Here is a 54964-nt window from a genome sequence, read left to right on the forward strand (position 1 = left end):
TGGAAGCTTCTCTAACTTGATGCACTCTTGCAATTCGATAGTCTCGAGGCTGCTAGGTAGCTCTATATCTCCTTCAGCCACAAAATGTATGAATTCCGGACAACTATGTACAACTAAGCTCTTCAAACAATTAAGATTCCGAGTGCATCTCCGTCTTGCCACAAATATCTTAACTTTGTACACCCCACGATCTTCAACTTTTCTAGCTTGATTAAGGAGCTTGTGAATCCATGATTTAAGCAAGCCAGTTCAACAACATCAACTTTGCTTGGAAGCTTCTCTCTAACTTTGATGCACTTTTGCAATTCGATAGTCTCGAGGCTGCCAGCAGCTCTATATCTCCTTCTTTAGCCACAAAATGTATGAATTCGGACATCTACATACAACTAAGCTCTTCAAACAATTAAGATTCCGAATTGCATCTCCGTCTTGCCACAAATATCTTAACTTTGTACACCCCACGATCTTCAACTTTTCTAGCTTGATCAAGGAGCTTGTCAATCCATGATTTAAGCAAGCAAGTTCAATAACATCATCTATGGTTAGAGTAGTTAGAGATGCCGAGCTTACCAAACTCTGGAGCACCCCCTCATTACAACCTTCAAATTCTAATTCATTGAGAGATGGAAGGCTCATGATAGTGAGCGATGCATCCATATGCGGACAAGAGTAGATTGCAAGCTTTATGAGGGAGCTTAATTGACTAGGCAATCTTCCGATCAACATAGGACAATGATAAATGACGAGATGCTCAAGATGAGGGAATATAACTTCTTCGATGCCGACACAATGAGACCAGTCCTTCCACAATGGCATGCCCTCGATTTTCAAAGTTATTAAGGACGGAAAAGGATTGTTACTTCCATAAAATTCCGACCCTATTGTGCATATTGCATTTAAATCTTTGATGTACAGTTCTTTCAAGGAAGGTAGTAGCCCGAGCGATGGTAATGTTTTGACCTTCTAACACCCGTGTAAATGTAAATGCACTATCTTATCATGTGAGGGACTTCCTAACCATGATGGGAATTTTAGGCCACCATAATAGGATATTGTGAGATTTTCAAGGTTTTTGTGAGGGCAAAGAAAGTTAAGGACCTCTCTTTCAAGCTCTTCATTACGGGAATTTTCAAAATTTGTACTCCACTGCATGGTCAACCGGCATATTCCCTTCTTCACACATAAATTGGCATCGCTAGCATCTTTGGCTTCTCGAACCATATGCAAATCAGAGATGCACAATTCCCCTCTAAGGATCTCTAGGTCTTTTAACTCCTCTAACCTTGAGCCATTTCCCGTTCCCACTACAAACTTCGACATCATTTCAAGACCCACCAACTTACCTATATATAGCGGCGTCGCTTTTAGTCTTGTAGTGTTGCTAATGTCGAGAAATCTGAGATTGATTAGATTCTCCATGCCTTTTGGTAATTCCAAAAGTTCACGACACCCTCGCAACATCAAAGCCTCTAGGTTGTACAATGCAACAATTGAATTTGGAAGCGTTTTAATACCTGTATATGATAGATTAAGGTACCTTAGGTGCATCAGTTCACCTATGCAATCTGGTATCTCAGTTATCCAGTAGTGACTTAATGAAAGCACCCTCAAATACTTCAATGCCAACAACAGGTCACATAGCACTTTTTGGGACACTTTGTAATTTCCAAATGGTTTTAATGATATGAAGCTCCTGAGTCCCTTCATTCCATGATATATCTTGAATTTTTCTGGTAGAATGTATTCGCTGGATATGAATGAGGCGTGACGAACTGAAGATGTATTATTGTGATCACCCTTAAACTCCCCCAAGTCAAAATGAGTTGGACTGGCAACTAGCTTTGCCAGGTCATTCACAAGATCATGCATCAAGAATTGTGATTCATTGCTACCCGACTTTAGAATTAACGATCTATTTACTAGGTCGTTGAAATAATCCAAACCTACATTCCACTTATTCTTTGCTCCTTTTGCCTCCACTAAGCCTTCTGCAATCCACCAGCAAATCAACTCGTCCTGTTGGATTTCATAGTCCTTGGGAAATATAGCACAATAAGCAAAACATCTCTTCAAATGGGAAGGGAGATGGAGGTAGCTAAGTTTCAAAGCCGGAAGGACGTTAATTCTATCTTCTGATATATCCCAAATCTTGCTCTTCAATATATCTTCCCATTCACGGGGATTGTCTGTATTGCGTAGCAGCCCAGCCAATGCCTTCACGGCTAATGGCAAACCTTTGCATTTTTCCACTATTTTTCGGCCTAATACAACAAGATTGGGATGATTATTGAAATTTCGAACTCCAAGGGCATGAAATGCGAACAGCTCCATACAATAATCTGGTGACAACACTTCTAGAGTTATCAATCGAGCATCGACCATTGAAGCCACCTCGCGGTCACGAGTCGTGACTATGATCTTGCTTCCTTTCGCTCCCGATCGAAAAGGCTTCAAGAGGAAAATCCAGTTTTCATAATTCTTGTCCCAAAGATCATCTAATACAACGAGAAACTTTTTCCTTGAAAGGCTTTTTGTGAGCTCGTCTTGAAGCCAATTGAGGGATTTATGTTCACAGGACAACTGGGGGTTGGTTGTCTCTAGGATACTCCTTGTAATGGAAAGCACATCGAAATCATCGGAAACACAAGCCCATGCTTTTACATCAAAATAGTTAGTGACTCTATCATCATTGAAAACTTGCTGAGCGAGAGCCGTCTTCCCAAGACCCGGCATCCCTACAATGGGAATCTTTTTTACATCGGTATATGTTCCATCGTCTTCTTCTTTGGTCAGTAATTCGAGGATCTCCATCTTTTTATCCTCCCTACCAATGAAAAATTCCTCGGTCAAATGCGTAGTGGGAGAAGGCAAATTCTGTGGGCGGTATGCTGATCGCTGCCCGTCATACTCTCTCAGGCGCAGAATATCTTTCTGAGTGATGCTATTCTTTAGTCTACTATCCATCTCTTCCATCTTGGCTCGCATTTTACGATCGAACATAAATGCTCTCGAGCTCAAATTGAAGCAACAACTTGGAAGAAGGAAACTCACCTTGCTAGTGCTGGGTTCTGCCTCGGACTTGTTTTTGGCGGATTCTGTGACAAGCTCATCAAGCAAGTCTTCGATGTCGTAGGCTAAGTTCCTGAGATCTTCAAGCCACGACTTCACCCTGAGATCACCAGTCAGTTGCCTATCCTCTGCGTCAATCAGCACCTGGTCAATACTGGTCAGCTTCTTCTCCCAATTCTTTAGTAGTGTATCGATACCCTTGTGTTGCGCAAATTTGAGAAGTTCATGAGAGGCCAACCTATCAAATAGCACCTGAAGAAAGGCGCCAAGAAAGAGCTCTGCGATGGGCATGGCTTGGTTCGTGAGCGACAGAGGATTAAACAAGAATGCCCAGAAGGGTTGAAACAAAGTGCAGAGAGCGGAGAGGAAACAAAAGTTCTTCCGTGCAGGACAACAATATCAAGTGACGGTGTGAACCAAAAGACTTTTTAAGCACTTGACTGCTCTTTCTTTCTTCGAAGAAGCTGCCGTTGTATTTCATCTCGTCTCATTTGATTTAATTTCATTTCATTTCTATCGACTCAATTTCTCGGAAGCAACTTGGTCGGACGTGGGATCAAGTCTTATCATCATTAAAGCCAGAACAGGTTCAGAAGAGAAAGCAGTGGGAATGTGCTATTAAGATGGCTCAGGAAGGTGGGCTAATTGAAGCGTGTGAAAGTTAGTTTAGACACCACCAAACCGTTAAATATAAAAAGAAAAAATATCATAAATAATTCATGGGTCTAAAGGTCAAATAAAATCTGAAATTTCAAGGAGGCGAGGTTAAATAAGATGTGCTTATGTTAAATTATGAAAACAGTGGGTTTAGTACCTAACTTCGCCAACCAGCTAATTATTCTATTTTTTGAACATGGACAAATCAAAAAATTTAATCAATTATGCCCTACAAAAACAGGGTGTCAAATTTTTTTTGTTTATAGAGCAATTACAGGTTCCTGTTGAAATGCATTCCTATCCTAGAGAAGATGCATACCGATCCCAGGGCGAAGTGCACCCTCTTCACAGTAAGTCACACACTTTTTATGGCAAGTGCAGGCGTTGGGCACTCATTCAGATCAAGCGCCCATTCCTTAAAGGCCAAGCGCATGCTTCTTACGGTATATGAAAACAACACTATTATGATTATTTGTGTGAACAGCACAGGCATTGGAGAGGTCAACGTAGTAGAGCAGTTAGCGTCATCTTTAATTTCACATTGAAGTTTCCTTCCAGTCTTCATCGCCTCGATGCTTAAAAAGGTCATGGGAAGGATTGCCTTTTACCTTCTAGGGTAGTTCATGAATTTAGGATTTACCTGGATGAGGTAGCTTTCTCGCTGTCAAGAAAAAAGGATCATTCATGCCAGCATATATTATTTTTTTCCCACTAAGAGTGGTGAGTTATGATTAAATATATTAGGGGTAAAATTTTCTGTCCTTTAAGTACCCTTTAATTACACTTTCCCTCCTCTTCGTTTATAAATTTATACTTTGCATTCTTTGTTTTAAATTATTCTAGAATTTAAGTCTTGAGATTTGGAAAACTCAGTACTTTCCATCCATCATCAAAAATAATGTAGAGAACAAGGATTTTAGAAATTACTGAGGATAAAAATAATTAATGATAACTTTTAGCGACTTTTTTTTCATGGAAATTTGTGAACTGTTGCTGTTTTATGTCCGAATTTTCTTCTTAGGGAGCTTCCCAAAACCTTACCATAGAAGGCCCACGGCAGCTTTTGAGGAACTTCCTAATTAGCATTGCGCATGGCACACTTCAAAACTTTCACTTTGTGGCCCTTTCTCTATCATGATAAATCTTTTCGAGCCAAAAAAAAAAAAAAAAAATATAGTGACAAATAAACAGATGTTCTTGGTGATTCACTGATGAGGCCACGAGCATTGTAGTTGAGATAAACACGCGTGGCAGTTTTCTGATGCTGAATAATCCTCAAAGAGAGGGCTTCAGTCGAGCAGGTATACGTAGAAATTTAAACATCACAAAATATTTTGAAAAGGACGGTGGGTATTAGACAGGATTCGAACTAGAAATTAGCCATCTCGGGCAAGTTGATTAGCACAATGAACCCAACAAAAATAAAGAGAAACAATGCAGGATAATGCTAGGATACTACCACTAGCTTACTAACTTGTTAAAGTGATGCGACAAATTTTTATTGACAATGGATATGACTCGCTTTATTAATTTCAGTTGTAGATCAACCAAGTATTTTTATATCATATTTACATTACAGTAAACGTGAAATTAAAATGAAAAATAAAATAAAATATATGTATATATATGTATGTATATATATATAAATTTGCAACCATGTATGATTTATGTGAATCCGAATACGTGGGTTTTGTGTCGAGATTTTTTTTTTATTATCATGTTTTTTTTTTTTTGTGCCAAGGAATGCCGAGTACATAAAATTTCACAGTTTATTTAGACAATTACGTAAAATTAAGGGCAAGAAAAGGTTGAAGGTTTCAACAAATCCCTTTTAAACGCATTAGCTTAGCATCGGGCTTACATATTTTTCCTTCCGGCATGTCTTCTAGGATTTTTGTGCACTTCTCGTGGGGGATGAGATCCTTTATCTCTGTTTGTGTCCCCGTGACTCGGTAATCAATATGTCATTCATTGCAACGGCTAATCCATGTGAATAGAGATAATCATAATACTTGTGTTTGAATATCTTCATAGTTGAGATCATGGGCGACACTGGATCTCTAACCTTAAGCGGCCAGCACTTGTTGGTTGTTACCACACCGTCAATTTTCTTAGCTCTGAATCCTCCCACAATCCAAAATAGTTTTGCTTTTATTTATTTATTTTTTTCCCGCGCATCGATTGAATCACTATGACATCATATCATAAAAAAATGGCCGATTCGGAGGATTGCGCTCTCCAAATGAGCTGAGGAGTGGACTAGTTTCGTTGTGTGAATACTAGTTTCAGATACCACTTGATTGCTAGGTGAAAATGAAAAAAATATAACATAAATAGTTCATTGGTCTCAAAATCTAGTAAATGAAATTTCAAGGCCGCAAGGTCAAATAAGATAGGCTTACGTTTTATAAGGAGAATAGTGGGATTACCTAACTCCAGTCCGTCCAGTGAGAGCATTTAAATATAGAGATGAGATTTTTCCATTAATTTAACCATCGGTGAATGTCCACTATAAGTTCCCAACTAAATTGAAGCAGAGGCTATCCTTCTTGCTGACAATCTCGGAAAAGGATATGGAGCTCCCGAACGTCATCAACGAAAATGATTGCAAAGTTAGTCATGGATGCTTTGCTCTACCCTCTCGCCCCTTTGTCTTTGGGAGATTCGGCCCCAGGTTTATGCTTTCCTCTAACTCCAGGAAAGGCCAATATCGAGTGTAACCTTGTCCTCCCATTTCTCCAACAAATAATGTCTTCTTGAACGGCTCTTTAGATGATCACCAAATGACATTACTATTCTAACAAAAAAAGAAAAAAAAAAAGAAAACTGTGTATTAAGACATTTATTAAATTGAAGAATTATGTAATGTTTCAAACTTCTCTTCATTGTTGCATATGATCCATTTTTTTAAAGGTTCTTTTGCAGTTTAACGCATCACTTGATATGTCACCCTAGTTGACCATTCTTAACGTTATCTATCATAGTCATCCCTACAAATGGAGAGCACTGGCTAACATTGACTGCCGATCGATTTAATACTCTACTCTTTTTTCTTCTTTTCTTTCCATGGCTTAAGTAGTTTAGACATTAAAATATTCATCGCGTTCTTGACGTGGGTTAATGCATAGCAAAATCTATCATCCTTCCAAAACAAAATTATACATGAGAAAATTCATAAGATTTTCACTTCAATCAAATGCTATTCTATAAGGTAGTTTACATTAGGTGTCCGGAAAGGTGGCTTGATTATAGAAACATCAGTAAAATGTAATAATTCTTTCAAAGTTTCAATATTAAATGTTATATCTTCAAAGTCTTTATTATTTCCTAAAATTGTCATACTTAAATGGGTCAGGATTAAATGTGATTCACAATGGTGATCTAAATCTTTCATTTTATCCTTGTTTTCACCGGACATTTTATTCTTTACTTAGGTTGATAATATTGGTAATCTAATAAATCCAAATCTTAACAAGATTATGCTATTCGAGTTCGTGATGAATCATATTCAAAACAATTTGTTCAGGTCAGGTTGGTGATGTGTCACGTAAATGGTCGACGATGACTAGACCGTCCTATAAGTAAATTTAGGCTAAAATTGATCAGAATGATTATAATGAAAACTTTAGAAATTCATTAGGAAAATTGAAAATTTAGGATTACATTAGAATCGTACAATAGCCTTCTTTAAAACTAACTCTGTATTTTTTTCTTTTGAAACAATTTTAGTATTAAAGTGGGCATCATATAATAGTTATGACAATGATATCATTCTTATCCTAATTTTTTTGGATGAGCTTTTTGCAAATTTAGGATCATCTCGGTCTTTCACTGCCTCACATGTCCATATGTCGTTTTATTCAAATGCGAATAAGGTCCACGATCTACTACAGGTCCTTGGAGGACAATAATACTTGCTTTTCCTTTTGCTTTATATTTCAAAAGTGACATTTACATCGCGAAGCATTTCCAGCTAGAGACGTGGTGCGTTTCAAATGGACATGGGACATTTAATTGAATGGACTTTTGTAAATTTAGGACCATCTTAGTCTTTTCACGTCTTTGCATGTTCATCCGTTGTTTTATTCAGACACAAGTAGGGAAAGTCTCTAAAATAAGGTCCACCGTCCGCTATAAAGTCTTGCTTTTCCTTTTTCTGTTTTTCCAAAGTGACTTTAATGTCATGAATCATTTTACAGCTAATAAAGTGGCAACGTGTTACACATAAGAGGGTAATACTCCACCACATGTCCATAGAGGACAGGACAATAATGTCTTCCCCTTTTGCTGTCTTCCCAAAGTAACTGGGGCCTTTCACACGGCAAAGTGATGTTTAATCGAACGTGAATAAGAAAAGTAATTGCACTAACAAGGTCCATCCTCCTACACAGGTCCTCTTAGGACAATAATGCTGCCTTCTGCTTTTGCTTTTTCCAAAAGTGACAATGTATGATTGGACACGAAGAAGTTGAGTACAACCACGTTGTATTTCAATCAAAATAACCACAACTTGTCTTTTTAAGGAATTGCCATTAGGGTGCTCGTTAATCAATTAATAAAAGTTCTATTGAACTGATTTTTCCCCAGAATATGTAGGACCAGCTTGTTGGAAATGGACATCTCATTTTTAAGTAAATTGAAAATGTACATGGATCTAATAATTGCCCTAGCTTTCGAAACAATTGAATTTGACCCATGCAATTGTGCAAAATTGATTAAAATTTAAACTTCAACACTTACATTTTGCTTTTTAGATTTTTTTTTTAATTATTGTAGAAAATAGCATTTGCAAAATATATTATAAATGTCATGGTTACTTAGTTAATACTAGATAGACATAAAAAAAAAAATCTGGCAATACAAGGAAATACATATAAGTCAAATTAAAAATATATGTCATTACATTTATCTTGATTTTTGTTGCAAAAGAACAAATGAATAATAACAATAAAGAAAACAGAAAAGTAAGTTGGAAATTGGATTTATGTAGGTCAATAATCCAGTTTGTGAGGAGAGTAGCATTAAATTTCACTATAAATAAAGTGATATTATAAAGGTTATAACAACACTTGAGATATTCAAATACTCTCAAGTTTTTTCAATCCCCAATTATATCAAATAACTCACATGATATTTGCTTGCACAATTTCTAGCGAAACAATTACTAAATCTCACTAAGGAATTATAGAAGCCTGACCAACATTTTTACAACAATCAAACACTTTGTGATTAATTCTCTCTGAATATAATTAATGAACTTATGCACAGCCTTGCATGTTAAAGTTGAAGTATTTATTGAACTTGTGCGAAAATGCACTCCACTAACAGCATTCCCCTCTAATGTTAATAAGTTTTTGACCTATACTTTTACGATGCGCCGATACGACAATTCTCCTTTTATTTTTAGAATGATATCACTAAAGGCTTTTGGAATTAAAATTAATAGGTTGGACAGGTAACATTATGGGATTAATTGATGGAAAATATTCGATGTCACAATGAGATTTGATATCTAAACAAGTGAAAATATTGATTGTGCACTTCGTGAGGGTAATCATTATATGAGAACGTGTCCTTAAGGCATTAAGACATTTTTTAACAAACTCCTTTCTTTGCAAATGAATCTCTTAAGAGTTCGACCAAAAAAAAAAAAAAATCTCTTAAGAATGCTTGTGACCCCAATTAGCCAATTGGCTTGGCCTAATTGGAATTTACCGTGTTTACAATGGTGACAAGTGGTATGCTCCTTTCCGATTCTTAATTATGCACACTGCGATCCCTTGTGTGTTCACTTTCTATGGAAATGATAGCCTATACAAGTATATGGGTGTCGCGAGCGTTTCTTTCTCTTTGATTGCTCTTTAGCGCCCCCTTCCTTCGTCATTTTTTGTACTCCGTCCTTGGATTTCTAGTACTAAATCTGGGATGTTGATAATCAAATCTGCTTTGCTTTTTCTCATTTCATATATATACATAAATATATTTTTGCCCATCAAGCTATTATAAGAATAAGGAAGTAGAGATTATTTGCATAAAGAAACAAAGGATGAACCAGACAACCTCTCCATCCTCTGCAACTGTGAATGGACATGTTTTAATGGGTGTGTGGGTTTTTTTTTTTTTTTTTTGCTGGCGGGGAAGGGATTTTTTTTTTTTAAATTTCTTTCGTTCAGTAATATCTTATAATTTTATCATGTATTACCTATTTATATTAAAAGCAACATATGAAATATATATTATGTGCACGATGACTAAATTTTGGATTATGTGGGTATGGATATTTTACAATCGATCAAAGCCATTTTTGTTACCGACTCTTTTTTTTTTTTTTTTTTGAGTTACCGAACCAAGAGATTGCTTTTCTTAGAATATTTGTCGCTGTTCTTTGTAAAACTAATTTGTATAGATTTACGAGTCAATATATAAAGGGTTAATATTAAAAAGGTTAATATCATGAAAAACTCTAAATTAATACGTTTATGACAAAATTTATATTCCATTAGTGTTCATTAAATTTTATATACAAATTGTTGAGTTAGATAACATGGATTTTATTTTCAATTTATCACGGTATACTAATTTATAAAATTAAATGAAAAATAATAAAGAGTAATCAATCACAAATATACTAATTGGAGTGTTTAATATCATAAGTATATTAATTTTGATTTTTATAGTGTTAATCCATATATAAATATATATGGTTTTCCCCCATACCCTCTACCCCTCCCTCCCTCCCTCTCTCTCTCTCTCTCTCTCTCTTCCTATTGAAACAAGATCCCTCCTCATCCTCTTTAATATTAGCGTTCACATATATGAAGTCTAAACAACCAAGAGGACAGCGTAGTTGAGTTGGGTCCCTCAGCTATCACTGAGACCTAAATCTTAGCTTGCCCGCACATGCAGTCGTACCGCTCTTTGCAGCAGCGAGGTCGACATGACACCAAGCTTAAATAATGGCTTACGTGACCGACAAAGGGCCATAACGGAACTGGACCCCACCACCATGGTTAACTGTTGCCACACCTGTCCTGATGTACTACTACGTGGAAGCAATCCTGCCATCCCTTCAGCGTTTATCTCAGGCCAAGCTGTCAAAAGTTGAAACAATGGGGATCTACATCTCTCATTTTGTTCTTAATTTTTATACCTAACACTCTGTACTTAACTTAGGTTCAAAACTATTGGTAGTCTAATTAATCAAATTCTCGATGGGGAAAATGCTAATCGAGTTCTTAATTAGATGATATCCGGTAATCATACTCGACAAACCTCTCAAAAAATTATTAAACCCACACGACCACAAAAATAATTTGAAACAATGCAGTTAGTTTTTAGCTGCTTGTGATAGTGAGATGTGCTACACTACTAGAAAAGAAAGCATGCATAAAAAGAGGCTCGTGGGCTGTAATTGGACTACAAATCCCCCTCAAGTTTTATGGGACCTCTTATATTCGAAGGCTCATATAGGCTGTAATTCCCGAATCACTTGAAGCAATGAAAGGAACTTGTTTTGACCAAAAAAATAAAAATAAAAAGAACTTATGAATCATGACGAATATTTTTAGGACATCCGTATATTTAATTTAAAAGTGTCATTTACTTCATTTTTTTGCCATACGAAATTGCCCCGACAAATACAATTTCCATATTAAAATAACGCCCATTTTTTTGTTTTTAAATGCATAACCACCATTTTATCTCACAATCTCTCATTTCATCTATATATTTAAGCTGAAAGTGTAATCTGTTTAACTTTCACTTTTAAAGTTACCCTTACAATTACAATTTCCATTCATTGAATATCCACCAATTATGCATAACCACAATTTTGTCTCACGATATCATTTTTCACAAGTATCTATATTGATCTAGTGCTAATAAGTTTTTGACTTATACTTTAACAATACGATGATTCTCCTCTTATTTCTAGAATGATATCACCAAAAGCTTTTGAAATCAACATAAATAAGTTGAATGGGTGAATTATGGAAAATATTTAATTTTACAATGAAATTTGATACCTAAACAAGTGAAAGTATTAATCATGCATATGTCATGAATATAATCATTGTATTAGAATGTCGCCCTAAGGTAGTTTTTTACAAACTCCTCTTTTTGCAAATTGAATGACCCGAAGGAATGCTTTTGAGTGTACAATGACCCCAATTAGCCCATTAACTAGGCCTAAATGGAAATTACTGTGTTGGCATATGCCTAATTTACCACATTGGTGACAAGTGGTATGCTCCTTTCCAGTTGTTAATTCTGCACACTACAATCCATTGTGTGTACCACTTTCTAGATAATTATGGAAAAAATAGCTTTTATAAGTAGATCGGTGTTAGGAAGATAAAATTTGTTCAATTGAGATCAGAAAGGCATTACTTATTTAGAGAGATTCCAAATACGCAAATCACTTGTTTATTGGCATGGCTTATATAAGTTCATCTTTTCACTTGTGTTGAGGATCCTAATATTTTATGGAATTCTTTTTGTGCTTGAGTGCTATGTTTTTCTCATTTTTTCAGCATCATGAGATAGCAGAATTGTTTGTTTGTGACAGGTGCGCTATATAAGGCAGCAGCAGGGCCAAGACTGGGAGCATCGTGTTATGTAGGCTTTCTTTAATATAATCGTGAACAAATGCAAGCCCACTCGACCACGAGTTGAAAACTAGAGCAAAACTCTCTCGAAGAAAAGGGATCCACATTTAAAGCAAACTTAACACTAATTATTTGCAACTAGAAAATGTAGTGTGTTTCACATGGACATGCGACGTTTGATTGGATGGACTTTTGTGAAATTAGGACCATTTTGTTCTTTTCACGTCTCTCATGTCCATCCGTTGTTTTATTCGGACACGAAGCATCAAAAGTCTCCATAATAAGGTCCAACCTCCATCATAATGTTGGCTTTTCCTTTTGCTATTTTTTCAAAGTAACAATAATGTCACGAATCCTTTACAGCTAATAAAGTGGCAACACTTCACATGGCGATAAGAAGGTTCATAGTTCATACTCCACTACAGGTCCATAAAGGACAGGATAATGATGCCTCCTTCCTCTTTTGCTGTTTTTCCAAAAGACTGTGAAAACGTGGGGGCGGATAATTTGCAGCTAAAACAATGGCGCATTTCACATGGCGATGCAGCATTCATCGAACACCTAAAAAGAGAGCAATGGTACTAATGAGGTCCACCCTCCACTACTTTTTCCAAAAGTAACGCTAGTGTCACTAATGGCCATACCATGTTTGATTCGACACGAAAAAGTTGAGGGTAATCATGGCTTTTCTCAATCAAATAATCACGATTCATATTCTAAAATAATCATCTTTAGGATGCATATGAATCGATTAATAATTATTTTATTGTACTGATATTTCCCCAAAATATATGTAGGATCAATTTTTTGAAAATGGATATTTTGTTATTAAGTAAAATGATCGTGTTGATGGACGAAATGATTTCCCTCAGTTTCAAAACAAATAAAATTTGACCTGTGCGGTTGCACAAGATTGATTAAAATTTACACCTCAACACTCACATTTTGGTTTCTGGAATTTGTTTCATTATTGTATAAAAGATCATTTCCAAATATTTAAATATGTCACAAATTTCACGGCGACTTAGTAAATACTAGATAGACAAAAACAATCGGCCATTGCAACAAAATATGTATAAGTCAAACTTGAAAGAAAGAATCTCCATGGCACAACATTTATCTATATTGTAATTGCATAATAAGACAATCCAACAATAGTAAACTAGAATACGAAAATGTAAATCATACACTATATCACGTGGTTCATTCAGTATGAGTTTATCCATGAAGAGATCAATATAAAATTTTACTATTGATCAAATGATATAATGATGATTATAATCATGCTCGAGTAATTCAAGTACTCTCAGTTTTTCTCGGTCTTAATTACATTGAACAACTAACGAAATATTTAATATGTACAATTCCTTACCAGACAATCACTCAAGAGTTTCACAACAATCAAACACTCTCCCAATATAATGCACAATCTTAGGCACAGCCTTGCATATCGAAGTCAAGGTGCACCCTCTTGCTCCAGAAGCTTTGAAAATTAACATGGACGCTGCCGTCGTTACAAATTCTACGGAAGGAACCGTCGCCTGCATTTGTAGAGACTCCATGGGTCCATTGGTGGAAGGTTTTGCGAAGAGTGTTCATGCGACCTCGGCTGTACGAGCGAAATTGCTAGCTGTGGTGGAAACCTTAACTTTGTTCTCTGTGCGAAACGACGAAAGACTTAAAACTATGATTCAAACAGTGAAGAAGCTATTGAAGCCTTACTGAGTATAGATTAGTTCAACTGAGAGGTAGATGCGCTTATCGCTAGAGGGCCGTTCAGTCCATCCCCAAATCACAAATCTATCAAAAAGAGTCTTCCTAAGATTCAATGTGCCACGACATATTTATTATTAATGTCTGTAGCATGACTTGGCTTACCATCCGACCGGGAGATAACTCAAGCAATCTTACTTGTGAGAGCTGCAAAGGCTTGACTTAAATTATTTAATTGCTATCATAGAAAGAAGAAAAGAAAGGCTCGATACTGAGGTGACCACATGAATCAATATCCAAGAGATCTTTCAAGTTTTGATTGCAGCTGCTTCCTTCAATACTTGCCTAGCAAAATGTAGTAAGAGAGTAAGAATAATGATGACGACCACATCGACCATACAAGTGCAATTTGGTGTTTAACATCCTTTTAGTCCCAAGATAGCAAGTGTTCAACCAATACATCTACATTAAAAACACACCTACCATATAGAAATAACTACACAAGTATTGCATAAATTAAATATATTCAACCAGTACAACTACATTTTAAGAATCTCTAGATCCTACACTGAAATTTACTAATAAACATAGGCTTTTATATAGTTTCTACACTTTAATTAGTTTTGTCTATGACATTAACCGTAGACTAAATCAATGCATGTTTTCTGTAACCGCCAACTCTTGGAAAAGAGTTCTAAGTTTGTAGCATTTTGATGCTAGTCAAGCTCATTGAATTTGGATTGATAAATATAATACCATATAATTTTATTATTTGTAATATTTTGGGAAAGGCCCATTTGCGTCACAAGGGTATTAGCATCTAAATTTTCGCCGACAAATCAAACGTGCATTTTTTTGTAATATATATATAAATAGAAAATAAAAATTAAATAATGAAAACATAATGATGAAAAATAAACGAGAAATAAAAATAATAAAGCATCGGGACCATCAAAGCCCTGTTTGGTCACCTTCTTCTAGCCCAGCTTGGTCACACCACAAGCGCAGCCCATACAACAAGTCAAGCCCATCAAGCACCTGGCCCAATTCGCCTCAGCCCATCAGATCTACAAGAGCAGCCCAGGCCACACCAGGCCCATCAAGTTCTAATAAAACCCATTAAGCCCAATTCGGTGAAACCCATAAACATTGCTGAATAGGCGTTCCTTAAGTTCTGTTGTCTTGCATTGAGAATTAATCTAGGAGCTATGCACTTCCATTCATTTCTGTCTCGGTTTAGATGTAAGCTCAGTGTTCTCATGACGTACATATGATTCTGAGTATTGTTGGATTCGACTAAAAAGCTCTTGTATGGAACTTAATTGAATCTCATGTGTTTTTTTTTAGCCAAATTCACATGTTAAATTTGTTGGAATCACACTTAGATAGTCCTTGCGGTCGGCTAGAGCATGCAAGCCGTCGGCCAGTTGCTGTCACTAGCCACAATGAAAAAAAAAAAGAAAAAAAATTATAAACAATTCAGACTTTTTTAAAAAATTATTCACATTAGTATTGGTTATGAGACGTAAGATAGTTGGCGTATACATTAAAAATTTCCTATCAAAATTGAATGAAACTTACATTGGCAAATCGTCAAAAGGTCTATACTAAAATTGACCAAATTGAAATGTTTATAATTAAATTGACATTTGTATAATAGGTTTATATGTGGCATCTGTACATATGTTTATGATTTTTAAATAAATGTCACACACAATTTCCAATAGGATAATAAATTTTTTAATTGAATTTAAAAACTAAAAAGCTTTAAGAAACTAATGCTTGTTATATGATGACTTAATGTACTGGAAAATAACACTTCACAATGGCAAATCAACAATCACAACCCAAAAGGCGAGACAAAATATTTCGTTTTTTCTTACTCTCTACAGGGAAATATGAGAACATTCAATGAAACTTAACAAAAGATAATATCTATTTAAGTAAAATTGTATAATGTTGGGAGCAATATACATTTTTTATTTGGGATAATTGTCCAAAAAATCTTAAATTTATTATACGGTGGCCAACTAAATCATAGATTTTTTGATTTTGTCAATTTGGTCATAAATCTTTTGATGATTTGCCAATTTAGTTTTAAAAATTTTGATGATTTACCAATAAAGTCTTTTGGTTAATTTGCTATAAATTGCCGGCATGGTAGTCAAGCCATGTAAAATGATTGGCGTCCACATTAGAGATTTCCAATTAAAATTAATCGCTCTTTGGGTTAGGCACAAGTATATAACATTGATGATTCAAGTTCTCCTTTCTAATGGACTATTGTCTTCGTTTCAGTTGACAAAGTCCTTCGCGTAACTACCTAAGAGGCCTAGATTTGGTAAATTTGTCTAAATTAGTCTCGGCTAGGGGTGAGCATGGTTCTCAATTCTAGGGAGGGAGGTTCTAGTTCCAAGTTCCTATAGGAACTGAAACTGAAACCGAGAACAGGAACCGGAACTGGAATGGAATCCTATCGGGATCCCTAAACCTAAAATTATTTATGCATTTTTCTTTTCTTTTTGCCTTTTACCAATGCGTTTTGTTTCTTATGGGATTTCCATAATCGAATTCATGGAACATAACACTAATGGACTACATACATTTATATGTTTAATTGAGTTGTGCACATTTGTGGATCAATTTAAGGAGCTCTTTGCAAAGACAAACAAGAGATGAATTTGAGTTCATTTCTAACGATTTGTCATGTAATTTAATGAGATACCCCTCGAGTTAAGGAGAAAAATTTGTTTTGTATTCCCGTTGCTTTTATCATTCTTCCCCGAGCAAGTATTTTCTAAATAAGATATTTGGATGAAATAACCATGGAGAACTCATAAATGAATGATTATCCAAATGCTAACAGAATTTGAAGTTGATAGTAAATAGAATTCCTATATGTTTCTTTTAAGAAGTTCTTTTGCCGCTCTTCCGTCATTTTTAAGAAGCCAAATATGTCTAAGCTTGTTCATTATTATTATGTTCATTTTCATTTTGTTTAAATAAAAATGAAACCAAAGGAAAAAAAAGAAGAATCTGTTGGACTCCAGAACCGACCTTGAAACCTATGATGGGGTAGGTTCCAAGTTCTAGATTTCAACGGGTAGGTTTCAAATTCTAAAAGATAAAAAACCTATATCCGAGGTAGGTTTCAAGTTTCAAGTGGCACTTGTACGAAATCTAAACCCACTCACCCCAAGTCTTAACCAGTGGTGTACTGTAATCACTGCTCCTTAGCATCTTCCTGCAGCAGCAAAAAACAATGTTGTTGAGAGAAAACAATCTCAGAACTTTCATATCCAAGGAACAAGATATTTGAGAAAGATGGGGACATAAAATAACAAGAAAAGCTAGATCATGCCACCCATAGTCCATTGGTTTTTTGAAAAGCCCGCCTATAACCTCCTATTATACTTGTTATTGGGAATTCCATATGACATACCAAAATAAACTGGATTGCTGTGTCGCCCAATGAGCAGAAATTGCTGTCAAATGGGATAAGTGGTAGGTTGTGAGGAAGACTTTGAGAGGTTTATCCAATAAAAAGTAATGAGAAATCTACTCGACATTGAGCACTATTATCACCAATTTTCTTTTGCATAAAATAAGGGTCAATACCATAAAAACCTCTAAATTGATATATTTGTAATAAATTTACTAAAAATTATATTTTTTTACCATAAAAATCCAAACGGGTACATTTGTAACAAATTTACTACAATATTACAAAAAACCACAAAGTAGCACACTTGTAATAAATAGATGATAAAATTCTAAACTCAACTGTCACATCATCCAATTCAGCAATTTGATGATAAAATTTAACAAAAATTAACGGACGGTAAATTTTTCACAAGTGAATCGGTTTGAGATTTTTGGTGGTTAAAAGATTAATTTGAGATAAATTTTTTAAGATGTATTAGTTTGAGACTTTTCGTGTTATTAACCCTAAAAGTAAATATGAGCAATTGTCATGTAGTTTAAATTTCCGCATAATTTTGAGTCTCCTAAGTCCACTCGAGCTAAGAGGGCCATTCTCATATTTGACCGGATGACACAGGCATCCTATACTTGTATCGGAAATTCCAGCATATCAGCGGGAACTCCGCGCTTTACATGCATAGAGCGTTTCTTCATCAGCCAAAGACACTTCCAATAGCAAAATTTGACATATAAGCTCAATAAAGTGGGCTCAAGGAAAGATGAAAATCGAAAGCCTAAGTTACAGTAAAAACTGAAGGCGTCCAAGTTGAGCAAATCCTTTCATTTTGTGAGCAACTGCCGGACTAGAGCTCGGATGGGAAAAGGAAACAGGAAGCCCTCTAAACTTACGCAATGTAAGAGACTGAAAACGTTAAAAGGATATTCCCTTCCCTCGGATCAAGAGTCTGTGCTCATAGCAGTTTTCCCACTCTCCTCGAAGAGATGCTGCAGCGATACCATGAGTCGGCACAGAACCCACTCCCACAGTGCTGGTAGAGATGAGAAAAGCTGAATCTATTAATCATCTAGCCCGGAGAAAATCATTTAGCACATTTGTAGAGCTGCGCCATGTAGCAATGACTTCGTTTCCTAATTTTAGGTGGAAAATATACTCACCTTCAGCTTTGGTTAAATTACAGAAACGACTCTTTGCATGCGCCCCATCAGAGGCTCAACCAGAAAATGGCATGAAATATACTCTGCCCCCTCTGTCTTTTCAACTCAAGGGGCCGAAAATGCAGATACTGATGAACCGGGTCAAGTTAGGAGAGCTTAAACGACATGTCGCACCTCATTGTAGGCAGGAAAGCCTGGCCCAAGTTCAAGCCAACCTGATATGAGCAGACACCGAAGGAAGTCATGGATTTGGTCAAGATCAAAGGTGGTCGACTCCATTTCATTTTGGCGAGCTTTCTAACCTACGATGTGGCACCACATGTCGGTGGGAACAATGTATGTTATTTTAGTTTCTAGATCTAATCTAATTGGGGAGTAAAAGCCGTGTAGATGATTGGGATGTCGGAGTGATTTTCAAAAATGCAAGGTTGTGGTGATATTTTCATAAAATCTTCAAGGATACATTTGCTCCGGTAATTGATTGAGTAATTATTTTACATTTTCTGATGTAGTCGGCTTATTTCGTGTTGCCTGTAATAGATATTTTAAAATAAGAAATATTTTCGGTACAATATTCTTATTAAGCATAACTCTATGATGAAATATTCTTTTTCAAGGTTAATGCGATTATTTTTCAAGGGAAAAACTTTTGGCAGGCTTCCCCAAATATTCTTTGCCACTTACGTGTTTCTGATTTGTGCATTCCTTTTGTTTGTTCCTTACCCTCCTCCTCCATCTCTTTTCAACGTTGGTATTCTTTCTGCTCCTGCAAAAAGAAAAATGAAGTGCTGGCCTCAAATCAAGCCTCTTCCAAGCATATTAATCGAACATTACCCAAGACTTTAGTTTTAATAAATATATTTATCGACACCTTTCGATGCCCATCTCGTAGTTTTGATATGTATCCCGATGGTGATGTTTTGCAGCCGTAGCGGATATTAACCTCTGTTTCAATAACTCGAGGATATATCTTCGTAACGTAGGGTACGGTCGATTCACTGAGACTCAATCATGTGGTTGTTCTGCATCGCCTTTTGCCAAGAGCTTCAAATTGTTCTTTCGATTGTTGTCTGTTCTTAGAACTCAGGTTTTCTCTCTACTATTGTCTAGCTGTGTATCCTACGTCACATTGTTTGTCCAAATTGTAAGCTTTTCTGTTTGTTTTGTGCTTCATACCGCTTGCTCACAACCTGTTAGACGGAATGCCCGAGTCAATCGTAGATAGTTCCTGTTTCATTCTGTTTACAAACGTTTTGATGTCCAAATTGAAGTTGCGTTGGTTGTGTCTTACTGCGGTTTCCTGTATATAGTTGATTGAAATGCGAAGAAATTTGCGCCTATAGGTATACTCTGTTGCTCGCTGCTTATGTGTGCTTGACTATGTCAAATGCTGGTCATGTCCATTTGTTCACTCTTCTGGTGGGCATTTGCTGCGTCAACTGATGTTGAGCTTGCTTTGGAAAATGTACATGGCATAACTCGTCTAAGCTGCTTGACATGAGTTCTGGTTCGGATGGTAGAAATATGATGTTTTATACATAGTCCTTGAGGTGGCCACAAACATGTATAGTTAGATGGACATGTATAATGCTTTGTGGATATTGATATTTAATCAAGATGTCATTGTTTCAAGCCTTAAACATAACAATGGTGCTTGCTTGTTGCTTTTGTTCATTTGTGGAATGTGAGGATTTTGATCTCATTATGATAGTGTTTTAGTCATGTGAACATATAGAGAGATGCGGCATTGATGTTGCATTCGCTATCCATCAAATTGGGTCATTTCAAGGCTTGAAACAAAATTATTTGATAGACTGATTGAATCAAATAAAATCAGTAGCTGTTTGGTATTATTAATTGTTACTTGGACCTCTGCAGCATGTATCCATGGAAGAAAGTGACACTTTGGACTCATTGATTTCATGTTGGATTATCACATTCTTATGCTCGAAGTGAGCTTTAGATGTCCTAGGAGCTTGTTGTCCATATGTATTTGTGCAGTGAATGAGGATTTTGTGTTTTTCGTTGAATCTTTTTCATGGCTCAATAGATAATTTGATAAGCCAATGATTTTTTTTCCGTGTTTCATTATCTCATTTGGATGATAAACTTGTATATTTGGTTGGTGGGGTCATCGTTCTATTGAAGTAGCTACTGGCGCTTCTTGTTGGGTCTCCTACCATAGTGTGACTGTAAATCAATTTCCCAAGAGCTGCCCTAGAACAAACCCATCCTTCACATAGCTGAAATGGAGCGGCTAAAAGTTTTGGACATGTCGTGTGTAAATATCAAAGACAAAGCCAGAACGTAAATAACATTCGCCTCACCAGAAGTCACCCACTTTAATACCGATCAGCTTTTCATTCAGAGATGCTAATTTACTAGCAAATTGCTTGAAAACAGCAACCTGCAAATGCAATAAGAAACCAAGCTCTGAATTCTGAACATGTATCCCGTGTCTTCGTCAAGAAACAACATATCCTAGAAGTAAAATGATGCATTGGACAATCAATTGCTCGAAGCATAAGCAGTTAAATCACTTGAAACTCAGAGAAATTGCCCATCCGTTACAAGAAGTTTATAATTATCGAAAGTGAAAGACCGCTCAAGGCAAAGAGAGAACTTTTTCATGTAGCATGCATAGAAAATACCAATTCTATCAATTCATGGCAAATGCGACAAATTTTGAATAATCATAAGATTGGAAGATTCCAATGCGGTCGGGTAACTGTACTTGATCAACACCTATTTCTCTGCGTGAATGCTCTAACAGTAAATAAGTTGGATTTCTTGTCAAAGACATAGGGCTGCTTCTTGGAAGAGGTCTTCATCGGCAAACTTACTTTTAAAAATAAGCCCAAGCACGCACACCGCCGACCATTCCAAATAATTTCTTCATTGAAGTGATGATAATATTATGGCGAATAACAAGAAAATGTCCGAATTTTAAATGACCATTCCAACGGCTGCAATTGAGTGAAATTACCATGAATGCACAAAAAAGAAAAGAGCAATATGATGTAATGTCTCTCTTTATATCTTGTAGTCAATAAATTATTCTCTTTTTAATCTTAGAACAAATCCTTTTCATCGATTGTGCTTCTTCCTCCAATAACTATTTAGAGAAATGCAAAGGTGAATAAATGGACCACATAAAAATTGGACCCGAAAAGAAGAGCGTTGAAATTGACATCTATCTACCATCACAAGCATAGGGATGACACAGAGCATAACATGCAATTTTACGAGCGAAAAAACCAACAATAAGCATAACCTCAAACAAGTCTTACTCTAGCTAGACAATTTTCACAAACTTAGGTTCCAGGAAAGACAAAACCTATGATGCTTATCAGTGCCAATCTTATTTTGAGACCAAGGTAACTCTGAAAACTATGCTTGACAGAGAACTCAATAAAGTTGATAACATTAAACATTGAGAATTAGATGACAGCAAGATTGGTTGATTAATTTGACAGAATTACGACCTTCCTCTGTGCTTCATTAGAGAAACTACACAAAAAATTTAGAGGGGAGCAAAATTCAAAACTTAGATTACAGAACAAGCAGAGAGATCTTGTATTCCCAACAGACCAACTGTTAACCCTCTTAAAGCAGGGATTTTATCATGTATTACTAACCAAGAATGAATTGAAGCCAAATCTTGGCACATTAGGGGAGCACCACAAAAGTTTGTGCCGGTCAACATCAGCATTCTGACAATTTCCCCAGCAACAAAAGAGTCAAAGCAACTATTTAAAGATTCTGTGCATACAATCTTGTCTGCAGCTGAGGAATTAGAAAAAACCACACCACAAACTGCACTCTGGATGAAGACCAACTCTTCAAACCTAGCGGCAAGCCACTTCCAATGAGAGTTATGAATTGCAGCAGATCCTTTGGCCTGCAGAGAAAGAGCAGAATCATAAGATATTCTCCTTGAGAAATAATTCTGGCAAGATCCCAGCATGATGCCACAAGTCATACCAAAGAGAAATATTATCTCCATTACCCACTATATAAATAATATTGCGTTCCAGAATTTTCCCAACTCTTCCAACCATTTCAATTACTTTCTTGGGCAACAAAAAGAGTTGACACTAATAGATAACCAGACTATCAATAACAGATTTAACAGTCCAATCTTTAAACCTTGTTGTAAACTGATGATTTTATGAGAGGTTTATAATCCTTGTCTGAAGTCTTCCAGACCATAAAAAATTACTAGAAGAAAGAATCAAACAAGAGCATAGGGTTGGCTGATTGGTCATGCTGTTTGATTTGATTGCTGCATGTTAGACAAATGCATTTGTTAAAAGCTTAACCTGACACGAGAGTATATTTAACGTATAACTTAGCGTGCCCCTTGCGTGGAACTGATCCCTTGTGCACAACAGAATGTGGACATAATCATGTCAATGAGATAACTAGGGAAATGATGACGAACAACATAACAGACAAGAATGCAGACAATATGCTAATTGTTCAGAAGAGATTCTTTCTAGATTCTGATTGTACCCCATGATCATTACCTGTGTCTTTCAAACAGCCTGTCAAAAGAAATAGCAGATACAAATATACCCACCCTTTAAACTTTGCCAACCAGCGACTGCAGGGCATGCATCTTTGATTCCACGAAGAAGAATATGAATAATTATCAAAATGAACAATGGACAAAGATTTCATTGAGTGCTACCCAGGACACAAAATGCCTTCATTTGTGTCTGTACTCAAACCGACTAATCCATTCCTAAATCTTGGATGGTAGTAAAATGCTGGAACGGAAGGGCTGACGTGCAGTAAATCTGTTTCCCCCACAGATCTTGATGTGCGCCACAGTATGCTCAGAAATGAGAGGATTGCATGTGTGGAATAAGTGCTTTGTATCGGTACATGCAGACAGAAAGTTAATACCAAGTTCCTTCCTCTTCTGGTGAATGCTGCAAAAGTAATTTTCACATATTAGAGTCAGAGATATAAGGGAAACTAGTCAGGTACATTCCACAACTTAGTAAATGTATTTGAATGGAGTTTCCAGACTAAAACAGGAAAGAGGATTTAAAGCACTTAACCGCCATTGACATGACATGAACTTGCTCTATCCATCTGAAGTCCTGAGCTACACTTTTTTGATGTGATGCAACTTTCAAACATTTTCAAACTTATCTTTGCTATCTATTTATCAAATTAATTATGTCCAGACTTTACATCCATCTAGTGGATTGAAACACTGGGGGAAAAACAGACATTTATTGAACAGGGGAAGAGAACATATATACATACCTCTATCCCCATGAGTAATTTGAGAACCAACCATCATGGAAAGTTTCCACAAAAAGTCAACATCTTAACAATACAGCCTGCAGTCGCAAGTCCCTTCATCTCTACAAAGAGGAGCAGTCTCACATCCCTGGTCCCCCCGTTCAGCACCTTCTCCTGGACTTAATACTGGAGAGGTGACGGTGAAGGAAGGGTACACAGACCTTTCCATAGGTCGCCGGGTCCTACCAACAAACTTCACTGATGTAAGTCCAATACAATCTGTGAGGTAAACAAGATTGAGAGAATCTTGGAGGATGAGACTGAGCATAGTGAGAACAAAAGAATTGGATGAGTGCAGAAAACTACTAGAATGCAAAAATAAGCTGAGAATCCAAATTCAAAGGCAAGAGAACGTTAATAGCATCCCAGATTTATGATCTTTTTGCTGGATTGATGAATTCATGTAAAGCATTTAAATGGATAGAAGAACTGATGCCAAATCTGTGAAGAGAAGTGACTACGAGTAGAAGAGTAGAATACAAGTAGTAAATGGGAAGATCATACTTGATTTTAATGAAAAATATTGAGGTATAGAAATCTTCATGAGATCACATGTACGAACGAGAGTTTATTGTTATTCTGATGGACTTGACAAATTTTATCCACAAAGGCACAAACCAAAGGAGGGAGAATGAGGGAATGTACCAACCCTTCAGGAGAGATCCTGTTCTAAATTTCAATGAATACTCCATAACCATTAAATCTGAACTGACAGCAAGAAGAAAAAAGAAAGCAGTTGAAGATCATCACCTGGCCCATACAAATTTAAGTATTCATATCATTGCGAAAAAAAAAAAAAGCCACTGGATACAATAATGAACAAAACTAATAAATCAAACACTGGACACTACAACCACCCAAGTCACTCAAATACTCTTAATGTTACCCAGCCTCCAAATACACCAATAACTCACACGATATTTTACCCTCACAGTCTCTCGCAAAGCAATCTCCAATCTCGCCATAGAATTCACTGATCTTATCAGAAAATTTATTGGCTCTGAAACACTCATAATTTAATTGACAAACATGCTGCCACACAATCTGTGAATCAGTGAAATCGATGCTCTTGGACTAGTGTGAAGTAAAGGACTGAGAAGAACTGTAAAACATGGACTTACTCATACAAAAGGATAGTAAGGCCAGCTTGCTACTACTGGAAATGTGAAACTCAAACTGGGTTTCTCACTCACCCCACATTTGCTGTTCCCAACTTCCCATGTCCGTTGCCGTCGTAGCCCATGACCCAACCTGTGGGCGGCACCGAGTACAGCTGGTGCTGGGGTGCCCCTAGCGCCTGGCGGCACTGGCATCCTCATCCTCCAATCGTTGCTGAACGCCTCCGATCAAGCCTAATTGGGGCTTCAATCCTTGTTGAACGCGAGAAAAGACAATCTCTCGGAAATTCAGCTCGAAGTTCTGGAATGCGAACCGTCGAGTCCGATTCCGAGAAGTTCAGGACTTCCTTCAAGTCGAGGACCAAATCCTGCCTATTTTGCTTTGAGTCTCAAACCTGCACCAGCAAAAGCAAACAAAAACCGGGTCACGCGAGAAAGCAGAAGTCGAATCCTTAACAGTGTAGGAAGATAGACTAACGAAAAAAAGCAAAAAGAAAGGGAAAAAAAAAACAGAGTCCGAGGACGAATCGAATTACCCGGAAACGACGGAAAATCCAAATCCAAAGCAGGACACGAATTCAAACGCCCGGAGATTCAGCAAAAGAGAAGAATTGCACGATTCGTCGTTCATGAATTTTCTTCCGCCGCCCGCGTGAAGCGCTAGAAGAAAGCACCCGGATGCTGAGATGTAGGGCTCGGTCGAGCTCCACGCGGGGCGAGCCTCGGATCTCGGCTTGTCGTCGCGGCGGCGTGAGGAAGAGGGAGATCGAGGTGAGGACGACGGAGTGGAGAGGCGAAGAAGAGGTGGGCGGTTGGGGTGCACACAACAAAGGGGGAAGGAGACGATGATGAGAGGGGTCGCCTCTGGTTATGCCCAATAGCTTCAGCTTACTAACCTGCTAAAATTTTTGGGTCTCAAATACGAACCCCTTTTGAAAGAGCTGGGCTGATAGTAAGGCTGCGCATTAATATTTTCCTCAGCCCAAAAATTTCTATTTTTTGTTTCTCGAAATAAAAAAGAATAAAAATTCATTTGATAACGGTAAGTTAATTTTTTGTTTCGAGAACAAAAAGTTAGGAGGAATGGTTTTGGAATAGAAATAAGAAGTAAAAAAGTTGATTCTTGTTCTCGGAATAAGTTTCAAAAATAAGTGAATTTTTTTCTTTTATTCATCTCTTGCCGCCGGCCGACCACCGCCCGAATTTGCCCGTTCTTGCCGTTGTCGCGCTGCCGCCTCCGTCGCCCGGCCAGCTGACCGTCGATTGCCGGGGCCTCTGCGCCATCTGTTGCCACCGCCACAGCACGCACATCCGCTAACCGTCCGCCGCCAGCCCAACCTATCGGCCGCCCCTCCCTGGCGTGGTGGCGCGGCGGCCGGCGAACATGCAGCGGCGGCGGTGGTAGCGGGCAGTAGCGGCGGCTGGAGGCAGTGGCAACGATCGCGGCAAGAATAAAAATGAATAAATACAAAAAGAGAAATTGTTGCGTTACCAAACGCATTTCTATTCTTTTTTTCTATTCCAAGAGTAGAAATTTTGTGTAGTTACCAAACGGGTTATTTTACTCAAAAATTGTTCCCCGAAATAGAAATAGAAAAGAACTATTTCTGAAAAAAAATTCTTCCCCAGCCAAGAAATGTTGTCATGCGCAGCCTAAATTTACCTAATCTCTTCCATATAGAATATACGAGTCTAAACCCCTCTTTTAAGTAATTGACCCGTGTGGGCCACCATGACTCGATTGACTCCAATTCAATTCACGGAATTTTGCGGATACGGAGCCAATAGTAGCCGTTCTTTTTCCTGCATCGCTCCTCCAAAATCCCACGTCCAGTGACTATGAGTTTTGGGCTGGGAGTGAGCGGGGAGGCATTTCTAAAAAATCGAAATAAAATCAATAGATAACAAGAAATATTCTAAAACAATCCTAATTCTAATTCAAATATTTTTGAATTTTTTTCCTTTTATGAAAATAAGATTGATTCGGCCAACACGACAGCAAATCGGACAAGATAGAATTCATGTCCATAAATTGACGAACCATACCTCGGGCATGAGATCGGGTTGGTCAATTTTTAAATAAATTGCGAATCGAATCTTAGGCGTGAGATCGGATTGGCGATTTTTCAAGCGATTGCGAGTCGGATTTTGGGCGCGAAAATCGGGACTTGTCAATCCCTAATTTGATGGGCTATTTCATGTCGGAATCTCAATCATACATTTAAGAAAATAAAAATCATGTGCATGTCATATAGAATTAGGTTCATGAAATGCACGTCATTTAGTCATTGTCGTTAGGTTCATTTAATTAGAGATTGCCTGTCATCAAGATTAGGTCATTTTGATTAAGTTAGATTGCATATTTAATTATTGCATGTTCATTAAGAAAATAGGAAAAAAAAACTATTCATTCATATAGTCTAGGCTATACTAATGTCATATAATTTCATATTAGATTAGTAGCATGCATTGCATAAAGCATAATTCTTATTAAATAAAGTGAAAACAAAAATTAAGTGATTGCATGTTAATTAGAAATCATATCTAGAATTGTTGATGTGAATTCGATATAATATTGCAAATGCTTTTGTTGTTCTGAGGTAAGTTTTGCAAATTATTCTTTGTTTTATCTGGGTGTTAAATTGGTGGTTTTTGCGCACCCGCATGATCATCTCACATGTTAGGGAAGTGAATTAAAATTAATTCAAACTGTAACATTTTTTTCAAAATAAAAAGATAAAGGTACTGAAAGAGCATTAGAAAAGTCTAGTATAACCAAGTCCCCATACCCAAAGTCTCTAGTTCGTAGAAGTAAGATAATTTTCCCATTATTTTATTTAGGTTTATAATCGACCTACTGTAAACTAATTAGTGGCGACTCCCTTTTGCATGCTAGATATTTGAACCTAAGTTGCAAATTGGTATGAGTTTGAGAGAGCTCGAGCTAAGTTAAACTTAGTAGTCCATTAGCCTAATTTTAGGTGGTGCACTCAAAATTTTGGTCGCGACAATCTCCACGAGCGATTCCAATCCCCTATGGTAACTAATTTGAAGTCTCTTGAGAGTCACTACTAGAAATCTACCCTTGCTGAATGAAGAGGCTAAGAGAGAATTGCATCCTAGATTATTAATTATTGCAGACAAGATCTCATGTCACCATGGCTATTGTTACTGTAGCTAGGTCCATCAAGATGAATATTTAAATTCTATGGGTAAAGATTGCAACATCTCGTAGCGTATCCTTAATGATATCACTAATGTTGGTATACCTATTTTGGGGAGCCCAAGACGATCATGCCTTTAAGAGAGGAGAGGGCGTGCATCTCATTGGGAAGCATCTCTAAATTGTTGCAATTTATCAATTCAATAGTCTCGAGGTTGTGGGGCAACTTTATATCTCCTTATCTAGCCATAATAGATTTGAATTCCAAACAATCTTTGATGACCAAGCTCTTCACACAGGCGAGATTCCAAATTACATCTCTATCCTACCACAAGTATATTAACTTTGTATAACTTACAATCTCCAACTTCTCTAGCTTGATCAAGGAGCTAGTAAACCCATGATTTAAGTTAGCTAATTCGGCAATGTCTTTTATGACTAGTGCGCTTAGAAATGTCAAGTTTTCCAAACTCTTTAGCATACCCTCGTCACGACCTCTAAACCTCTAAAGTGTAACTCATTGAGAGATGAAAGGCTAGTGAGAGAGGGTGAGGCACTCATACTCAGACAAGAGTTGATTTCGAGCTTTACAAGGGAGCTTAGTTCACTAGACAATCTTCCTATCAACATAGGACAATTCCAAATGATGAGATGCTCAAGAAGAGGGAATAAAAATCCTACTTCTTCGGTGATGACGGGATGAGACTAGTACACCCACAATGGCATGTCCTTGAATTCCAAAGTCATTAAGGATGGAAAAGGACTTTCAATTCCATAAAATTTAGAACCTATCTTGCAAATTGCATTTAGACCTTCGATGTGCAGTTCTTTAAGCAAAGATAACTGCCCAAGTGTTGGTAATGCTTTGGCCTTACGACACTGATATAAACATAAGTGCACTATGTTAACATGTGCGGGACTTCTTAACCACGATGGGAATTTTAAGCCACCATAGTGTGACATCCTGATTTTTAAGTTCTGATTTTGATTGGATAAGTTGGGCTTTTCATCGACGCCCCTATAGTTCTTTTCTCTGAGTTGGCCACTCACGAGATAACTAGCCTATCAGGTGAAGCCGGTAAGGGATTTTAACGCAATAAACTTGAGAATTCGACTAGGAATTGACTACTCAACCGTGCTCATCTGCCGAAATCATTACATCACAGTTGAAAATCTATCAGAGACTGGAAATAGGTCGATTTGACCAAGATAGATGATCATAGTATGGGTGATTCCACAAGATTGCAAAATTCTCGTCAATTGGCACTAGATTGATTTTTCTACCTTTTTGGTATCTTGTGTCCGTATTTGAAATCTCGAGATTTCACGACAATCGAGAGTTACCAATGTGTCGAAGATGTACATTGCGGCTTGAAAGTGATCAACCACGGGTCAATTGCACTAAAAATTCCTAAAAGTTACTCGGTAGATTAGGTCACGCTAAAATCGCATTAGATTGAAATTAACTGTGAAATTGAACTCGAGGCATACTTACAAAAAAAAAAAACTGTGAAATTGAACCTGATTTCAGAAATTGAAAGTTCTGTCATATTACAATTCATTTTAGGACCGTTGACTCATCCTTCGAAGAATTTTCCGCAAATTCGGGATTTTTACGGAAAATCAATTCGGATAATTCGAAAAAGAACAGAAATTCGGAGGGACCAAATTAAAGGGATTTTTGGCCTCCAAAGTGAGCTACTTGGTGAAGGGAAATGGTGGAAATTGTGTCAAACATCAAATTGGAGAAATTGTTGAAGAAATGGAAGTCCAATTGAGTAAAATTCATAGGCTTGTATGAGGGTTGCAATATGTGGACATCAACCTAGCTATATGTGGAATTTTACATGCATAAAGACTTAGGAGACCAAAGGGATTTATATGAAAGCTTGTGGGGCCAAGACATGTTGAAAAATGAGATATCTTATTTACTTTTCCTTCCCCCCCTTCGGTCTCTCTCTCTCTTGGACGCCAGCCATGCGATCCTTTCCCCATCCGACAACCCTCTGTAGTAGCCTTCAATTCTCTTTTCCTCCTTTGACTTTGGGTCCACCCTTATCCATTCATCCCACGCACGTTTCTCCCTCTCTCTCCCTTTTCTGTATTTTCCTGCACGTTCTTTTCCCCTTTGGCCGACACTCTTTGCTCCCTCACCCCTTCTCTTTCCTGTTTGTCTCACACACCAGGCGATTGAACCTCTCCCTCACGCTTTTGTCTCTTCTTTCATCTCCTTGGAAGCTCAACTTTTTCCTTTCGCTACTCCATTGGCATCTGTCCTCCACTGAAGCTGTTAATCTTCACGCCAGCAACTGCCATGAAGATGCCAACCCACTCCATCGAATCAATTCTACCAGCGATCATCCCCCACCGAGTCAACACCATCTCCACCGAATTTCTTCAGGTTGACGCCACCCATTCTCCCACGCTAGCTACCCTCTCCCCTCCCCACTGACGTTTAGCTCATCCACAGCTTCTTTATCAAGTCCACTGAATCAACTGAACGCCACTCCCCCTCGACGTCACGCCCATAGCCCTGCTGCAGCCCGCAACTCAACCGAGCCAAGCCGCGACCAACAACAACTGTGAGCCTTGCGGGGCCGATTGCAGCCTCAGTTTGGCCTCTTTTGATGTCGCCACTTCGGAGTTTGTCACTTGTCTCCGTGTCGCTGTCACCGTGGACTCACTGGATAGTTAAACCAGTGAGTTTACTCACTAATCTCCACTTAGGAAGTTAATTATGCTTTAGGATTGATTAGTTTAGGCTAATTAGGAATTATGTGGTTAGTTAAAACGGATTAGCAATTTAATTACTCGTTATTGCATCTTAGGTGGTTAGAGTAGCTTAATTAGCAACTAGATAGGTTGTATTCTTTATTTAGATTGGTTCAAAAATTTTCCCAGCCCGTCTCAGTATTTAATTAGGCTTTTCGGCCTAAGTTTGCATTTATGGCATTTATTGGAATTTATTTAATTAATTTTGATAATTATTTAATTATTTTTTATTTTTGGAAATTAGACCGAGATAGCCGGTGCCGGAATTTCGTGCTAATCGCAATGGTATGATTGGTTTATTTAATTGAATGCTAATTTGGTGCAATTTGGTTGATGATTGTAATTTTGGGTATTTATCCCAAAACTTAATAATTTCAATATTTAATAGAAAATTACCGGGCTTTGGTTTATAACACCAAAAATATTTTTATAGACTATATAATTAGTGGGATATTATAAAATAAATATATTATATTTTTGGCTCAGACTTACTTTGTACTCACACACGATTATTTTACCAGGTATTATGAAAACAGTGAAATGGTTAGTTGATGAGTATAATATCTCTATATCAACTTCGGTGAGCTATAACATACAAATATCAGATTCGGTGAGCATATATCAGCTTCAGAGAGCTATATTATCTATCTAGATCAGCTTCGGTGAGCTATACTATCTATCTACATCAGCTTAGGCGAGCATTTATTATACATCAGCTTAGGTGAGCATTAATCGTTTCGATGAAGCGATTTGATAGATAGTATTATTAGATAGATAGTATTAATTTGGTTGATTTGAAGTGATTGGTTGAGTGTTTAATTCATGTTAACTTGTAGGATGGAATTGAGGCAAAGGTAAGTCATCTATCTCGTGTGTGTTTAGGCAGCCTTTAGGCGTATTTCCTTCCTAATCGGAACTTAGAGGGTGAACTTGCTGAAAAATTATTTCATCCTGTCGTGGGCTCAACATTTTCAGGTCCTTAGATGGCGATTCCTCCGGAATTTTTTGGACAGCCGCGGGCCATTACTGAGCAGTGTATGGACGTCTTGGTCCTCGGTAGTGATTGGGTCTATGAGCTAGTGGTAACCACCGTCTAGGTCGAAGATATCCTACCTAAGAGGGTACCTCATCAATTCATGGCATGGTGCCTCCATGCACCCAATGGGCATAGGATAGATCCCATCTAGGGATTTGATATCCCTACCATTGAGCTCAACACCGCTTTGGGCGAGAACGCAACTGACTCTCCTGATGGTGTTGTGGAGGACCCGACGCCCCCGGAGCCTATGGAGATTGAAGAATCGAGGAACAGGTATGACTAGATGGTCATAGGACAGCTCATTTGGAGGATTGACCTTTTGTAGACTTTTATGAATATCGACTAGCTTTGTAAATGACCTAGTTTGCTGTGTATAAATGTGTGTTGTGGTTTTCAAAATCTATGGCCCTGCTTTTCTATCCCATCTTTGTGTTGTCTGGAGATTTATTTATTCGCTTCCACATGTGCATAAAAATGATTGAGTCGGCGACGCGTCCTAGGACGTCGCAATTTCATCGATCACCGAGAGATGGGCATGCGCTCGAGGATCGGAGCATGACACATAGTATGACATTATGAGATTTTTAAGTTTTTGGTGAGGGCAAAGAGAGTCAAGGACTTCAACTTCAAGCTCTTCATTTTGGAAATTTTCAAATTCTATACTCCATTGCATGGTCAACCGACATAATCCCTTCTTCATGCATAAATTGGCATCGTTGACATCGCTAGCTTCTTGAACCATATGCAAATAAGAGTTGCACAATTCCTCTCCAAAGTTTTCTAGGTTTTTAATTGATTCAACCTCGAGCCATTTCCCGTTCCTACTAAAAACTTCGACAACATCTCAAGACCCACCAAATGACCTATATTCGGAGGCATTGTTGTTAGTCTCCCTGTGTTGATAATGTCAAGAAATCTCAAATAGAGAAGTTTCTCCATATCTTTTGGTAATTCAATAAGGTATTGACAATCCCACAACATCAAAGCTTCCAAGTTGTACGATGCAACAATTGACTTTGGAAGCGTTACAATATCAGTATACAATAGCTTAAGGTGCCTCAGTTTGCCAATGCAATCCTGTACCTCTTTGATGTGGTAGTGACTTAATGAAAGCACTATCAAGTACTTCAATGCCGACAACAAGTCACATAGCACATTCTGAGACAAAAATGACCTTTCATGATGGCTAGATTGCTTCTCAAACGATATGAAGCTCCTAAGTCTCTTCATTCCATGATATATCTTTAACCTTTTTGACATGATGTGCCTAGTGGAAATGAATGAGGCGTGACAAGCTAAAGGCACATTTTTTTGATCACCCTCAAACTCAAAGTCCTTTGAGCTAAAATGGGTTGCATCTGTGCTAGGTCATTCACAAGATCATAGATCTAGAATAGTGATTCATTACTACTCGACTTTTGAAATAACGATCTAGATAATAGCTTGTTGAAATAATTCAAACCCGCATCCCAATGGTCCTTTCTTCTTCTTTTTTTTCCCTCCACCAAGCCCTCTACAATCCACCAGTGAATCAACTCGTTTCAATGGATTTCATAGTCCTTGGGAAAAATAGCACAGTAAGCAAAACACCTCTTTAGATGAGGAGGGAAATGGAAGTAGCAAAGTTTCAAAGTTGGAAGGATCTTAATTCTTTCTTTTGGTAGATACCAAATCTTACTATTCAATATATCTTCCCATTCATGGGGACTAACTTTATTGCGTAGCAGCCTGGCCCAACGTCTTCAAAGTTAATAGCAAACCTTCTCATTAATCCACTATTTTCCAAGCCGATACTTCAAGTTTAGGATGAATATCGAAATTTTAGACTCCAAGAGCATGAAATGTGAACAAAGTCATAGAGACATCTAGTGACAACACTTTGAAAGTTATCGGTGTAGCACCGGCTATTGAAGCAACTTTGAGGTGACGAGTAGTGATAATGATCTTGCTTCCCTTCGCTCCAAATTGAAAAAGGCTTCAAGAGGGTAGTCCAGTGTTCATAATGCTCATTCCAAATATCATCTAATATGACAAGAAATTTCTTGCCTAAAAGATTTTTCTTGAGCTTATCTTGAAGCCAATTCAAGGTTTTACCTTCACAAAACAAATAGCTGTTGGTTGTCTCTAGAATACCTTTTGTAATAGAAAGCACGTTGAAATTATCGGAAATGCATGCCCATGCTTTCTCACCGAAAGTGAGACTAGCATCAATGTAGACTTGTTGAGCTAGGGCTGTCTTCCCAACACCCCCTCCCTAATCCTACAATGGCAATCACTTCTAAATCCGCACATGTGCTATTGTCTTGTTCTCTGGTCAAAATCTCCAATTTTTCATCCTCCTTACTAACGAATAGTGTCCTTCAAATTAGTAGTGGAATCTGGCACATTCGATCGGCCATATGCTAATGACCTCCCAACATTCTCTCTCAGGCTTAGAGTATTTTTCCAATTTACGATTGCCTGTAATTTTGCCATCTGTCTTTTCCATCTCGGATCTCATTTTGCAGTTGAACATAAATGTTCTTGGGCTCAATCTAAAGCAACAACTTTGAAGGACGGAATGCACCTTGGTAGTGCTCGGTTCTGCCTTGGACTTGTTTTCGGTGGATTTTATGGTGAACTCATCAAGCAAGTCGTCAATGTCGTAGGCCAAGTTCCTGAGATCTTTGAGCCACGACTTCACTTGTCTATGGCCGGTTAGTTGCCTATCCTCTGCATCATCCAACACCTCATTGATACTGGTAAGCATTTCCTTCTATTTCTTCAGAAACGTATCAATCCCCTCGCGCCGCACAAAGTTGAGCAGCTCAGGAGAGACCAACCTCTCGAACAACATTGAAAAAAGTGTACCAAGAAAGAGCTCTGCAATGGGCATGGATTGGTTCTAGAGTGGCAGAGGATTAAACAAGAGTGCGCAGATGATTTGAAACGAGGTATGCTGAGCGGATGGGAAACAAAGCTTCTTATTTCCAAAACAAGAGCATCAAATGATGGTGTGAACCAAAGACTTTTTTAGCATTAAAGAACTCTAACTAGACCGAGATGGCTTTTGTCTTGGAGTGCATCTCTTCAATCCACTTACTCTGAAAAATGGACTTTGAGGCAACGGTCCGTGCAAATTGATGGATCCAATGATAATTGTTGCATCAACCTAATATAGGAAGATCTGAATTTGAACCATTGAAAAATGTTGACCTCATATGGACCTTGCATGATTTAACGATCTATATTCAATTTAACAAGTCTACTAAATTTGCTACATAATTGCTCACATCCAATATATTGTGATAGAGGATCAGAGTAAAATTGTCATATGGATCATTTGTGAGCATCGAGCCACATTTATTTATTTTTTGGTCAAAAGGAATGTTTGATTTAAATAATCAATTTCTAAGCATTGATTTCACATAATACAATAACAAAATACACTGAATGCTTCAAAATTTCCACTGTTGATTGCTTAACAAGGTCTATAGAAAGAGTCTATAAAAAGATCTTTTTAAAATAATTAAAATTAATAAAAGGTGTCGTTAAATTCACCGCTAAATAAGTATATAGGATTTAAAAGGACAAAATTATCCAAATTAAGGGTCCCATTCCTCATCATCTCCATCTTCTCCAAGTTTGCGTGCCTAGACCGCTCGTCACCTCCATTTTGTCTATTCATTTCCTTCTACTAATAATGGCTGACAATGAGCGGGCTTAGGACTAGTATCTAATTCCATTAGCGTTGGAGAAAAGAATTAAGACTTAAGACTGGTGGTGGTCACTGGCCAAGTAAAGGACATATACGATGCAGAAAATCATCTCTCTCTCTCTCTCTCTCTCTCTCTCTCTCTCTCTCTATATATATATATATATATATATATAAAGTTCAATATTCTTGTCTTGATTGAGGCCACCGGCAGATCTCTTTTCAATATTTAGGTTTGGCCAGTGATAATTTGAAGCAGTCTCCTACCAAAGTTTTTCAGCTTCCCTAGAAATTGACTTGTGTTTAGTTAGGGGTGCATGATAAAAATTATTTCTGTTCGAAATGATTTTCTGTTCTAGACCAATTTAAGACAGAAACTTGTTTGATAACGCTTATCAAATTTTCTATTTCTGGAATAGATTTCTATTCCAGAAATAGAAATTGAGGAGAAATTAGAAATAGAAATTTTATATTTCTGATTTCTTCCAAAAATCAACTTCTGATTTCTCCCAACCCTAATTTCACTCTTCTCTCTCTCGTATGCCTCTTCTTTGCCTTCTCTTCCGCCTCTTCTCTGCCTCCTCCTCCTCCTCCGCATCTGCCTCTGCTCCGCCTCCGCCTCCGCCTCCGCCTCTCCTCCGCCTCTCTGCGCCTCTGCTCCGCCTCTCCTTCGCCTCCGCCTCCTCCTCTCTGCTCCGCCTCCGCCTCCGCCTCCGCCTCCGCATCTGCCTCCGCCTCTCTGCTCCGCCTCCTCCTCCGCCTCCGCCTCTCCTCCGCCTCTCCGCCTCTACTCCGCCTCTCCTCTACCTCTCCTCTGGCTCATCAAACGAATTTCTATTTTTGAAATAGAAATTCTATTAAGTTATCAAACAGTTTTTTTTCCTTAGAAACTCGTCCAGAAATAGAAATCGAAAAATTCATTTCTGTTCCAGAAATAGTTTCTGGAACAGAAATGTTGTCATGCACCCCCTTAATACCTTAACTAAGGTTACGTTACGGAATTCCGTAGTCGATGCCCATTTCCTCTGTCCACCTCTTCATCTGGGCCTTTGTTTTAAAGTCCTAAAATCATTGGATTGCTAGTACTAACCTTAGCCGTTGATAATCAAATATTCAACTAAAAAGTTGCTGGTTTTTCTTTCTCCATTGATTGCCCTGCGATGCTTCCCCTCCTTCATCCTTTTTTGCACTCAAATCTGTTTTGCTCTTTCTTCTCCTCGGCCCAACCATTCTGATTGTTCTTTTTCATCACTCTTTCTGTCTCTCTGTTTTTTTGTTTGTTGGTTTCTTCCTGTGGTTTTCTCGCTCTTTCTTTCTCGGAAGAAGCTACCGTTTCATTTTATCTGGTCTCATTTGATATAATTACATTCCTTTTGCCTTAATTTCTCGAAAGCAAGTCGGTCGGATGTGGGACCAAATCTTGGCATCATTAAAGCCGCGAAAGCCTCGGAAGATAAAGAAATGGGCCCGTCTCCAGCCCAACCCCGAAATTTGTGCTTTATTATTGCTCAGTGAGTTCTCTCTCACCACTCACATCACACAATTCCCAAATGCACCCATCAACCATCATCATGCATCACATAGATCATATGGCATCATGATTTCATTGATTCAGCCTCATGAATTCCATCCCGCTATCAAATATAGGACAGTTATTAAGTTTATGTGAATTATATCATCATTAACCAACAATCATAATTTGAGAGCCCTATGCGTTGAAAGCAGTAAAATTTTCGTAGTTTGATTGCTTAATGAGTGTCCAAAAACATTCGATGACAAAATTATTTTTAAATGATGACCCAAAAGAAAAAAGAATTATTAGTTTCTCTTCAATTCTGTCATTTTCACCTAGACTATAATGTATAACTTAACGCTCTGTCTGCGTAGAACTAATCCCTTACACATGCACAATAGAATATGGACATAATCATGTCAATGGGATACAAGAAATTTTGATCCATCCACATGTGCTTTGATACAATGCTAGAAATGAATAAGTAGAATGCAGACAATTTGTTGGAAATTTAACAAAACAAGCAGAATGAGAACAATTTGCTAATCCTTCAGAAGAGATTCTCTCTAGGTTCCGATTATACCCCATGATCATTACCCACCTCTCAAACAGCCAGTCAAAAGAAAAAGCAGAAACAAACCTACTCACCCTTTAAACTTCGCCAACCAGCGGCTCTAGGGCTATGCATCTTTGATTCCATCAAGCAAAATAAGAATAGTTATCAAAATAAACAATAGGCAAAGATTTCACTGAGTGCTATCCAGAATGTGAAACGCCTTCATTTGTGTCTGTACTCAAACTGACTAAATCGTTCCTTAATCTTGGATTGTGAGTAAAATACTGGAATGGAAGGGTTGAGACGCAATAAAAATCCGTTTCCGCGATAGATTACAATGTGCTTCACAGTGTGCTCAGAAATAAGACGATCGCCTGTGGGAATAAGTACTTTGTATCACTAAATGCAGATAGAAATTTAATACCAAGTTCCTTCCGCTCATGGTGAGTAAATTTTGCAAATCAGAATCAGAGATATAAGGGAAAGTAGTCAGGTACGTTCAACAACTTAGTCAATGTGTTCAAATGGAGTTTCCAGACTAAAATAGGCAAAAAGAATTTAAAGCACCTAACTGCCATTAACATGGCATCGACATACCCTATCCATCTGAAGTTCTGAGCTACACTTATTCAATGCGGTACAACTTTATAAAATTTTCAAACTTGTGTTTGCTATTTATTTATCTTATAAACGTATGTCCAGACTTTAGATTTGTCTAGTGAATTGAAACACCAGTGAAAAACAGACATTTATTGAACAGGGAAAGAGAACATATCTATAACTATACCCGTTAGTAATTTGAGAACCAACTAATAATGGAAAAGTTTCCACAGAAGTCAAGATATTAAGAATCAAAGCATTCTGACAATTTCCCCGGCAACAAAAAAGTCAGAGCAACCACTTTAAGATTGTATGCGTACAACCTTGTTTGCAGCTAAGGAATTAGAAAAAACCACACCACAAACTGCAGCCTGGATGAAGACCAACTCTTCAGTCCTAGCAGCAAGCCACTTCCGGTGAGAGTTACGAATTGCAGCAGATCCTTTGGCCTGCAGAGGAAGAGCGGAATTATAAGTTATTCTCCTTGAGAAATGATTCCGGCAAGATCCCAGTATGATGCGACAAGTCATACCAAAGAGAAATATTTTCTCCATTACCCACTATATAAATAACATGGCGTTCCAAAATTTTCCCACTCTTCCAAGGATGATGGTTTTATAGCTAGGGAAAACATTGAGACCCACACCTCAACAAAACGCTCCACAGACACCCCGTAATACAATCAAGATATTTCAAATCCAATCTTCGAATGCCAAGGCCTCCAAACTGCTTAGGAGATGAACAATGTCCCATCTAACTTTTGCTCCCTCTTTAGCATCAGGATCTCCGTTCCAAGGGAAAGCACTACACTTTCCCTCAACCATTTCAATTACTTTCTTGGGCAACAAAAAAGAGTTGACAGTAATAGTTAACTAGACTATGAATAACAGATATAATAAGTTGAGGATTGCCAGCATAAGAGCGGCTTTTAACAGTCCAAGCTTTAACTCTTGCTGTAAGTTGATGATTTTATGAGAGGCTTATAATCCTTGTCTGAAAGTCTTCCAGACCATAAAAATTACTAGAAGAAAGAACCAAACAAGAATGCAGGGTTGGCTGAATGGTCATGCTGTCTGATTTGATTGCTGCATGTTAGACAAATGCATTTCTTAACAGTTTAACCTGTTAGGAAAGTGTAGCCAACGTATAACTTAAACTCTCGTGGAGTAGAACCGATCCCTTACGCACGAGAGAGTGTGGACATGATCATGTCAATGAGATAACTGGGGAAATGGTGACAAACAATGTAACAGACGGGAAACTTTAGACAATTGACATGCGCTTTGATACAAGGCTAGAAATGAACAAGTAGAATGTGGACAATTTGTCAGAAATTTAACAAAACAAGTAGAATACAGACAATATACTAATCGTTCAAAAGCGATACTTTCTAGATTCTGATTATACCTCATGATCATTACCCGTGTCTTTCAAACAGCCTGTCAAAAGAAATAGCATAAACAAATCTACCCACCCTTTAAATTTTGCCAACCAGCGACTGCAGGTCCATGCATCTTTGATTCCACGAAGCAGAATATGAATAGTAATCAAAATGAACAATGGGCAAAGATTTCATTGAGTGCTATCCAGGACGCAAAACAACTTCATTTATGTCCATACTCAAATTGACTAAACCATTCCTTAATCTTGGATGGTGAGTAAAATGCTGGAATGGAAGGGTCGAGCCCCAATAAATTTGTTTCCCTCAAAGATTTCAATGTGCGTCACAGTATGCTCAGACAATAGAAGACTGCATGTGTGGAAATAAGTACTTTGTATCGGTATGTGCACACAGAAAGTTAACACCAAGTTCCTTCCATTTCTGGTGAATGTTGAAAGGTAATTTTCACATATTAGAATCAGAGAAATAACGGAAATTAGTCAGTTACATTCCACAACTTATTAAATGGCTTCAAATGGAGTTTCCAGAGTAAAACAGGAAAGAGAATTTAAAGCACCTAACCACCATTAACGTGACACCAACTTGCTCTATCCATCTGAAGTTTGGAGCTACACTTATTCAATGTGATGCAACTTTCAAACATTTTCAAACTTGTCTTTGCTATTTATTAGTAATAGAAACTATGTCCAGATTTCAGATTCATCTAGTGGATTGAAACATCAAGGGAAAAACATTAATGAACAGGGAAAGAGAAGAGATACATACCTCTATCGCCATGAGTAATTCGAGGACCAACTAATCATGGGAGAGATTCCACAAAAAGTCAAAGACCTTAAGAACGAAGATTGCAGTGGCATCTCCCTTCTTCTGCACAATGAGGAGCAATCTCACATCCAGGGTCCCCTTCAGCATCTTCTCCTTCCTAGACTTAATACCGGTGAGGCATGGTGAAGGAAGGGTATATCGACCTTTCCATAAGTCGCCAGGTCATACCGACAAACTTCGCCTGATGTAAGTACAATATAATCTGTGAGGCAAACAAGAGTTAGAGAATCTTGGAGAACAAGACAGAGCACAGTGATGACAAAAGAATTGGATGAGTGCAGAAAACTGCTAAAATGCAAAAATAAGCTGAGTCCAAATTTAAATGCAACAGTCCGTTTATAACATCCCATATTTTTACGACATTTTTTATGGAGTGATAGAAATCATGTGAAGCGGTTCAATGGAGAGAAAAACTGATGCCAAATCTGAGAAGAGAAGTGACTACGAGTAGAAGAGTAGAGGAGGAGTAGTAAATGGCAAGGGCAATACCTGATTTTAATGAAATATTTCAAGACATAGAAATCTTCATGAAAGGGGGTACTTTTGACGCCCTAGTTACGGCCTAAAGCTTCAGCTCACCAATCTGCTAAAATTAAAACACACTTCTTTAAGCAACATAATTTTTGGGTCTAAAATATGAACCGCTTTTAAAGAGACGGCTTAGGTAATTATACCCCTTAATTCAACTTTTGGGATTTCGCGGATGAGGTGCCAATAGCAGCCGGTCCGTTTCGAGCACTGCTCCCTGAGAATCCTACAATTAAAGATCACGAGTTGCTCGAGGGAGGGAGGGAGGCCATCCTGGGGCAACTCCCTAAGCTTTGGGCATCGTGAGATCCCTAAGGTCCGGAGAGTGGGAGGGAGACTGCCGGATAGTCTTTCCACATTCACTAAATCATCGATTCTGAGATGTAGCAGAGAGGGAGGAAGTGGAAGCAGAAGATCCTCCTCTTCTCCCACTCCTCCAGCATTGCCGTCGATCCATAGATTGTGAAGGGAGGTGAGGGGGGTAAGCCAATCCCTCACCGATTGCTTCATATTCTCACATCCCCATACTGTAAGTTCCTGTAGCTGGGGCGGCAATCCTCCATGAGGGAAACACGTAATGCTCTCACAATCTAAAATTTCAAGATCACGGAGATATTTAAGTCGATTCAACTGATCAGGCAACGATTTTATCTTCGGACATGCCCTAATAGAAAAGCAAGAGATGCAAGGAGGAACAGAAGGAAAGCACTCCAGCTCCAGAGTAGGACATTTGACCAATATCAAGGAAGTGAGATGGGACAGAGTGTGTAGGCACTGTGGTAAGCTTCTCAAATTCTCACAATGCCTAATTTCAATCACCTGAAGCGACTGAAAACGGTCTAGAATTATCTCTTCAAGCGACTCCACTCCTCTGCAGAATGAAATTTTAAGACTCTCGAGGGTTGCAGGAAAAAATCTTCCCTCGTTGAATTGAGAGGCTGGTAGAGAATGGCATCCGAAGATCCTTAATTCTTGCAAACAAGACATCATGTCAGCCTGGGTATTGCTACTATTGTTTGGTTCATTCATATGAATTCTTAATCCTCTGGGTAAAGATTGCAACATCTCGCAATCTGTAATATTGAACGATATCAATGATGTCGGCATGCCTGTTTCAGGGAAGGACACGAGTTTTGGACAATTCTCAATGGTCAAGCCTCTAAGAGAAGAGAGGGCGTGTGTCTTGCTTGGGAGCTTCTGTAGATTGAAGCAATATCTCAATTCAATAGTCTCGAGGTTGCTAGGCAGCTCTATATCTTCTTCAGCCACGAAAGATATGAGCTCTGGACAATTTTCAACACATAAGCTCTTCAAACAAACGAGATTCCTAATTGCATCTTTATCTTGCCACAAGTACATTAACTTTCGACAACTTCCCATCTCCAACTTCTCTAATTTGATCAAGGAGCTTGTAAACTCATGATTTAAGCAAGTTAGGTCAGCGACGTCTTCTATAATAAGAGTGGTAAGAGATGTCAGGTTTAACAAACTCTTTAGCACCCCATCGTTACAACCTCCAAACTTTAATTTATTGAGATATGGAAGGCTTATGATAGAAAGCATGGAATCCATAAGTGGACATGACTTGATTTCGAGCTTTATGAGAGAGTTTAGTTGACTAGGCAATCTTCCAACCAACATAGGACAATCCCGAATGACGAGATGCTCAAGACAAGGGAATAGAACTCCTACTTCTTCAATGCCAACGTAGTGAGACCAGTCTTCCCACAGTGGCATATCCTTGAATTCCAAAGTTAATAAGGATGGAAAAGGACTTTCAACTCCATAAAATTCAGAACCTACCCTGCGTATTGCATTTAGACCATCAATGTGCAATTCTTTTAGTAAAGATAGCTGCCCGAGTGATGGTAGTGCTTTGGCCTTGTGACACCCATGTAAACATAAATGCACTATATTAACATGCAAAGGACTTCCTAACCATGACGGGAATTCTAGGCCACCGTAATAGTATATTGTGAGATTTTCAAGGTTTTTGTGAGGGCAAAGAAATTCAAGGACCTCTCCTTCAAGCTCTTCATTTCGAAAATTTTTAATATCTATACCCCATTGCATGGATAATGTGCATATTCCCTCCTTTGTGCATAAATTGGCATCCTTAGCATCTCTGACTTCTTGAACCATATGCAAATTGGTGATGCACAATTCTCCTCCAAGGTTTGTTAGGTCTTTTAACTCCTTCAACTTCAACCCATTTTCCATTCCCACTACAAATTTGGACAACAACTCAAGACCCACCAAATTACCTATATACATCGGCGTTGCTATTAGTCTCCCAGTGTCGCTAATGTCGAGAAATCTCAGAGTAATCAGTTTCTCCATACCTTTAGGTAATTTGATAAGGCGGCGACAGCTTCGCAACAACAAAGCCTCAAGGTTGTACAATGCGACAATTGACTTTGGAAGCGTTTCAATATCAGTATATGATAAATTAAGATGTCGTAGGTGCCTCAGTTTGCCAATGCAATCTGGTACCTCACTAATGTGATAGTGACTTAATGAAAGCACCCTCAAGGACTTCAATCTTGACAACAAGTCACATAACACTTTATGGGACAAGAAAGACTTATCAAAATACTTAGATTGCTTCACTAACGATACGAAGCACCGAAGTCTCTTCATTCCTTTATATATCTTGAATCTTTCTGGCACAATGCGATGGCTGGAAATGAATGAAGCGTAACGAGTTAAAGATGCATCATTTTGATCACACTCAAACTCAAATTCCCCTGAGATAAAATAGGTTGCGCCTGCAACTAGCTTTGCTAGGTCATTCACAAGGTCATGCATCAAGAATTGAGAGTCATTGCTATTCGACTTTTGAAATAACGATCTAGATACTAGCTCGTTAAAATAGCTCAAACCTGTATTCCAACGGCTCTTTTGTTTTTCTCCCTCCAACAAGCCCTCTGCAAACCACCAGTGAATCAACTCATCCCGTTCGATTTGGTAGTCCTTCGGAAATATAGCACAATAAGCAAAACATCTCCTCAGATGGGAAGGGAGATGGAGGTAGCTAAGTTTCAAAGCTGGAAGGATGTTATTTCTTTCTTCTGGTAGATCCCAAATCTTACTATTCCATATAGCTTCCCATTCATATGGACTGACTTTAGTGCGCAACAGCCCTGCCAATGTCTTCACAGCTAATGGCAACCCTTTGCATTTTTCTGCTATTTTCCGACCTAATACTTCAAGATCAGGATGATGATCGAAATTTATGGCTCTAAGAGAATGAAATGCAAACAAAGTCATGCAAGAATCCAATGACAACACTTCAAGAGTTATTGGTGGAGCACCAGCTATTGAAGCAACTTCGAGGTTTCGAGTTGTGATGATGATCTTGCTTCCCTTCGCTCCAGATTGAAAAGGCTTCAAGAGGGCTGTCCAGTTGTCATAATTCTCATTCCAAACATCATCTAAAACAATAAGAAACTTCTTCCCCAAAGGTCTTCCTTGAGCTTGTCTTGAAGCCAATCTAGGTTCTTACCTTCACGGGGTAAATGGTAGTTGGTTGTCAGTAGGATACTCTTTGTAATAGCAAGCACGTCAAAATCATCACAAACGCAAGACCAAGCTTTCACATCAAAATAGTCGGTGACTCTAGCATCATTATAGACTTGCTGAGCGAGAGCCGTCTTCCCAACACCGGCATCCCTACAATAGGAATCACTTTTATGTTTGAGCATGTTCTATTGTCTTCTTCTTCGGTCAGTAATTCAAGGATCTCCATTTTTTTATCCTCCCTACCAACAAAAAATTCCTCAGTCAAATGCGTAGTGGGAAACGGCTTATTCTGTCGGTTGTATGTTGATTGCTCCCCTTTTTTCTCTCTCAAGCTCAAACTATCTTTCCGAGTTATGATTTCATGTAATTTAATATCCATCTTTTCTATCTCGGATCTCATTTTATAGTCGAACATAAATGCACATGGGCTCAATTTGAAGCAACAACTCGGACGAAGGGGTCGCACGTTGCTACAACCAAAATCTACCTTGGATTTGTTTTCTGTGGATTTTGTGGTGAACTCATCAAGTAAGTCTTCTATGTCAAAGGCCAAGTTCCTGAGATCTTCGAGCCATGACTTCACCCCGAGATCACCGTTTAGTTGCCTGTCCTCTGCATCATCCAGTACCTGGTTGATATTGATCAGCATCTTCTCCCATTTTTTCAACAATGTATTGATACCCTTATGTCGTGCAAAGTTGAGAAGCTCATGAGAGGCCAACCTATCAAATAATATTTGAAGAAAGGCACCAAGAAAAAGCTCTGCAATGGGCATGGCTTGGTATGTGAGCGGCAGAGGATCAAACAAGAGTGCTTGGAAGGGTCGGAACAAAGTATACAGAGCGCTGAGGAAACAAAAGTTCTTCTATCACACCCCAAAACCATCAAATGAGGGATGACACGGTTGTCCTTTCACCTGAAGAACATAGCCTCAAACCACTAAATCCAACTCCCAAAAGTTCCCATTGACATCACTCTTGCTCTATTGCCCACTAATCAAGAATCTGAAAAGGTTTGGAAGAGAGGGATGAGCAATCACAAGCTCTTTTTAAAGCAGATCGAGTAGTCACTATGCATATATAAATATAAAGCACTACCAAAAACTCATAATCCAAATCTTTAATATACATATCGAATCATATATGAGTTGTTTACAAATCAGAAAAACTCATTTAAACTATCCTCACATTTCAAACATCAATGGTCAAGTCCATTAATTAATCTCTATTAGATACCATATCATGGTTCATCCATTGATCCATCTCATATCAAAACACACGTTGATGCTCCATCTATTGACCATTTTTTTGTTCAATGACTAACTATGATCATGACACAATGCCTTATGATAAAGCGGTCAAGATTCCCTCCTTGGTAAGGTCTCCACCTACGAAGCAGGTGGCTCGACCCAGAAGGATATTCTAAACTCAGTATGCATATCCACATGCCCCTCAATTAGCTCACAGCAATATTGAGCACTAAACTAACATCCTCCAATACCAACAATCAAATCTACAATCAAAACCACATTTCACCTCATAAACTAGTTTCACAAACCAAATTGAATTAACTTTCACAACTCAATCAAATACAATAGCACTTCACGTATCCATACTCATAACTTTTGGCAATTCCTTCACAAAGCATTTGATCAAGGCATTTACAAATGATCGTTTCAAACTATTTCAATTCCTTAGGAACCAAAACATATAATCATTAATAAAAGTATTATTTTCACGAAGAATTTCCTCAATTCGTTCACGATAATCGACCCATAAGCCATTTTCAGAAATGCTTCGCCATGTCATTTCAAAATCAACAGGGTAGTAAATGCTCAATCCAGATTTATGCAACAAACATGCCCTTCTTAGTTCAATATATATATCGAATCATTATCAGTCTAAGACATGAGTTTTATAACTTCATAAAAGATATAGTACTACTCACCCTGTCGCCTACAATCAAACAATAAATTGGTATTCGTATCGTCGAAGTCGTGGCCCTATCAATTAATCGAGGAATAATGTTAAAATTGAGTAACACGATACCTCAATTACAACACGGCGCGAGTATACGATCTAATTCTGAAAGCTATCCTGATTGGACAAACGACGCAAGTACTTACAAGGTGTTACAATATGAAGTCGAATTGGCTTGATGAGATTCCTGCGGCGTGCACAAAAGAAACTCCTTCCTCTTCTTTCTCCTTTTCTTCTTCTCTCTTCCTCTCTCTTTTTCTTTTTGTTCTGTCTCCCTTGCTCTCTGCGCGAGCTCTCGGTTAAAAGAGAGGAGCCGAGCTTCCTTTTCCGCCTTTTCACACTTCGACTTTTCAACGGTTTCTTTTCCACACCCACCCCCCGCGTTCACTCCAAAATGGGAGCGAGACTTGGCATAATTAAAGCCATCGCGAGTCTCGGAAGATAAAGAAGTGGCCCGTCTCCAACCAATCCAGTAACTTCTGCTTTATCAGTTCTCTCCCACCATTCACATCACACAGTCCCAAATGCAACCATCCACCATCATCATACATCGCATAGATCATGTCATCATGATTTTATTGATGCAGCCTCATGTACCCCATCCCGTTATCATGAAATTTAATATATACTTATTCATCTCACTCAGGTTCAGACCATTTTTACGAGCTATGATCTTCTGTAATCTGTCATCCATCTTCTCTATCTTGGATCTCATTTTGGGTCGAGCATCAATGCTCTTGGGCTCAATCCAAAGCAACAACTGGGAAGAAGGGAACGCGCCTTGCTAGTGCTAGGTTCTGCCTGGGACTTGCTTTCAGCAGATTCTGTGGTGAACTCATCAAGTAAGTCTTCGATGTCGTAGGCCAAGTTCTTAAGATCTTCCAGCCACAAATTCACCTGGACATGGCTGGTGAGTTGTTTGTCCTCTGCATCATCCAGCACCTCCTTGATACTCGCAAGCATCTTCTCCCATTCCTCCAACCGCGTAACGATCCCCTCGCGCCGTGCAAAGTTGAGCAGCTCGCGGGAGGCCAACCTATCAAACAATACCTGAAGAAAGGCACCAAGAAATAGCTCTGCGATGGGCATGGCTTTGGTTCGTGAGTAGCAGAGGACTAAACAGGAGTGCCCAGAAAGGTCGAAACAAAGTGTACAGAGCGGAGAGGGAATAGAAGTTCTTCCGTCCAAGACGACAGCATCAAATGATGGAGCGAATCAAAAGACCTTTTAAGCACTAGAGTGCTCTTTCTTTCTCGGAAGAAGCCGCCGTTGCATTTATCGCTTCTCATATGATTTTATTTCATTTCTGTTGCCTTAATTATTGTTCATCGGTTCTCTCTAACCACTCTTATCATGCAATTCCCAAATGCACCCATTTGCCATCATCATGCATCGAATAGCTCGTATGGCATCATGATTTCATTAATGCAGGGTCATGAACCCTATCCCGTTATCAAATAATGGAGCAGTTGTTACATAAACTTAATTTATGTAAATGTATTGTCATTAAACACTGATGATATGGGTCCCGATCACTATTCTACGAAATCACTATAGTGCAATCCATTGGAAGCTGCAAAATTTTCATCGTCGATTGCTCAACAAGTGTCCAAAAACAGTTGATAACAAAATCTTTTTTAAATGATGGCCCAAAAAAAAAAATTTGTTAATTTTTCTTCAATTCTGTCATTTTCACCTTGATATGCTCTCTCAAGAATATACAATAAGTTCAGATTAGATTAGATGAAAAAGAAAACCAGGTGGCTATGGTCTAATTAAATTGCAAACCTTCAAGCTTCAATTTCTTTGTTCTTCTTTTTTTTTTTCCTTTTTGCTGGCAACAATGATTGTATTCATAGTAAAACTTCCTTGTTTTGTTTGGTCCACGTGGTCAAAAATATATATGTTTATCGTTTCATCCTAGGAAGAGAGGAGCTACCTAACTTTAATATGCCCACCCGCCATTCAAATTGGTGGAATTTAATATAGACCTATTCATACCCTAATATTATAGCGTGCATAAAAGTTACATATGGCCATCCATCTCCGTACATATACTTGTCATGGCAACCAGCAATAGTCTTCGTTTAATGTTTAGTTGCGACTAGCGATCATTCAGAGCAATCTGCTTGCAAAGTTTTTGGCTTCCCAAGAAATAGATTGGTGTCTAGTTAAGGCCTTAACTAAGGTTAGGCTACAGAGTTCCATAGTCCATACGCATCTCCTCTTTCTCCCACGTCATTGGGTCTTTATTAAGGTTCTAAATTGTTATATTATTGGTACTAAATCTCAGCGGTTGATGATGAAATATTCCAGTAAAAGGATGCTGGTGTGCCTTTCTCCATTGATTGCTCTTCGAGGCTCTCCCTCCTTCATCCCTTTTTGGCGCTCAAACCTGTTTTGCTTTTCGTCATGCCATATATAAATAAATTTTTGCCCATCAAGCTATAATAAGAATTGAGGAAGGAGAGATGATTTGCATAAAGAGACAAAACGGATGAACAAGACAACCTGTTCATCCTCTCCAATGGTGCATGGAGATGTTTTTTTGTAGGGTAGAGAGGTTTGTTTAAATTATTTCGTTCATTAATATTTTATAATTTTATCCTGTATTACTTGTTTTATTATAGAAATTGAATGTCAAAGCTACATATGGAATATATACTCTTTTAGCTACAATTTCTATTATGTGTACAATCAGCATTAAAAAAAAAAAAAAAAAAAAAGCTTCCATTCCAGGGCCACGATATTGATGCGTGTACGATGACTAAATTTTGGATTACATGGATAGTACGTTTTAACATCAATTAAAGCCATTTTTATTACCAAATTAAGAGGTTGCATTTTTTAGAATATATATATATAGGTCTTTGGAGGAGCAGAACTGCGGTAAACAGTCGCGTAGTAAACTCTCGGGTGAATGACTTAGCGGGAGGACCCACCACCCCGAGTCGCTTAATACACCTAGCGTCTCTCTGGGTTTGAACCCTTCACCTCTGGCCGAGGATCGGGGCGCTTATCCGCGGAGCCAGCTGCGGCCGGTGGATGCATTTTTAGAATATTTGTTGTTGTTATTTGGAAGAAAATTTGTACAGATTTGGGGCTCTATATATAATATATATGGTTGCGCCCATACGTACCAACTATATCCTGACAAAAGAGTGGGTTCCCCCACCCGAACGTCCGTTGCAACGGAACGGGTCCTCCATCTCCCCTTAGGAAACAAAGGCGCGTTTGGTTGTGTTTACTGTTTAAAAATTGTTAGGGAACGAAATAGAAAAAAATATTTACATTCCGGGGAACAATTTTGAACGAAAAATACGCGTTTGGTAAACTTGTTAGGGAATAAAAAATAAACGAAACATGTTTGGTAAATTTGAATAATTTTTTTATTTCTTTTATTTTTTTCTAATTTTTTTCTTATTTTCCTTATTTTCTTTTTTCTTTTTCATTTTTTTCTTCTTTTGGCCGGCGGGCCGAGCTCGCCCGGCGGCGGGCGGCGCGGCCTCGCCAGGCCACCGCCGGCGGCGGAGGCTCGCCGGCCGTGTGGCGAGCTCGGCCTCGCCCGGCTGGCGAGCTCGAGGCGGATGCGGGCGGGATCGAGCTCGCGGGCGGCGCGAGGTCGGCCTCGCCTTGATCCGGCGAGGCCGAGCTCGCCGGCGGCGGGCGGCGCGGCCTCGCCGGACCACCGCCCGGCGAGGCCTCGCCGAGACCCCCGCCCGGGCGGCCTCGGCTCGCCGGCCGGCGGCGAGCTCGCCCGGCGGCGGCGAGCCTCGGCCTCGCCGAGCCACTGCCCAGTCGGCGTCGCTTAGCGGTGGCTCGGCGGCCGCCGAGCTCGCCCGGCGGCCCAGGCGAGTCGGCCTCGCGGATCTGGGCGAGCTCGAGCTCGCCCGACCATGGCGAGGCCGACCCTCGCCCGGCTACGGCGAGCCTCGGCCTCGCCAGAGAGGGCCCCGGCGGCGTCGGCCTCGCGGAGGCGAGCCTCGCCGTGGGCTGAGGCGCGCCACCGGCCCTCGTCGGTGAGTCGCCGGCCATGGCGAGGCCGGCCCGGCCAAAAGAAAGAAGAACAAAAATAAGAAAAAAAAAAAAAAAACAAAGTGTTTGATTTGTGTTTGAAACAAAAGCGAAGTTTTTGTGTTCTTTGTTTGCATTTTTTTTGTTCGCAGGAACAAAAGAAAAAAAAAGGAAAGAAACGCACACAAACGCGTTTCTGTTCCTTTTTTGTTCCCAGGAACAAAAAAACAGAAATTTCTGTTCCTGGGAACAGAAATAAGTGCCAACCATGCAGGCCCAAAATCTCTCCGAATCCTTCTTAATACTGGCGCTCGCATTTATGCAGTTTAAATCTTAGCCTGCCTGCACAAAGAGTAGTACCGCCCTCTGCAGCAGTGAGGTCAACGTGACACGTAGCTTTAATAATGGCTACGCGACCGATGAAGGGCCAGCAAGCGACTTGACTCTACCACCCGAGAAAACCATGGTTAACTATTGCTAAGCCTTCCTCATATACTAACACGGAACCAATCTTGCCATTCATTCTTTAAGAGTTTTTATCTCAGGCAAAGCTGTCAAAAGTTGAATGGACGTAGCAGTGGTATGGCCAGCTCAATATGACTGACATAAGGCGACTGAACGAGCTTGAGAAGTCGCCGGTCAAAAGTTTGGTCTCTCTCTCACCATATGGAAACAAGGTCTCTCCGTATCCTTATCAACATCGGCGTTCACATGTCTGAAGTCTAAACAACGGAATGGTTGAGTTGGGTCCCTCGGCTATCGCAAAGTTGAACTGCCCTCTGCAGCAGTGAGGTTGAGATGACACGGTGCTTTAATAATGGCCACACAAAGGCCAGAAAGCAACTTGACTCCACCAACATGGTTAACCATTGCCACAACATGCAAGCAATCTTGAAGGGGGTTGAGAAGTTGCCGGTCAAAAGTTGGGTCTCTCTCCCTCTCTCTCTCTCTCACCCTTTCGAAACAACATCTCTCCATATCCTTCTCAATATTGGCGTTCACACGTATGAAGTCTAAAAGACGGACAGGGCAGTACGGTTGAGTTGGGTCCCCCACCTATCCCCCACCTATCGCGAGTCGTACGACCCTTTACAGCAGCGAGGTCAACATGACACAAAGCTTTAATAGTGGCTACGTGACTGAAGGGCCAAAAAGCAGCTTGACTCCACCATGATTAACTATTGCCAAGCCTGTCCCGATGTACTAACGTACGTGGAAGCAATCTTGCCATCCTCTCTTTAATAGTGTTTGTCTCAGGCCAAGCGGTCAAAAGTTGAATAGACGCGGCAGACGCATGAACAGCTCCACATGATTGATAAGAAGCAACCAAAGGAGCTTTGAGGAGTTGCCGGCGATCGAGAAAAAGAAGAAACGCCGGTGAAGGATTTGAGGACCAATGATGGACGGGAATTAGGTGGACGTACACCAGTAATGTCCAGCGGTCGGGGACGATGCTAAGGGAGCTTTCCTCCTCCTCTGCATTTTAGATAGATAGAGAGAGAGAGAGAGAGAGGGCAGGTGCTTTTGGTGAGAAATTATGGTTTAAGGACATAAAGCCCTTCTATTGTCATCAAGAAACCCTTTATGAGACAGGGTTGATGGATATTTGAATCATAAAAAAAATCTTAACAATTGATTGAAGAAAGTTTCTAAGTTTGTTCGATCTGACAATTTCATGTTAATATTACGATAAAGTCTCATATGATCGTAGTATGGCATAAAAATAAACTAACTTAAGTCTCTTCTTTTTTTTAGGGACTTTTATATGTTATCATATTTCGAAAGAGGACAATTCCAGATCGTCATAGTAATATGCCAACCCTAAACTTTCTAAACATTTTTTAATCTTCTCTCCAAAACATTTATTAACCATCCGTAGATGCCATTACATTACTTCTCTATTTTCATTGCTCTTTTGCACAAATAATTTATTAATTACTCCCTCTCTCTTTCTCCATGTATGTTACTTTTCAATTTCTTTGCAATTTACTGCGGCCAGGACAAGAGCATCAAATGATGGACCGAATCAATGGACTTATTAAGCAGTAAAGTGCTGTTTCTTTATTGGAAGAAGCTGCCATTGCATTTCATCACGTCTCATTTGATTTAATTTCATTTTTGTTGCCTCAATTTCTCTGAAGCAAGTTGGTCGGAAATGGGACCAAATTCTCGGAATCGTTAAAGCCACCAAAAGTTATGAAGGTAAAGAAGTGGGCCCGTATCCAACCCACCCCGAAACTTCTGCTCTATTGTCGTTCATCAGTTCTCTCTCACCACTCCCATCACGCAATTCCCAAATGCACCCATCCGCCGTCACCATACATCACATAGCTCATATGGCATCGCGGTTTCGTTGATGCAGTCTGATGACTCTCATCAACCCGATCCCGTTATCAAATCGTGGAGCAGTTGTTACATAAACTTAATCTATGTAAATGTATCATCATTAAACATTGATCATATGAGTCCCAACTACTATTCTGCGCAACACGAGCCCCATACATTGAAAGCTGCAAAATTTTCGTCAATTGCTCAATAAGTGTCCAAAAACACTCTATAAAAAAATTTATTTTTAAATGATGATAATTTTTTTTAAATTATTAGTTTCTCTTCAATTCTGTCATTATCACCTAGATATGCTCTCACAAGAATATATAATTAAATTATATTAGATGGAAAAGAAAACCGGGTGGTTATAGATCGAATTAAATTGCAAACCTTCAAGCTTGAATTTGTTTTTTCCCCTTTTTACCAAGCAACAATGATTATATCATAGATTATATCATAGCAAAGCTTCCTTGGTAAAAAAACATACATGTTTATTGTTTTATCAAAGTTAAAAAGGAGCAACCTAACTTCAATATGCCCACCTACCATTCATATAGGTGGAATTTAATATATACTTACATATGCTAGTGTTATAGTGTGCATAAATGTTACGTAATGCCCATCCATCTCTATTGTTGTTCTTTCCGTTCCTTCTCCTAATAATGGTAGACAAGAAGCCGGTTTAAGACTAAAACCTCATCATCCATCTCCGCACATATACTCATCTTGATTGAGACAATCAGCAATAGTCTTTCTTTAACATTTAGGTTTTTTTTTTTTTTTGGTATGATTTTAATATTCAGTTTCAACTAGAGATGATTTAGAGCAGTCCGCTACCAATTACCAAGAAATAGATTGGTGTTTAGTTAAGGCATTAACTAAGGTTAGGCTATAGAGTTCCATGGTCCATACCTATCTCCTCTTTCTTCCTCATGGTCTTTATTAAGGTTCTAAATTGTTGGATGAATGGTATTAAATCTCAGCCGTTGATAATTACATATTCCTTTAAAAACTTCCTGATGTTTCTTTCTCCATTGATTGCTCTTCGAGGATCTCCCTCCTTCATCCTTTTTTTGCATTCAAATCTGCTTTGCTTTTCGTCATTCCATATATAAATAAATTTTTGCCCATCGAGCTATTATAAGAATTGAGGAAGTAGCGATGATTTGCATATGGAGACAAAGTGGATGAACAAGACAACCTTTTTATCCTCTACAACGGTGCATGGAGATGTTTTTATGTAGGGTGGAGAGATTTCTTTAAATTATTTCGTTCATTAATATTGCATAATTTTATCCTGTATTACTTTTTTTAAATCATCGAAGCCACCAAAGGTTCAGAGGGTAAAGAAGTGGGCCGTCGCCAACCCAACCCCGAAACTTCTGCTTTTTTATTGTTCATCAGTTCCCTCTCGCCACTCCTATCGCACATTTCCCAAATGCACCCATACGCCATCATCCTGCATCGCATAGTTCATAAGGAATCACGGTTTCATTGATGCAGCCTCATGAACGCCATCTCGATGTCAAATAATGGAGCGGTTGTTATATAAACTTAATCTATGTAAACGTATATTCATTAAATACTTGATCATATGTGTTCCAAGTACTATTCTACTAACATGAGACCCCGATCCATTGCAAGCTGTAAAATTTTCATTGTCGATTGCTCTACAAGTGTCCAAAAACACTCGATAAAAAATCATTTTTCAACGATGATTAGAAAGAAAAAAAAAATTGTTAGTTTTTATTCAATTCTGTCATTGTCGCCAAGATATGCTTTCTCAATAGATGGAAAAGAAAACCGGGTGGCTATAGTTGAATTAAATTGCAAAGCTTCAAGCTTCAATTTGTTTTTCCCCCCATTTTGCCAAGCAACAATGATTATATTCATAGCAAAGCTTCCTTGTTTTATTTGGTCCGGGGTCAAAAAAAGAAAAAGCCTATTG

The 54964-nt window shown here is 38.6% G+C and overlaps 2 protein-coding genes and 1 long non-coding RNA gene across 6 annotated transcripts; all 3 read right to left on the reverse strand.

Moving 5' to 3' along the window:
* Positions 1–1249: 1249 nt before the first annotated feature.
* On the reverse strand, positions 1250–3360 carry LOC120290765 (putative disease resistance RPP13-like protein 1). Its single transcript, XM_039307169.1, has 2 exons — positions 1538–3360; positions 1250–1304 (listed from the first exon to the last, which is right to left on the reverse strand). The coding sequence occupies exons 1-2, from the start codon at positions 3358–3360 to the stop codon at positions 1250–1252; spliced, it is 1878 nt and encodes a 625-aa protein (XP_039163103.1).
* An 18813-nt stretch (positions 3361–22173) lies between these two features.
* On the reverse strand, positions 22174–25966 carry LOC120290309. Of its 3 annotated transcripts, none has more exons than XR_005548205.1 (5): positions 25618–25966; positions 25157–25476; positions 23925–24145; positions 23227–23581; positions 22174–22545 (listed from the first exon to the last, which is right to left on the reverse strand). It is a non-coding gene; the product is annotated as an uncharacterized LOC120290309 (long non-coding RNA). The 3 variants fall into 3 exon arrangements; XR_005548207.1 differs by having other exon boundaries at positions 23925–24156; XR_005548206.1 differs by having other exon boundaries at positions 23925–24156; positions 25085–25476.
* A 12665-nt stretch (positions 25967–38631) lies between these two features.
* On the reverse strand, positions 38632–46950 carry LOC120289237 (putative disease resistance RPP13-like protein 1). Of its 2 annotated transcripts, XM_039304013.1 has the most exons (7): positions 46821–46950; positions 46643–46697; positions 45183–45699; positions 41320–44678; positions 41135–41228; positions 40586–40847; positions 38632–38867 (listed from the first exon to the last, which is right to left on the reverse strand). In XM_039304013.1, the coding sequence occupies exons 4-5, from the start codon at positions 44441–44443 to the stop codon at positions 41221–41223; spliced, it is 3132 nt and encodes a 1043-aa protein (XP_039159947.1). In that variant the 5' UTR covers positions 44444–44678; positions 45183–45699; positions 46643–46697; positions 46821–46950; the 3' UTR covers positions 38632–38867; positions 40586–40847; positions 41135–41220. The 2 variants fall into 2 exon arrangements, with proteins under 2 accessions (XP_039159947.1, XP_039159949.1); XM_039304015.1 differs by lacking the exon at positions 46643–46697 and having other exon boundaries at positions 46821–46921.
* Positions 46951–54964: the final 8014 nt, after the last annotated feature.

This window comes from Eucalyptus grandis, chromosome 2, assembly GCF_016545825.1.
Source record: "Eucalyptus grandis isolate ANBG69807.140 chromosome 2, ASM1654582v1, whole genome shotgun sequence".
Taxonomy (NCBI): domain Eukaryota; kingdom Viridiplantae; phylum Streptophyta; class Magnoliopsida; order Myrtales; family Myrtaceae; genus Eucalyptus; species Eucalyptus grandis.

Coding starts and splice junctions, on each gene's coding strand:
- LOC120290765 (XM_039307169.1), bottom strand. CDS start 3,360: ATGCCCATCGCAGAGCTCTTTCTTGGCGCCTTTCTTCAGGTGCTATTT. Junction 1,305..1,537: donor GGTGAACTGATGCACCTAAG/GTACCTTAATCT, acceptor CGAAGTTTGTAG/TGGGAACGGGAAATGGCTCA.
- LOC120289237 (XM_039304013.1), bottom strand. CDS start 44,443: ATGACTTTGTTTGCATTTCATTCTCTTAGAGCCATAAATTTCGATCAT.